We start from the raw sequence: 72,089 nt of genomic DNA, 5'->3' as shown, positions 1-72,089 counted from the left end.
TAATTAGACACATATATTCTTATATTAGATGAATTAACAACAATTCATTTTGATTAGAATATTAAGGTATTCATTTGTTAAATGAATTTTAAATTGAATTAATTATTTTGCATAATTAATTTATATTTTCAATTTAGGCCAGATTTTAATAATTTCTTATTAAAATAATAACTTGCCCAATTATAATTATTTACAGATTTTAACAATTATTTGTATGAAATAATCATTAAAATGCATTTTTACATGCTTAAATAATTAGGAAAATGGTTTTAAATAGTAAATAGTATTGAAAAATTATGAAACTATTAGGAAATCATTATTTCATACAATAATAATTACTGTAAAATTTTTATATTTTTCTGAACTGTTTTAGTATTTATTTAATACTTTAATGATTAAACAACAACAAAATCCGGGAAAAATAATAAATGATTCCCAAAAATTCTGTAAAATTAACCATAGTTTTATAACATAATATAGAGCCCATTGTATAAGTTTCGGATATTTGTGACTATGGGAAGTATTTTTTATATATTTCATTATTAATTAATCAATAAAATCATAAATAATAGTAAACAGTAATATAAATGCATGAAACTTCATAAATTATGTTTAATCAATGTATAAGTCATCCCAGAATTTTCTCAGAATTTATTGAATGCAAAAAGTATTTTATGTGAATTATTGCCCTACTTTATTGCAATAATTATAGTAATTCAATAGAAATAAGTTATTTTCTGAAAATTTCCAGAACTTCTTATTTTATTGATGGGATTCTGAGAAAAATCAGGTTTATGCATAAAATGAGTTTTAGATAGTTTGGTGGATTTAATTTGTTTCTTGTATGAATTTGAAACTTTTAACAACATACCTTGTTGAATGCTTCAAGAGGGATGAAGATTGGAGTATAATAGATTGTTCTTGGCTGGAATATGAGTATTTCTTGGATGAATTTCGAGATTGAGAGTGAGAGAAAGAATAGAGAAGGTTTAAGTGGTGAAGAGAATAATATGTTGGGAGAAAAAGGAAAGGAAAGTGGATGGGAGGTGTGAGTGGGAGACCATGGGAATAATCTTTTTGCTTTTGGTGGTCTTCATAATTTCCCACTAACACAAGCATCTTTTACATAATTAATATAAGAGTTTTATAAAATTTAATGTAAAGTTTATAAAAATAGAGTTTTATAAAAGATAGGTTATTATTTGATTATAACAATCTACTTTGATTTGAAGTTTAATTATAGCATTCAAGTTTGATTCTTTTAATTTAATTAGAGCATTATACTTTGATTTGATTTTAATATGGTATCATAATTTAATTGGATTATAGTTATAACGTTGTACTATACTATGTTGCTATTAACGTCAATTTATATCGTAGTGTATGGGTTTTGATCCTATTAGCGTCAAGTAATCTTGAGTAGGGTTTATTAAATTTCCAATGTTGTTTAGCACTGTAAAGGCTAAGGAAAATCAAACACATGAATTTTCCAAATGATGTTTTCTCCTTAAAGTAGCGAATTGTACAATTATTACATAACGTAAACCCTAACATACAAGGGTTAAGGGAGTTGACCGGTTTGACTTGTTGACTTAGTTTGACTTTTCCTTGACCGAAATTTGACGGTTGTCACATCATCCCCCCGTTAGAAGGAATTTCGTCCCAAAATTTTCATTTTGACTGGGATTTCGAGAGTTTGGGAAGAGATGTGGATACTTTTGTTTCATCTGATCCTCGCGTTCCCAGATGAATTCGGGTCCTCGTTTAGCGTTCCAGCGGACCTTCACAATGGGAATACGGCTTTGCTTTGTTCTTTTGATCTCTCGATCCATGATTTCTACCGGTTCTTCCACGAAGTGGAGACTCTCGTTGATTTCAATTTCGTCACGAGGTATCACGAGGGTCTCGTCGGATAGATTTTGTCAATCATATCTTCGGGGTTAAAATATAGTTTTATTAGTTACCTATAGCGACGACTCGTTGTCACCACAGGTTTAATCTATTACGATGACTTGTTGTCGCTATAGGTTTTTAACAAGGGCCAACGACATACCTATAGCGACACACAAGTCATAATTTGCATGTGTGAAGACTTGGAGTACTTTCTAATGAAAAGAGTGCTACTGGGGAAATTGGAAACTGGTACGTAGCTTCAAAGTCAAGAATATGTAGTAGGCATGTGATGCATTAAATGCATGAGGCACACAAGTCATAATTTTCAGCAACATATACGTATATGTGTGTGAATTGAAGAAGAAGGTTACGGCTCAAAGAATATATATATTCATTTTCTTCTTCATTTGTTAGATACACAATAACCATAACATCATAGACTATATATATTCAATTTCGTTTGTAATTTTCACTAGTTTATATTCCGCGAGTGTTACCGAAATCATTTATCAATTTTTTTTTCAGAAGTGCTTAACTTGTTTTGTTGCATTCCCACAACTTTCTATTAATTACTTCTCCCACTTCACTTATATAAATCATCACATTCTTATCGCGACTTTTAACTTCTCCCTCACAAATGGATCCACCTGCAGATCACCAAAACCCCATAGATGACCTCGATTGGTTTCAATACTTTGATCATCAAGATCTTTTCAGGTATATATAAACGTCACTCATTACACCATCTTTCGCACAGAAAAGTGATTTTGTCGACATTGATCAAAACATGGTTTGGATTTGTAGTGATCAAAAAGAGTCTTTCATCGTGTTGGATTTGATTATCTTGAGTTTTTTTTTTTTTTTTGGATTTTTGCAGTGGTGACATGCTCGACCATCGTGATTACGAGTTGTCGGAAAAATTGCATGAAGTGCTCGATCAGAACATTTCCACAGTACTTAACAAAGATCAAAACATCATTTCTAGAAATGAGTTTCACGATTTTGATCCCCTTAAAGACATAAGCTTATGGGATTGTTGGGAGGATGGTAATTTACCATTGGTTAGTTTCAGTGAAGACTGTAAATCCGGTGGTGAGGCTACATGTAGTTCTAGTGCTGCCACCACTGATCACGGTGGCCGGAAGGTGGCAAAGAGATTGAGACCATTGGAGTTTGAAGAGATAGCGAAGTACTTTGAGATGCCGATAATCATGGCAGCAAAGGAACTAGGGATAGGGTTAACATTGTTGAAGAAAAGATGCAGAGAGCTAAACATAAACAGATGGCCTCATAGAAAACTTACGAGCCTACAATCCTTCATTCAAAATGCCAAGGTAAATTACGATAATAACCTTCTATACATTACTCATGCATGCATGCCTGCAGTTGGTAACCAAAGTAGTTTTGGTATTTTCTAAAATTTTAATTATTAGTTTCTTTATAACATAAACAATGGCCCTAGGCATATTCCACATCAAATCAATTGATTTACTACGATTTCCTGATTTATATTTATATAAACTTAACTCATTGTAAATTTTGTGAACTCACACGAAAAATATATTGCATCTACCTTTTTTTTTAAAAAAAAAACTAGGAGTTGGGATTAAAGGAGGAGATAGAGACGTTAGAAGGGCACAAGAAGATGATGGAGAAATTGCCAGGTATGGAATTGACAGAAAGAACAAAGAAGCTTAGGCAAGCTTGCTTCAAAGCTATTTATAAGAAGAGAGGACTTAACAATCCTTAGTCCTTATCTTTTCTTTTAGCAATTTTGTTATAATTAGTGGATTTTAATCTACATTGTATGTGTTTTTCTCTTGATAGTTTGATACCCTTTTTAGTTTCATTGTGTTTGTCTATTGATTTTTAATGCAGAAAATTTTGTATAATTTGGGTATTATAGTTTGTATTATGTATTTAGCTATGTTCTAGATTGCCGACACGACTACGCTGACGACTCTATACCAGAGGTCTATATAAATAGACTTATGAATTTAGTAGGAATAACTTGATTATAATCTTGTGATTTGTTCCATGTCTGATCCACTCCTAAGATTCACTCGACATGCCCCCAATTATGTGTAATTAAAATTTTATTAGACTGTTGATCCTAATGAGTCTACCCTGAATATCTTCGATCTTCTTTTCTTTGACCTTTGTTTCCACCACATGGGCTAAGAAAGCCATATATTCTTTTCGTAGATATGATCGAGCTTGAGTACATGACATAAGACTAAGCTTTTTCGAATGAGTCTCGCCATAAATACGAAGACTTTGACCGTCGGCGAGAGAAATACGAATGAACTTATCGTAACATACTATTTCAGCATGGTTTTGGGATAGCCAATACATTCCTACGATGATGTCGAAGCTACCAAGTTCCATAGGAACTAAATCGACAGAAAATTTATGACCGCAAAAATCGAAAGTGCAATCTTGGATGACTGCATTGAGTGAAACGTATTTTCCATCGGCGACTTCTACGGTAAAGTACTCATCAAGAATCGTGCGAGATGTGTGAAGTGTGGGCTCAAATTCCAAAGACACAAAACTTTTATCGGCACCTGAATCAAAAAGTACTGACGCGTAGCAGTCATTTATGAGAAACGTACCATTTACGACCTTGTTATCGGTCTTTGCTTGGGTTGCGGTAATGACAAAGGCTCGGCCTTTGGGAGCTGGAACCTGCATTGTTGGATTTGTCTGGGCTTGGGTGTTGATGATATTGACTAGCCTAGGACACGCGTTTCTGAAATGGGTGGGGTCACCACAGTTGAAGCATGTTCCAGTTGGATACCGGGTTTGTGTTTGCTGATTTGAGGGTAGATAGAGTGGTCGCTGAGTTTTTTGTGCACGACATGTGTCCGCCAAGTGGCCATAGCGACCATAATTCGTACAGAGGCGACACGGGCTGGTGGTCATATGGTGATAGTTACAGTGGTTACAGAGGGGGTGAGGTCCGGTATACGACTTTTTATTCGGTTGGGCTTGTGGGGTGACTTGGGTGATAGGAGTAGCAGGGGTAATAACAGCATGGTTGTGGTGATGACTTTTCCGCTTCTTTTTGTCATGTCGGTGGGAGGACTCGGACTTGACAATTAGGGGGGTCTCAGGGGTCGGCTTTTCAGTTGACATCTTTGAACCCTTGCGTGGGAGGACACCATCGTTCATATTGTCCTCGTTGAGTTGACCTGCTATTTCAATGGCGGATTCTAGGGTAGATGGCCTGCTGCTGGTCACCGAATCACGGATCTGGCGTGGTAACCCTTTGATGTAGCGGCGTATTGCAGTTTTCATAGGTTGAACCATGTGAGGTAGGAGTCTCGAGAGATCATGGAATCTATTGGTGTAGGTCGCGTTGTCGCCTCCCACCTGTTTCAGATTCCAGAATTCATCCTCGAGAGTTTGCAATTCGTTGTCAGGGCAGAACTTCTCCATCATGCGTTCCTTTAGTTTTGACCAGGTCATTCCCAAGGCAACAACCTCTCCCTTTGCCCGTTTTTCTAGGTTCCACCATGTGAGAGCATGACCTTGGAGGCACCCTGTAGCATGACGGACCATCAGGTCCTCCGGACACTCGCTATGGATGAAAGTACTCTCCATTTCTTCAATCCATGTGAGGAGTGCGGTGGCACCATCGATGCCTTTGAAGTAAGGCGGATTGCAGTTACGAAAGTGCTTGAAAGAGCAACGAGGAGTGGTTGCTGGAGCTTGTGGCTGAAGAGAATGAAGTTGGGTTGCAATTGTTGGGATGACGTTTGCTACCTCCTTGGCGATAAGGGCAACTAGCCTTCGGTTGTTGCGAGCAGCGTATGGGGGTCGTAATGCCATCTACGAGAAACACGCATATGGACTTGTGAGTTATTTGTAAATTGATTATGAAAATAAAGTTTTTAGACATTGTTGGGTAAAATAATTGTAAAACACTTGTTGGGCCATGGTTAGGAGTGTTGGGCACCTTTTGGGCTTTCCATGGTTACTAAATGTGAAACATGTAGCACTTGCGTGGGCCCCCACAAAACTAAGTTTTCACATGTCTTTCCCACTACTAGGCCCATTAGGGAACTTAATAGTCCAATGAGTTGGCCATTTTGGAGTGTATCCTTTCGGATACGTTTGATAAGGTCGAGTATTTTGATGGCTCAAAAGTAATGTGAATGACGCGCTTTGGCATATAGGTTTGGGAACTCTCGCCTTTGGTCCCCAGATAAGCAAACTGGTCCCTCGGTTGATTGGGATGTATACGAATGCTTGCCTAGTCAGGACTTTCGGGCTACCGGCACCTCCCCCTTCCAGTTACTACGCGTCCATTACTATGATCCTACCCAACTAGAGTGGATGACTTTGAATTTCCTATGAGCTCTAAGGAATATATATGTATATACATTTTTTTTAAAACCACTTGAATATGTGTGTGATTTTCAGAGAAAGAGGAGAATATTCACCAGTGTATGCACATATATAAGTGTCAGGAGTAATACGTATGCACTTAAGGGAGCAATTAACACACAAAGGTATTCCTAGGCTTTTCTAAGTGTGAATTGCATGCAGTTGTGTGTGCATTTTATAAACTAGCATACGAGAGGACCCTAGAGGCTATAGACTAGGTCAAGGCAATTAACCTAATTCCCTATAGTCAAGGGCTCTGATACCAATCTGTCACACCCCGATCCTTGTCGGAATCGATCAAGGCGTGATATATTGTTCAAAGTCTCATGACAACTATGTTATAATATGATTAGATTCAATTAAGTACTAAGTATGCAAACAAGATCCACAACATACAAATACAAATCCAAATACGAACAACATTTATTACATCAAATTTAAATAGTCTTGTGGATTTCTAAGGCACAACCTATTTTTCATCAACTTCATTCTTCAAATCTGCATCATGGGTAAAAACAGGTCAACTACGAGAGTTGGTGAGTAATCTAATTTTAGTAGAGAAAATTGTGAAGTTGAAACATTTATAATTTGAAATTTGTTTTCTTTTAAAGTCGGCAAACAATTGTATTTGAGATAACGGTTTATAAATCAAAAATTGATTAACAAATGATAACAACAACAATAAGTCCTCACCCTATATATATATATATATATATATATATATATATATATATATATATATATATATATATATATATAGGATGGAGCATCTAATCATCAAACACACTCAACCACGTGCGATCAATCACCTTAGCGTCCCAAGGCGGGGTGGTCAACCCAATAGCGCTATTATTGTCCATAACGTACCTCAAGAATACGGGCATAGTCATGGAGATTAGACTAAAAATGGTAATGCACTACAAGTACATGTAGCGTAAACAAACAATAGTTATACAATTAATGACTCACGTATAAATGTCCCAACAATGTCTCAATTGTGATAAAACAATAAAATGAAGTTGGAACATATTAGAACCACATGATACACCCCAAAAGTATTGAAAATTATAAAGTATGGGGTAGATTACTCACATTAGTCCCAAAACGAAATGCGTGTGTCGTACGATAGACGGTTCGGGTCAAAATGACGTAGAACCTAATATAATTAATAGTTTTGGTTTAGGAACTGCTAAACGAGAATAGAGTATTAATACAAATAATTAGACACATATATTCTTATATTAGATGAATTAACAACAATTCATTTTGATTAGAATATTAAGGTATTCATTTGTTAAATGAATTTTAAATTGAATTAATTATTTTGCATAATTAATTTATATTTTCAATTTAGGCCAGATTTTAATAATTTCTTATTAAAATAATAACTTGCCCAATTATAATTATTTACAGATTTTAACAATTATTTGTATGAAATAATCATTAAAATGCATTTTTACATGCTTAAATAATTAGGAAAATGGTTTTAAATAGTAAACAGTATTGAAAAATTATGAAACTATTAGGAAATCATTATTTCATACAATAATAATTACTGTAAAATTTTTATATTTTTCTGAACTGTTTTAGTATTTATTTAATACTTTAATGATTAAACAACAACAAAATCCGGGAAAAATAATAAATGATTCCCAAAAATTCTGTAAAATTAACCATAGTTTTATAACATAATATAGAGCCCATTGTATAAGTTTCGGATATTTGTGACTATGGGAAGTATTTTTTATATATTTCATTATTAATTAATCAATAAAATCATAAATAATAGTAAACAGTAATATAAATGCATGAAACTTCATAAATTATGTTTAATCAATGTATAAGTCATCCCAGAATTTTCTCAGAATTTATTGAATGCAAAAAGTATTTTATGTGAATTATTGCCCTACTTTATTGCAATAATTATAGTAATTCAATAGAAATAAGTTATTTTCTGAAAATTTCCAGAACTTCTTATTTTATTGATGGGATTCTGAGAAAAATCAGGTTTATGCATAAAATGAGTTTTAGATAGTTTGGTGGATTTAATTTGTTTCTTGTATGAATTTGAAACTTTTAACAACATACCTTGTTGAATGCTTCAAGAGGGATGAAGATTGGAGTATAATAGATTGTTCTTGGCTGGAATATGAGTATTTCTTGGATGAATTTCGAGATTGAGAGTGAGAGAAAGAATAGAGAAGGTTTAAGTGGTGAAGAGAATAATGTGTTGGGAGAAAAAGGAAAGGAAAGTGGATGGGAGGTGTGAGTGGGAGACCATGGGAATAATCTTTTTGCTTTTGGTGGTCTTCATAATTTCCCACTAACACAAGCATCTTTTACATAATTAATATAAGAGTTTTATAAAATTTAATGTAAAGTTTATAAAAATAGAGTTTTATAAAAGATAGGTTATTATTTGATTATAACAATCTACTTTGATTTGAAGTTTAATTATAGCATTCAAGTTTGATTCTTTTAATTTAATTAGAGCATTATACTTTGATTTGATTTTAATATGGTATCATAATTTAATTGGATTATAGTTATAACGTTGTACTATACTATGTTGCTATTAACGTCAATTTATATCGTAGTGTATGGGTTTTGATCCTATTAGCGTCAAGTAATCTTGAGTAGGGTTTATTAAATTTCCAATGTTGTTTAGCACTGTAAAGGCTAAGGAAAATCAAACACACGAATTTTCCAAATGATGTTTTCTCATTAAAGTAGCGAATTGTACAGTTATTACATAACGTAAACCCTAACATACAAGGGTTAAGGGAGTTGACCGGTTTGACTTGTTGACTTAGTTTGACTTTGCCTTGACCGAAATTTGACGGTTGTCACACCCGATCCGGGAATATGGATTAGGTAAGGAGGTAAATTTTAGATCCGGGAGTACGGATTATGTATTTTTGAACTATGTGTTCATCCGATAAGGTATCATGTGCATAGTCCCTTTCATGAACATGATTTTAATACAAGTATTGATTAAAGTATTAAATATATATGTGTGTGAAATATTTGTTATTGCCCGAAATATGTGTTAGATATATATTTGATGATATACAAGCGAACCAGTTATGGTTCAATATGTGTTAAGATGTGTATATATGATATTATTACTTAAAACTCTATGTTATGTATACACTAGTTAGCGTTGCCTAAACGGAGATAGTATCGAAAATTGATTATAAGCATTGTAGGTTTGCCTAGTGATGGGTTAAGACTTAAAAAGGGATGTTTAGTTCAATTAAGTTTGGACATTGGGTAGCCTCTTATTAAGAGTATGTGTGTGGTGAGATCGATGATCGGTGGAGTACGTCCTACTTAAAGAAGTACATTTTATGTACGAAGTCCTTTTCAAAGCCCTGTTTCTTAGGTGCTCCTTGTGTCGGGGTATTATTATGTTCTTGGGTACGAGTCCTACGCATACTAGAGTACTATAATGTGCCAAAAGTACTATCATGTACAAGGTCTTTTTGACACTATTGTGTGTCGGTTACGGGAGCGTACGAGAGTACTCTATTAATATTTCCCCATACTTTTTATTTTGAAAGAGCATTGGAGTCGGCGTTTCTTTTATGAAGTGATCGCACGAGCTTCATATGTCAGCGTTTCCTTTCACGAAGTAATTAAGGGAACTTCGTAGACTGCCTAATAAAGTGTATCGGTAATAGACCACTACTAGGTATGTCTGGTGTTATATTGTTGGATAGGGTGAGTGTGGGGGTAAAATACCTCACGATATTCATACCACTGCTAGGCAAAGTTCGATGCTGGATAGGGTGAGTCTGGGGGTAAAATACCTCACGATATTCGGACCACGGCTAGGCATTGTTATCTAGATAACTACCCCTGACTTAATTGTCTTGTGGTTCTTTCTTTTACGAACGAAGGTTCGTGGTGAAACTTATTCCATTCCCCTCATTTGATGTCTTTATTGATCCTCATTTGCTGCCATGGAATTTCCGAAGCAACTTCGTCAGTTTGTTGTTCATATCGACTCCTTAGGCTAGATCTCGTAAGATCATTGTATAGGGTCAGTATGTAGGGATCGACGGGATGGGATATATTGTTTTAGAAATATGATATATATGTGTTAATAATAATAGTGGTCTTGCAGGATTTAGATATACATTATTATCACATTGTTTGAACTAGGTGTTGATTAAGTATTTTCAAACAGAGTGTTTACCAAGTATTTTGATTTAAGTGTTCACTAGTTGTAATCTAAATATCCTGGCAGCTGCGCCTAAAGGATTATATTGGCAGCTATAGATTTAGTGCCTTATAGATGTAGGTTGGAAGCTATGGATTTAGTGCCTTATAGGTGTACGTTGTAAGTATGGATTTATTATTGTACAGATGAATATTGGTAGCTATGGAATTAGTGCATGTTGTATAAACCCTGGCGACGATGTACTTCGTGCCTATTTGACATAAATTGCAGAGGAAAGCAATGTTGTCACCCCTTTGGTTGTCTATTTAACATAAATTGCTAAGGAAACCTCGAAGAAGTGTTGTCGCCCCATTGAAAAATCCTGAGACTAGGTTCCTTATAAATAGATACTTTAGGGACGTAAAGTGAGGAATACGGGAACGGGTAATCACCTTAGGAGAATCCTTAGGAATGAATGAATGGAAGACAGGTGATTATTAAGATCTTTAAGAATAAAGAAGATAATGGGGATGGGAAAATTTGGTTAGTTGTTTGATGTTTAAACATAATAAATTTACTTATTGTGGGTTGAAAACCCTATATGCTCACCAGGCTCCCAAGCCTGACCGACTCAGTTTCTTTGTATTACAGGTAGTGGCGCGAGAGCATAAGTTGGACAACTTATGAAGATATTTTGTTTATAGGCCAGTAGTTGTATATAACTGTTGTAAGGCTTATAATGTGCCGTTTATGCTTTTGGTATGTATTGGAACATGACATCCTGAGTTTTGTTATATATGAAAATCCATTTCTTGAAGAAATGCTTTGATAAATTTTATCATATTTTGTTTTGGGAACAAATTCCGCAACTCTTTTAGTCAAAGGATTACTCTGAAATTATTTTAAAAGCATAAATTAAATCGGTCTTTTCTGGCCGTGAAAATGGGGATGTCACATTTACAAACATTCTAATATTTATATTATTTTTTTGACATAAACTAATTATATAATGCACTAATAATCACGATCTGCTTCTTTAGTATTCTATTTTTGAATTTGTGTTTTGGAATTCAGGAAATCTCATATCGTTATAGAAAGAAATCACATGTAATTCACATATGGATCACATGTGATTCAAATGTAAATCATAAGTGAATCACATATGAATTCCATGTGATTCACATGTAAATAACATGTAATTCACATGTAAATCACAAGTGATTCACATGTGAATCACAAGTGAATCACATATAAATCACAAGTGATTCACATATGAATCACATGTAACTCACATATAAAATCACATGTAATTCACATGTAAATCACAAGTGAATCTCATATGAGTTACATATGAATCACAAGTGATTCACATATGAATTACATGTGATTCACATGTAGATCACAAGTGAATCACATAAGACTTACATGTGATTCACATGTAAATAACATGTAACTCACATATGAATTACATGTGATTCACACGTAAATCATATCTAATTCACATATGAATCACATGTAAATCTTATATGATATATGCATGTGCATTTTTGTGAGTGTTCTTGCATTAATCAAATTTTTTTAATTTTCTTGTAGATTTTGAAGAATTCGTGGAAAATATTGAAGAGGTGAAAAGTGATAAATTGAAGAAAATATGAAAATCTTGATATGACGAAATGACAACATTGTGAATCTTCGTAGCATTTTTTATTTTTTATATTTTATTTTGTATCGAATAAAATACTCGTACTATTATGTTTATAGATTGATTAATAAAAATGAAATTTTTTATGATTTACTTACGAATATTATAGTATAAGAAATATGCATATATTCATTTGAAAAAAAAATTGAATATATGCACCTAAAATGTTGATTTTTTTTTTGTTAAAAAAATTAGAGTTTTTTTTTAATATTCTAGTTTTTTTATATAAATTTACCAATTTTTAAAAATTTATATTTTTCTTTTTAAAATGCAGCTTTATTAAAAAAAATTGCAGTTGCACTTTTTTGAAAAAAATTGCAGTATTTTAGAAAAAAATTGCAGTTTTTTTGAAAAATATACAGTTTTTTTTTAATTACTGTTTTATTAAAAAATTTGCAGTTTTTATAAATACAGTTTTTTTTGTCAAAAAAATTGCAGTTTTTTTAAAAAAAAAATTGCAGTTTAAAAAAAATTCAAATCTTTTAAAATTTATCTTTCCAAAAAAGTTAAAAAAATCTGCAGTTTAAAAAAAACGAAAAATTATTTTTTTTTTTATAAAAAAATCCAAAATTTTGTTTTATAATGTTAATTTGAGAGCTTTTTATTAATATTTCCAATAATACAAAAAATTAAGTGGGATTGGTATGATGACGATCATGCCCTTAATGATTTCATTTTGATTCAACGCTCCACCTTTAGTTCTTAGGTTCTCAGGAAACTATGAGTTCTCAACCGATCTCAACCCTGTGTATATATATATATATATATATATATATATATATATATATATATATATATATAAAGGTGAGATCGGTTGAGAACTCATAGTTTCCCGAGATTCCGAGAACTAAAAGTGGAGTGTTAGATCAAAACTAATTTATTAAGGGCATAATTGTAATCTTATCAATCTAATTTAATGTTTAATTTTTTGTGTTATTGTAAATATTAATTGAAATGTCTAAAAAATTACATAATAAATCAAATTTTCAGGTTTATTTAAAAATAGTATTTTTCAGTTTTTTTTTAAAGTGCAGATTTTTTAATTTTTTATAGAAAACATGATTTTTTGAAAAAAAAATTGAAAAAAAAATATATTTTTTTTAAATTGGAATTTTTTTTAAAACCATTTAAAAATCAATTAAAATGGAATATTTAAAAAATACTATAACTTTTTAACAAAAAATCAACATTTTTGGTACATAAAAAAATCTACAAAATTTCAAAAAGTTTTCATGTCTTCGTGTCAATATTTCCATATTTTCTTCAATTTATCATTTTTCACATCTTCAATATTCACCACAATTTTTTCCAAATCTACAAGAAAATTAAAAAAATAATGATTGATGGAAAAACATTCGCAAAAATACATATGTGATTTACATGTAAATCACATGCAATTCATATGTGAATTAGGTGTGAATTATATGTGAATCACATGTAATTCATATGTGATTTACATGTGAATCACATGTAATTTATATGTGAATTACATGTGATTCACATGTAAATTACATGTGGATCACATGTAATTTACATATGAATTACATGTGATTTATATGTGAATCACATGTAATTCATATGTGATTTACATGTGTATCACATGTGATTCATATGTAATTTACATGTGAATCACATGTAATTCATATGTGAATTACATGTGATTTACATGTGAATCACATGTAATCCATATGTGATTTACATGTGAATCACATGTAATTCATATGTGAATCACAAGTGAATTACAATATGAAATATATGAAGCTATTCTATGTTGCACGGTTGCAGATATGGGTGATCGTATTTGAAATGTTTCATCCAATAGATTTTATATTTTTCAAAGCCAATACTAACCATGGTTTCATTACTCCATCATAGTGTACAATTGTTGCATCCTCGATACTTCCTGCTTGGTTCTAAAATGATACTCCAATCCATGAACATGACATTTTCGCTCCAATCCATTGCCTGGTTGTAAAATGTCAGCCAACCTAATAATTTAATAGATGTTGAGTTGTTCATTGATTTCAACGACTTTGCCAGAAACAAGAGAGTTACTATCACTAGTATATAGTTTAATTACCTTACCTCTCCGTCATCATTGTCATCATGACACATGTAGATAATATTGATCCACCTTTAAACATGTTCATTTGGTAATTGGTACCTGTCATGATAGGAAAGTAACAAAACAGGAAAAAAAAATCACAACAATCCTAGTTTATTTATGTTCAATGTACAATTAACATTTCAAGAGAGAGTTATAGCTTAATAACATTTCAAGAGAGAGTTATAGCTTAATAACATTTCAAGAGAGTTATAATTCATATGTGAATTACAAACCAAAAAAAAAAAACTTGCTTCTATTATTTCTACAATCACTTTGTTATAAACAGAAAAAAAATAAATTTTCTGCAGGTCACACACAAACCAAAAAAAAAAACTTTTGTCGTTTTACTTTGCTATTAGATGACAAAAAAACCAAAAAAACTTAGCTTCTCTATAAAGAATAAACACAAGAAATATCAAAGCACTTTGTTATAAACAAAGCCACATACTTTGTTCCTAGAATGAACTTATGTTAATCAGACTTTAATAAAAAAAACTAAATATTAAGATGAAAATTGTGATTTGAAATTACTAAACAAACCTCCATGAAAGAGAAGGCTTCAATTTCGTAGTTCACGCTGGAGTTGGGAGTGAAAATTGCTAATTATTGGATATTGTTTGAACCAAAAGCATATTCAGGTGCCATTGTCAAGAATCTTGATTCATATAAGGTGCCAAGATTTAACCATCTGAACTCGTGGAAAACGCTAAAAGGTCATCCACCACTAAATGCATATACAATCATTGGAGAAAAGAAATTTATTATCGATTAGCCCAAAGAATTGATCTTCACAACTAAGAGAATTCATAATATCAGGTATAAAATCAAATTGAAATATGTGACTATCCAGAATATCATGAATAAATCAATCAGCAGCATCTATTCATAAAATAATTGATAATGAACAGAGCATCCATTCATTAAAAAAAATTGATAACTTCTTATACTGACATCTGTAATAAAACTTTATGATTAACAAATAACAATCAAAATCTTTTTTTAATCTTTATACAACTTGATTTCATTATCAAAATGCACGTTCGGTCCCTATTTTCAAAAATTAACTTGGACCGTCCCTCGTTTGTTTAAAACTTGCACAATCCATCCCTTCGGACATAAAAAGATTATTTTGCCCTTAATAATTTCTTTTTTAATTTATTTTATTTGTTTATCACTTTTAGATTAAAAAGAAAAAGAAAAAAAAAACTATTTCTACCCACCCCTCCCCCTTCCCTTTTCCCAGTTTTCTTTCCCTCTTTCTCACCCACTTCCGACAACCAACAACTCCTCCCAGCTCAGCTCCTCCTCCTCCTCCGTTTTCCGGTGAGGCCAAGCATAACTCCTCTTTCTCTTACTCTATTTTTCAATCGCCAAAGAAGAGAACTAGTGGGATCATCAGAATCTGCCACCTACCCGCTATTCTCTCTAAACCTCTCTTCTTTGCTTCTTGTTCCTGAACTAATACCGACTGTGACAACACCGCCTCCCCTACTCCTGCTTCAAGGATTGCCGCCAATTGCTGGTGAACCTAAGGATCCATCAACACCGAACCCAACATCAACATATATGGTAGAAGGAGATATCACACCTGCAACACCAGATCTTAAAATGCGAGATGATGAAATTGATTCCAAGAAATTTACAAGAGGGGTGGGGATTGTACATCAATGGGAAATCGAATGGTTTAGGTATTGCTGGTGTTTACTCCATCTCCATCTTCTCTATGTCCATCATCAAACTATATTGCACGTTTTGAAAAAGGTCTGATTTGGAAATTGAAATTGTGCTAGTGCAATACCAAGAGAACGACAAGAGAGATGGAGAGATATGAGTGATTTTAGATTTTGCAGGGGCGTTTTTGGAACCATTTTCAAAAACCTCCGATTTTGCAGGTTTTCAAGAAGACTCGCCACCATTTTTGATTTCTTGAACTATTTCGATTTCAAATTGATTTTCATTTTGAGTTTCATTTTTGAAACGATTTTGAGATTTCTGAAATGGTTTTCAGTTTCAACAATGATTTGGTTACACGTTTCAGATTTTTTTTTTATATTTGATTTTCGATATCTGGAACTGGAGGTGGAAGGGTGCAAATCGGGGGTAGTCGGAGAAGATGACCGGAGTAGAGAAGAGAAGAGCATATCGGGAGTAGAAGAGAATGGGTGGGTGGGGTGGGTTTGGAAATTATTTTTTTCTTTTTCAGTAAATACAAAATAGTTTAAAAATAAACTAAAAATAAAATAATAAGGGCATTATAGTCATTTTATATATGACAAAGGATGAAATGTGCAAACTTAAATTAATGAAGGATGAAACGTGCAACTTTTAATCAAACAAGGGACGGTCCGAGTTAATTTTTGAAAATAGGAACCGAACGTGCTTTTTGGCACCTGCATGAGGAACGGTTCGTGTAATTTACTCAATAATTATATACTAAAGCAAATTCTAAACTTAAAAACACAATGAATGAAATAAGCGGTCAATCAACATCGCATAATGTAAATTCAATAAAATATTGATACTAAATTTGAAAAAATATATATATTGTGCTTTTGGTCGACCTCACATTTTTTAATAATGATAAGATAAATAAATAAATAAATAATCAGAAAACTTACAAGTTATAGTTAAGCAACAATTTGGCAAGACTCTGATCGTAGGATTGAAGTTGGATATGTTAATTGATCAAGCCGATTGAATATACTAAACTAGAGATGATGATTATATGAAGTCTATGAATATAGGGAGCTGTTGCGATGTTCGTTGGTCCGAAAAAAAGAAGATCTGAAATAACGATTGCGATAAACATCAACGATTTCAAAATCGCTTCATGAAACACGATTGAAAGACGATCGACATGAGGCATTGGATTCCAGATCTGGATTAAACGATGAACCTCGGATGATTTATGGTTGCATCTGATCGCTCTAATCGATAGCGATTTCACCAATCTAAATTGATGTGTTTGTGATTTCACCAACCTTGATTGATTTGAAGGAAGGAGATCAACAAGAGAATTAAAATCAGAACAAAAGGTGAGAACTAGATTCCAATTGGAGGATTGGAGGTGATTCAACGGAAGTGAGTTGTCAAAGGATGCATTATAGCTTTGAGCGATAGAGGAAAGAGGGGAGGAGAAAGAGAGATGAAAATTTCTTTGATCAGATTTTAGAATTAAGAATTTATTTAATTATACTTTTATTTCATATAATATCCCTGGTTAAACTAATTAAGATATCCTTCCTTCTTTTTTCTACTTATTTACAAAAACACCACCTTACATCTCGACCCTTTTTTTTATCTAACGTTCCACTTTTAGTTCTCAGGTTCTCGGGAAACTATAAGTTCTCAAATGATCCTCTCTCTCTCTCTCTCTCTCTCTCTCTCTATATATATATATATATATATATATATATATATATATATATATATATATATATATATATATATATATATATATATATATATATATATATATATAAGCTACGAAGGAAAACTTTAATTTAAGCATTAAAAACCGATTGAGGATGCACTTTAGAAGTAACCCAAATGAATCGAGTCCCTAAATTATCTTATACATAAACCACACTTTTACACCCAAACTCAACCATCGGAAATACCCATTTTGATCACAATAATCTTATCGTTGTGCTTCTGGACTAAATGGAATAGTCCTTTTAGGCTAATCCCACCCTTCTCTCTCTCGAGCATTCATATGGTGTTACCATTGCTCCATACATAATAGTATGATACACCTACATGTAAAAGAAATGTACTTGATTTCTATTATAAGTTTATAATCAAATTACATATAATCATGGGTTCTAATCATCATCATCACCACCACAAACATAAATGATCAAATTTCCTTTACGTTTTCCGATTTGTCCATTGTAACTGTCACAAAGAACTTATGGTATTCTATTTAATTTGTGTGTATTAAAGGGTATTTTAGACATTTAACAAACTAACCTTCTCTTGGCTACGCCTCATGAGAAAATGGCGTTAACAAAAGCTTGTGCATCAAATGGCTGGAGATCTTCCACCCCTTCCCCAACACCCACAAACTTCACAGGAATCCCGAGCTCATCAACTACACTAACCTACAAGTGGAATTCAAATTTAAGGATTTAAAAGTACGTTGCTATTATATATATATATATATATATATATATATATATATATATATATATATATATATATTAAATAAAACGAGAAGAAAGCATTTGCATACCACGCAGCCTCCTCTTGCAGAGCCATCAAGTTTTGTCAAAATGAAACCGGTTATTCCCACAACCTTGGTATTATGTATATAAAAAAAAGGGTTAAATAAATGAAATGACAATTTACTTACATTGATTTGTTAATGATAGCATCCGATTTTTAATTTCTTTTTATTACAGCATTGTACATTGAAAAATCTACCCAAATATAGCAAATATGTGAGTAGAAAGCATTATATATTTATAGGTTGTTGAAATCTTGGTATTATGTATTTGCATCCAAAATTTTGAGATATCTGATTTTGATATGTGATTAAATTTTGAAAACCATGGTAATTCTCAATTCATACCCCTTTACCTCATTGAATTCCCTAGCTTGTGGAAGCATATTCAAACCCGTTGTTCCATCCAAAACGAGTAGAATTTCCTGTAAATTGCAAAACATTACCATTTTAACATTTTTGTCTTATTTATATACCAGAGAAGTAAAGATGTAAAAAAGGGAAAGAACACACAAAATAAAGGTTATCATATTCTTCAAAGTGTAATAAGCACTTTGGAAATGCACATCCAAACAATCCTAATACCATATTACCATTCCTTCCGTCCCATGAAAATTTACCAAACTAAATAAAAAATGTAATATTTAAATTGGTAATGTAAGAAACAATAAATTAAAAATAAGCATATTCAACCCTTATATTTAAATATTAAAAAAATACATGTATGTACGAAAAAAAGTTCAGTGATATCGGTATGAAATGAAAAAGTCCATTGCTATTCTATGACATTTTAACCCTCAGATATTTCTTGATAAATAATTTCTATAATTAAATGTTAATGTAATAATACATCTAATGGAGAAATAAAATGGCTAACCATACATTAGGGGCGCCTTGAACAACTTTTGCAACAGCTTTTTTGCATGCTATCAATTCTTCCATCAAGCTATAATTAGTGTGAAGTCCTATTCACATATAAAAAAAAAAAAAAAAAAAAAAAAAAAAACAAAACAAAGTGGTAAGTTGAATCGTTTGGTTGCCAAATGGACGGAATTCAAATTCCATGTTTAATGGATTTCACTACACCTATGTATCGAAAGAAGGAATTCAATTCCATTCTTCTTTTTTCTATTAAATTACCAAAATACCCTCATGATATATCGACCAAAAATAATGTCTTACGTCCGGAGGTGTCGCATAAAACAATATCATAACCTTCTTCTTTCCCTTTCTTAACGGCTTGTGACAGAACTACACAAAAAGAACTTCAAGATCACGTGTTAGTAGCGGCTAAAATACCGAAAATACCCTTGAGATTTATTTACTTGTCTACCTGATGATGCTTTGGCTTTCTCTTTTTCAGCTGAAACAATCTCGCAGCCCGTCCTTTCTGCCCAAATTTCCAGTTGGTCACTCGCAGCTGCCCGAAATGTATCACCAGCAGCCATTAATATCTACACATATTTCAACAAAAGAATGAGGGAGACGATAAAATACAATAAACAAATAAATAAAAGTAAATTGATATTTCTTGCATTTAGCCCTAAAATAAAATTATAAACAAAGATAAGGATGACGATTTTCTATCTTATCCATTTTTTTGCATAGTTGGTTAAAAAAATTCAAGATGACGTTTTCCGATCTTACCCTTGAATGGAAAAATAATACTAGTAGTTGGTAGCCTCTAAATAACGTAAAAACGTGGAAATATTAGCATCATATCAACTCACCTTAGCACCTCCACTCTTTAACCGATAAGCTAGTTTCCCTGCATTAAACAATAAATTATTGTAATTTAATTTTCTAATTAATTCTAATCCCATCTTTTGACATACTTATGGTAAAATAATTTTCACCAAACAAAAAAGAAGAGTGCATTTATCCAATTATCATCAAACATACCAAGAGATGTAGTTTTTCCACCTCCATTAACACCAACAATCATGATCACTGCCGGTTTCCTAATAACACAAACATTATGTGTAGTAATCATTAAAAATTCCAAACATATGAACATAAAGAAACACATAAGATCCTAGGATGATCATGATTCATGAATACAACAAACAAACCTGAATCCAAGTTTAAGCTCTGTTTTAGCACCTTTCTTTGTCAAAATATCCAATACACTGTTCTTCAAAGCATCCTACAGAAAAGACATGGGTGAAAACTTACTCTAAATCCTAAATTCTATCAAAATATTTTCAAAATTAAACTTTCATGTTCATGACACTTGCCTTTATTTCAGTTCCTGATTTGAGTTTTCCAGCAAATATATCATCTCGCAAGCTCTCGACAATCTTTACTGTGATCTTTGGGCCGAAATCCGACACCAATAATGCCTAAAATCATAGAATATAGACATAATTTCAATCCAATTTGCATCTCCTTTCGAAATCATTCCCTATCGAATTCAATCCTATTTGCAAGAAATTCTCAAAGTTATGGAATTTACCTCTTCTAATTCATCTAGGACGCGGTCGGTGTCGGAGAGATTCCAATAAAGGAGTAGTTCATCAATTACCGCTAAATTATCTCTTGTTTTCGAAAACCCACCAGAGAATATCTTCTCTACGTCCTTTTTCGCCTTCTCTTTGATTAAACGTCCCAATTTCGTGAAGAACCCGGTTTGAGAATCCGCTGCGGAGCATTTGAACTTAGAGAACTGAGCTCCACCGCTACCACAACTGGTTGGATATTGGACCCGGAGGAACAGCGGCGGAGAGTGGTGGTTGAAGACGGTGGTTGACCCATGGGTAGAAATGGAATCTCGTGACGCAGTTGAGAAATGGCGAGAAAGTGAAGACGCCATATGTTGTGCACAGTGGAAATGGATTCTTGAAAAGAGGATAGATAGATGACGAAGTTTCCAAACGACGCCGTTTGTCACATTATCTTGGTAGAAACTAGAAAGGCAAACACTTCAAAACTTTTAACAAAGCCTATTTTTAACTAATATTTGCATCAAAAATAAAGATTAACTAGTTTTTCTTAGTGCTTATTAGTGGTTGGAAGTTAAATTTATCAACTTAGTTAATTTAGTCATATGTGGTGGTATATGGAGGCCTCTTCTTTGGAGACATTCAATGGCGTCTGGCTTCCTTACCTATTCGTTTCGGTGGTTTGGGTTTGTACTCGGCATATGAGGTTTCCTCCTACACATTTGTAGCCTCGAGGGCCCAATCTTGGGCATTACAAGACCACATCTTATGTGACAGTGGCATATGTGGTATGGACTCTGATTACCTATGTGCTATGAATCGTCTTCACGATACGATTCCGGGATTCGACTGTAGCGGTTTCATTAATAAGGACACCCCCCCCCCTAAATCCCAAAAAGCATTGGTGTGTGCCCTTTTTAGCAAAATCGTCAAAGATATGGAAGTCGACTTCGATATGACTGTTAGACAGAAAGCAGTTTTTGAGTGTCTTCGAGCACCTCATGCTTAGGATTTTCTGCTAATTATCCCTATTGATGGCCTTGGCCAGCATATGTCTCCTGTGGAGTACCGAACTATCTTTCGTTACCGCCTCATGATTCCTCTATTCCCAATTGATGGGATATGCCCAGTTTGTCGCAAGGCATGTTTGGATACCTTTGGGGAACATGCGATTCATTGTAGAGAGCTCCCTGGCTTCAAGTACAAACATGATGTGGTTAGGGATGTTCTCTTTGATGCTTGTCGGCGTGCTGGTATTTCTGCTAAGAAAGAAGCGCCAGTGAACTTTTTGACGGACCCGTAGGATGGAAGATCCACACTTAGACCGGCTGACATTTTGGTCTTTGGATGGGTAGGAGGGAAGCACGCGTGTGTGGATCATACTGGAGTCTCTCCTCTCGTCGGTTTGAGGAGCGAGGGTTTCACAGCAGGGCATGCCGCTTTGAAAGCCGCTGCGTGCAAAGTGGCAAAGCACGAGAATGCATGTATAGAAAATCAACATGTGTTTGTACCTTTTGCATTTGATACATTTGGTTTTCTCGCCCCAGAGGCGGTGGAGCTCCTCAACAGAGTCCAACGGGTCATGCACTCTAATGTCATATCTCCTAGATCCACAGATGTTGTTTTCAAAATGATTAGTTTTGCGATCTAGAAAGGGCTAGCGGCGCAGCTTGTTGCCCGTTTGCCTTCCATCGATATGTATTGAACTATATTATGCTATTTGAAAAGTGTCATCTAAACAATTATATACGGACGAGGCGAATAAAAATAAGGTTTGAATATGTATATTGTTTGTTACAATAGTACAAATGACAATTAATAAAAAGTAATATTAATAAAAACAAAAACTATAAAAATAATTTAAATGACCAAAAATATAACTTTAAAATATATTAAGGGACCAAAATTATAAATTATAAAATGTTAATATTTTGATTTTAAAATTATAAATGATGAAAACGGTTAAATATTAAAATCTTTTATAAAGAGAGTTATATTCACTATTTCCAAAAATCTTTATTTTGAATGCTGTATTAAATGTTTTAAAAATTATAATGTGATTTGGATTTAAAAATTTTGAATTTGGAGAAAGAAATTGAAATAAACAATGTTGTGCACTCACACACACCGACCTTACAAACTAAAGTTATATATAATTTTCATGTTTTTTCTCCAAAATTTGAGTTCTCGTATGATCAACTTATACCAATATAGAATAAAACTCTTGATATAGAGTGAGGTTTGTAATTTTCTTATGTTTAGATCCAAATAAATCCTCTTTTTGGGTTTTCTTGGGTAAATTACCTTTAAAAAACCATTTTTTATTAGAAGAATTTATCCTTTGCCAATCCAAAGCATTCGAAGGTAGAGGTTGGGAGATATCAAGCTTTGGGTCTATATTTCAATGTTGTATTATAGTGGTTTTTGTAAAGATTAATTTTCTTGGTTTTTCTCCAAAATTTGAGTTCCCATATCAATATAAAATAAAACTCTCGAATACCATGTTATAAAGAGTAAGGTTTGTAAATTTTTTATGTTTAGCTCCAAATAAATACTCTTTTTTAGGTTTTCTTGGCTAAATTGCATTCAAAAACCATTTTCTACTAAAAGCATTTGTCATTTGCCAATCCAAGCATTCAAAGGTAGATGTCTAGAGATCTCAAGCTTTTTGTCTATATTTCAAGGTTGTATTATTGTGGTTCTTGTAAAGATTATTTTTCTTGGTTTTTCTCCAAAATTTGAGTTCTTATATTATCACCTCATATCAATATAAAATAAAACTCTCGAATACCATGTTATAAAGAGTAAGGTTTGTAATTTGCTTATGTTTATATCCAAATAAATCCTCTTTTCGTGTTTTCTTGGCAAAATTGTCTTCAAAAACCATTTTTTACTAGAAGCATTTGTCCTTTGCCAATCCAAGCATTTGAAGGTACATGCCGTGAGATATCAAGCGTTTGGTCTATATTTCAAGGTTGTATTATGGTGGTTATTGTAAAGATTAATTTTCTTGGTTTTTATCCAAAATTTGAGTTATTATATGATCACATCATACCAATATAAAATAAAACTCTTGAATACCATATTATAAAGAGTAAGATTTGTAATTTTCTTATGCTTAGATCCAAACAAATCCTCTTTTTTGGGTTTTCTTAGCTAAATTGCCTTCAAAAACCATTTTCTACTAGAAACATTTGTCCTTTGTCAATCCAATCATGCGAATGTGAAAGGTCGAGAGATATCAAACTTTTGGTCGATATTTTAAGGTTGTATTATGGTGGTTCTGGTAAAAATTAATTTTCTTGGTTTTTTTTTCCAAAATTTGAGTTCTTATATGATCACCTCATACCAGTATAAAATAAAACTCTTGAATACCATATTATAAAGAGTAAGGTTTGTAATTTTCTTATGTGTAGATCTAAATAAATCCTTTTTTTTTGTTTTCTTATAAGCATTTGTCATTTGTCAATCCAAGCATTCGAAGGTATTTGGTATATATGTCAAGGTTGTACTATGGTGGTTCTTGTCTTGACTTTGATGCAATTCGATTTTGTAACATCCCAATTTTCAAGACCAAAAATTTTCGTTTTTAATTATAATACTTATAAAACCATTTACTGAAAAACAACATCATCATCATTTCAAGTCATCACATGTCCCTAAAATCATAACATAGAGTAGTAATAATGTCAGAGTACAAATCCCATGGATCTCTAAATGCAGAAATCATGTGTGTGCGATGCGCTGTTACCGTACCGGCTCCTTCCCCTTCGACGAAGAGGTATCTGAAACCAAAACTGAAAACCGTAAGCACAAAGCTTAGTGAGTTCCCCCATCATACCGCATACCATACAACTTACATACTGCCAGGCAATTCTGGGGTGCCCGACCTACCCATGTCAAGCTGTTCTGGGGTGCTTGACTTACCCTGGTCAAGCCATTCTAGGGTGCTTGACTTACCCTGCTCAAGCCATTCTGGGGTGCTTGACTTACCCGTCGGTTTATCACAACCGACTACTGGGGAATATTTCACCCCTACTACTACTAACACATATAACAGAGCATCATGGCACATAAAGCATATCAGATAGTAGTAAACCTAGATAATTATCACAAAGACAATCATCTAGCAAACAATTCCTACTAGTGGGCCGGCATTGTGGCCGTAGACCCATTTCTACTGGAGGGTAACTCACCTCGTAAAGCTAAGTGTCGAATCTCACGGGATGTAACCTCTAACAGTTGCTCCGATAACTCCCGGCTATCATAATCATAATAATACTCAATCAGAATCTATAATGCTACTTAGGGTAAAATGACCATTTTACCCCTTGGTCCAATTGGAACATTCATAAGTCCTAATTCTAGCCTATTAAGCCCAACCCTCCTACGACCCATCAAGGACTCCCTAAGGGCCCACTACTAGCCTAATTTATGAATTGGGCCTTATCCCCCAAATGGGCCCAAAAAGTTCCAAGTCCTAATATAATAATTCCAAAGGGGCCAATTTTGGCCCAATAGGCCCAATACTCTAATTCCAGATTCCCAAGTCCAAAATTATACTTCACAGTGGGCTACGGGGCCCAAAAGTCCAGGCCCAATCTCCTAAGGCCCAAAAGCCCAAAACATCCACTTTGCATGCGTACACGCGACGTACTTGGCACGTACGTGTGACATCCCCATTTTCACGGCCAGAAAAGACCGATTTTGTTTATGCTTTATAGAAATCAGAGTACTTCTTTTAATAAAAATGTTGCGGAATTTGTTCCCAGAAAAACATGATAAATACGTTATCAAAGCATTTCCTAAAAAATGTATTTTATTCATTTTAAAACATTTGGGATGTCATCGTCAATACAGAAACATAAGCAAAAACAGAACTTACATTTATTTACACTAGTGATCTACATCCCTTTAATCTCTCAGTGTAAAGTAGCTTCATATCGACACTTGTGATACAAATAAGCTTGAGTGGGTCAGGTTGGGAAACCTGGTGAATACATAGGGTTTTCAACCCACAATAATATAGTTAATTTGTTTCTTCACATAATACATGTCAAACAATTAACCCGATTGCCCATCCCCATTTTCTTCATTTAATATTCCCTAAAGAATTATCTTAAGGGTCATCTCCTATATCATATTTACCTCTCATCTCTTTACATCACATTTCCTTATATGTTTGTTCCTAAGGAATTTTCCTGAGGATTATTGCCTACATCACATAATCAGTAATGATTCGGGGATTACCCCCTCAATACGCGCCTAGTAAGGGTTGGAGTATCATCGCATGAATACGTAGTTACAACATCGCCTGAACTCGTAATTCGTAGTAAGGGTTAGAGTATCATCACATGAATACGTAGTTACAACATCGTCTAAACTCGTAATTCATCACCTACAGGTTATGAGCCTGCTGGTGTTTCCACGGGGTTGTCTAGAATAGTCTGTGGTCACCATCTATACTCTGGTAGATGACTACATCTCCACATTACCGGACAAGGTTATGATATCTTTCATCCTACATCCCCAATTCATCATCATCTATCTATCCTCACCTAATTATCATCACCTTCCTATCATCACCTATCTCTCATCATTTTATTTCATTACACACCAACTATTTCATCTACCCATGTCATACCCAACATATTTGTAGATATAAAATACATATACAAATTAAATCATTTTAAAACATGTATAAAGTCATTCATCCAGCATAGACACCAAGTAGTCAGATAGTATGCACACATAGCATGTAATTTATATAAAATACTTCATATCTATGTGTAAGATGAAAGTAACTATGCACTCACTTGATAAGGTGGTGACTCGGTACTCGGACAGTGCTTCGTTTACTTTAAAATAATTTCCTTCGACGAAACCTAGTATTATTACCACTAGATTTTAGTCTAATATTTACCGTGACTAGTTATTAGTCTTATTATTATTATTATATAAGCGTTTAAACAATACTTTCCAACCACTATGTACAGACAGGGGCCAGACATAAAACACCGGAGGGCATGACCATTTTGGCATATAGCACTTCTGAAACCCAACAACCCTACGCGGCCCTTTAAACCAGATTCCCCGTACCGCGAGTAATTAAAAAGATATTATAACGTCACTTATATAAGTCATAATAATAGCTCAAATATTTATTATAAGTTCATAATAACAATACTAATTTTAAATATGAGCTATATTAAAAATAGGTAAGCATAACTTACTTACAATGGGGTTTTAGCTAGGAGTCGGACTCTGCAGGGGCAGAACTTCGTCGCTGAATCTTTCTAAGAAAGATTTGTGCAGCGCTTCAGCGCTCACCTTACTATACTAAAACTACAGAAAGAGAAGTCGAATCACGAGGGACCGAAATGCTCGGGGGATAAGAAGAGAAAGACTCTTGAATCAAGAGAATGGTGCAAGAAATATGAGAGCCCAAGCCTCTTATTTATAGTAATTGAATTTACAAAAACTACCCTCCATAATTACTTAATGACCTTATAGTTATATAAACGACTAAACACCCCTTCATAATACTATTTTAAATAGATTTAACGATATTTGTACTAAACTAATGTCGAAATTACTCAAGACTAGTCTTATAATAACCGCATCGTCGATACCTTTCTAATGATATATACATTTGTGTATATATGTGTACGTATATATGATTTATACTTTATTTTAATACGTAAATATGTTATTATAATTTGTAACTCGTTCATACGAACTCCATTTTTGACGTTCTTTATATCCACGCGTTGGTATTTACGAGTACTACAACTTTCATTTAGACGCCGTCAGCTAATTCTCATTCTATCTCAGATTTACAAAACTGTATCGAATTTATCGCGCTCGAAGAGTAAGGACCAAGTTTCGTCCATACCTTTAACATACGAGCTCTACTCTCGACATTCTTTATATTCACGCGTAGGTAAAAACAAGATCTAAAACTTTCATTTAGACTCCGTCGGCTAATTCTCGACCGATCTTAAATTTAACAGTAGGAGGAGATTATACTGTTAAATGTCCGCGTAAACTTCATAACTTCTACATACGGACTCCGTTTTCGTCTGTCTTTTTACCGTTGAGTTCCTATTAATGAGATCTTCAACTCTCATTTAGGTCGCATAGGCCAAAAACCGCTCGAACTAAAATTCGAGTTTCGGGTCGTGCACTGATATGCGAAATCTTAGAAAATTCATAACTTCCTCATACGAAGTCAGATTTCGACGTTCTTTTTTTTTTGTATGTTCTCGGTTTAACGTATACTACTAATTTTGTGTAGATCACTAAGGCTAAAAAGTCTTCTACCATAAATTCACTATTTACGTCTCCCGGTGTCGTGCCGGTTTTGCCGTAAAACTTCGACGGGCCATAACTTCTTCGTTATAACTCGGATTTTGGCGTTCTTTATATGTACGGAACCCTTGTAACATATGTTACAGCTTGGTTAAGATTAATCCTTCTAAATAATCTTCCATCAAAAACTCATTTTTGATGTTCATCGTCTCTAAATTGACTAGCCCGGATATGCGGGCGTTACAGTACGCCCAGCGTACGCTTGCCTTGACCAAAATGGGGAGTTGACGCAGTACGCGCGGTGTAACGACCCGAAAATCTTACCATAAACGACATTAGTTTTTCCATTACTCGAAGGACTATTTAAGCAAAATATTTTAGCTTTATGAGGTTAAAGTGGAATAAATTAAATAAAAATAGTATTATTTAATATCTAAAAGAATTAATCAAAATTAAAAGGGTCTCAATTAATACCTAAAATAGTTAAGCGATATATTCAACAAGTATAAAATTTAATTAATTTATATTTGTGGAATATCAGTTAAAAATAATACATTAAAACATATAACTGACGTAGAATGGTTAAAATGTCAACAAAAGAAACTTGATTTATTTAAGTAATTGGTAAAGGGTTAAAAGAATTAATTGGAAATGAGTTGAGGGGTAAAAAAAATATGAATTAAAACTCATATGTAACGTGCATTTGGTTATGATCGAAAGGGGATTCATTCGATTAAAAAAAAACAAAGTTGAAGGACCAAAATTGAAAATATGGCTATAACTCCTAATTAATGAATCAAAGGGACGTAATTGATTTTCCCTTTAAACCCTACGTCCGTTTTCTTCCATCAGCCTTTACGTGAGAATCAAAAGTCGATCGTGACTTCTTCTTGGTCCTAGTGTGCGTCGATCTAGAGGAAGAGAAAAAAAGAAACCGATCACATTGTGTTCTTCGATCGCAAGACAGAGCAAGAAAAAAAAACTGATGTGGCAGCGGGATTGAAGTAGAACGGAGACCAAGATGTGGAAGGGCTGCGATTGCAATTCAATGCGGGGCTAAGAGGTGATATTGGTAAGCCCTTGATTCTCTTCTTGTGAAGTTCGTACACCAATTGATGAGAATTGGTTGAAATTGTTGCAAATTGCTTTCTACTCTGGATTCTTGAAGTTATGTATTGTTGATTTTTCAGCCTTGTTGAGTGCATTTTAGTGGTTTATTTGCTGTCAAAATTGCTTATGAACACCTTCAATAACTTCATTGTTCAATTTTATATTTTGATCAAAGTTTTGGAGTCACAATTCTTCTTGTTGATTTCTAAAACTTATGTTAAATTCCACCATGAATCAAATGGATATGTTTCTGTGATTAAATCATGCTATTTCTGTTAAGAAGTTAATTTTTACCCTTATAGGTGTTTTAGTGGTGGCTTAATGTGTTAAGTGGTCAAAAAGCCTTTGAAACCCAAAGCTGGAAAATTCAGCAAAAATTACCAATCTCTCCCTGTATTGGAAAAATTATAGAAACATCACCAGGAATCGAATTAATGATCAGTAAACTCTCAAAGTTTCCATTTTGAGTCTAGTTTGTCCATGAATTTTTCCAGAACCTGTTGTTGCTTCTAACTTAGGCGAAAATCGCCTTTTTCACCAGCTGGTCAGAATTTAGCTGCATTGATAGGCAGATTTGTAAAAATCATATAAAATTGTAGAAAAATCGTTTGGACCTTCAAAAATACATTCTGAAAAGCTAAAAGTCTGAACTTCTGTAATATAAAATAAAAAACGAAAGTTATACAGGTTCTAAGTTTGCTAAACCAGCTCTAAACAGGTGGCTGTTTTGGGTTCAAAACTGGGAATTTTACTTGCTAATTGATTTATGTGTTTGGCTTATAAACTTGTCATCTTTGGCATTGTAGAACTCCAATAACCTTGTTATTTGAAATGTAATAGGGGCAAGGGTGATACTTCAACCAATACAATATTTGAAGTGTGAGTTGGTCATATTTTTTGGCAAAGGTGAGTCAACTTGTGGTTTTAAAAGTACATTGTTAGGAGTATCCCATATCTTAGATGGATCGGGATGAACCTAGTTATCTAGGATGCATGTGCCCTTTTGATGATTGGTTGTTATGCAAATATTGTTGAAATGTTTTATGTGTAATGATATCTAGGGTGTTGCATGCTAGACTCTTCCTTGTTTGGTGTGAGATTTGAGTTAGGGTCATGCTAGATTGAGTGAAGTGAATGAACATTATGTGATGTGAGCATGTTAATTGTTGTTTGAGAATATTTGTTTAAAATGTTTTAGGACAAGCATGCTAGTGTTGTATCAACTTCATTGGTGTATTGTGTATGGAAATAGTGTGTGATGTAAAATGTAATAACTTCATGAAATTACATGTTTGCATGAAAATAACCCTTAAAGAGATAATATGTTAATAAAAGAATATTCATAATAATTACATGGTTACTTGAAAGGGTAAAGTGTAACTCCTTAATTAATTAATCATTGTTAAATTAAAAAGGGGAACACACTAGCGGGGCGAAGGGTAGAAACCTAGACATAGGTAAATACCCAATCCGGATATTATGATGGCCTAGTGGGTTGAAAGATACCTATAGGAAAAAGCGCTTAAGCCAACTTTGACGCCGACTGGTTTTTCTAGACAACCACTCGGGACATGGTCTTGGTACACCTTGGTATACCGGGACTGGAGTGATGTTGGTCAAGCGGTGGGACCAGCCCAAACATCACGTAGGATTTGGGAGGTGCATCTGTTGGTATTGGCACCGCTCGTACCAATCCTGAACGACAACACATGTATACGTATGTGCACAGTCGGAGTAGCGAACGCAGCGCACCGGGGGCAATGATTACGGGTGAGAGTCGCGCCTCACTTAGTGCATTGGGTCGTGCCGGTCACGTTAGTAGCGAACGGGGTCTAGTTTTGGGGAGGTTTTTGCGGTGAATAGAAAGACCCTAACTAGGAGGTAATACTTTAATAATTATAGCGGTGAGTAATTATTAAAGTAAAGCGGAGAAACAAAATATTATATAATAATATTCAAGCGGTGAATCGATAAGATTAAATTAGTTACAACGGTGGTGAGGAGAGTAACTAATAAAACAAGCTCTAACTGAAGAACTAAAATAAATTGAGTTGTTGTTGTTATGTGGTGTGATGTTGTATGTCTTGCTAGTGAGTCTTTGACTGTGTGTGGATGTTTTGTGTGGATCTATCTATGATATGTGTGTTCTCTTACCACTGTACTATATTGACTCACTTAGCTTATGCTAACACCTGTTCTTTGCTTGTTGGTTTTTGTGGAATGGAACAGGTAGCTTGACATGATGCCTTGGTGAGGATGGGAATCTTTGGGTAGTATAATTTAGTATCTTTAGTTATGATACCATTTGGACATGTTGGGTTTTCATCATCATGTTTTTGTGAACTTTATATTATGATGAGTTTATTTTGACATGAAAGTAACATTGGTGATGTTTCTGAAACAATCATAATAAGTCTTTCGCAACGTATTCTGTTAAATAAGTGTTTTAAAAATAGAAAAATTTTGGATGAAAAATCACGATGTTACAAGTTGGTATCAGAGCCATGCTGTGAGTGAACTGAATACAGAGGCTAGTGTTCAGACTCACAGTGTAGACTGGCTCAGTTAGGTGGTAGGACTCTTAAGGGGGGAAGGGTGTGTGCTGAGAGATATTTGTTATTTGTTATATTCCTGTAGGACTCTTATTTCTTTTCGTTATGAGAGTATACTCTCTTCTCTCTTGTGGATCATGTAATCATGGATAGACCTACCAGCTTAGTGATCCTAGATCGTTCATAGTTCGGATGGTGTTGCACGTATCGAGGAAATGGAAGATCCTGTTGGAGTGATGATTTGACTACACATATTCGACAAGCCTTGCAAGTTGTTTGTTTAATTATCGTTGGTTGATGGCATACCGGGAAGAGAAGTTTTATCGAAGTCTATGGATTCTCGTAGGTTATGGAATATCGGGAGCGGAATAGGTGTACCAATATTTAACCTAAACCATCGATATAGGTTATTTTGTGGTAATGCCAGAAGTAAATATATATTGGACCCGTACTATCATAAGCACAGGATATATATTTGGAACTGGAGGAACCACGAGGAAACCTGAAGACCTAGTGGTTGATACTCAGATTTGGAATAATTGTATGTATGATAGAACTATTTGTGTCATTGTTTATTTTGTGCTAATTTTAATGTACCTCAGAGTTTGTTGATTTCGATGTTCGATAGTAATGCAACTGTAGGAGATCAAGACTCGATGTAGGAAGATGTTTGACGCGTGTGGAATCTTTGTAAATGACCACATTTTCCTTAACATCAATTTCCTTTTGGAATCTATTTGATCAATATTGTCATCGGTATGGTTCGCCTTCCCACCAACTAGACCGAAATTCTTACGTTGAAAAGCATGTGCGTATTCCGCTTGTCGAGGGAGGGTATGTCTGAGGGTGAAAATTCTATTGTAGAGTCTATTCCTATAATTTCTATGATGAAGGCACGTAAGTGCCTAACGAGGTGATATGAGGTCTTCTTGACTCGTGCGATTAAGAGTTCAAGGAAGACGATGAGTCTCTTCAATATGGAGCTTTCTAGGGAATATAACAATGTTTTTCCCTGATGAGTTGTCGAGTGTATGAACACCACGTTAGGCTGAGTTTTAGATTGATCTTATTCTTGGTGTGGCTCCAAAACCGAAGAATCTTTTAAATTGGTTCATTCAATAATGAAGGAAATGGTGACGTAGCTTCATGATTTGTTTGAGTGTGAATTATTCGACCAAGTTCCACGTTTCATGGAGTGCTAGTTCAACTAGTTAAACAAAAGACGATATATGCGGTTGGGTATCAATTGTCTAAGATTAGACACGACCAAGATGAAGGCAAATAGGAATCTACATCCTACTTTGGTTAGGGGGTGAGAAGATGCAGCAAAGGGAAGTGATTGTGTATGCTCCCCGATGAACAAACAGTGATACTGAAAGACTCTCCTTGGTTGGGATTTATTCATTTTGGCAATCGCAGCAAGTTAAGAGGTGAGTGACTTGATGATGGACAAGTGGTGAGATGATGAATTAACGCAAGAGATGGAAGAGATGGTAGATAACATGGTTAGAGAGAGGCCAAGCAGCAGAGGATAGAATGAGTCAACCTCATTAAGCTCCGATGGGGGGCGTGTACAGGTCAGAAGTGACCTAGGTGGTTGAAGACATGAAGGTTTGTTACCCTAAGTTGTTCGTATCGGTATCTGATTCCGAGGACGGAATCATTTTAAGGAGGGAAGAATTGTAACGACCCGAAAATCTTACCGTAAACGAAATTAGTTTTTCCATTACTCGAAGGACTATTTAAGCAAAATATTTTAGCTTTATGAGGTTAAAGTGGAATAAATTAAATAAAAATAGTATTATTTAATATCTAAAAGAATTAATCAAAATTAAAAGGGTCTCAATTAATACCTAAAATAGTTAAGCGATATATTCAACAAGTATAAAATTTAATTAATTTATATTTGTGGAATATCAGTTAAAAATAATACATTAAAACATATAACTGACGTAGAATGGTTAAAATGTCAACAAAAGAAACTTGATTTATTTAAGTAATTGGTAAAGGGTTAAAAGAATTAATTGGAAATGAGTTGAGTGGTAAAAAAAAATATGAATTAAAACTCATATGTAACGTGCATTTGGTTATGATCGAAAGGGGATTCATTCGATTAAAAAAAAACAAAGTTGAAGGACCAAAATTGAAAATATGGCTATAACTCCTAATTAATGAATCAAAGGGACGTAATTGATTTTCCCTTTAAACCCTACGTCCGTTTTCTTCCATCAGCCTTTACGTGAGAATCAAAAGTCGATCGTGACTTCTTCTTGGTCCTAGTGTGCGTCGATCTAGAGGAAGAGAAAAAAAGAAACCGATCACATTGTGTTCTTCGATCGCAAGACAGAGCAAGAAAAAAAAAACTGATGTGGCAGCGGGATTGAAGTAGAACGGAGACCAAGATGTGGAAGGGCTGCGATTGCAATTCAATGCGGGGCTAAGAGGTGATATTGGTAAGCCCTTGATTCTCTTCTTGTGAAGTTCGTACACCAATTGATGAGAATTGGTTGAAATTGTTGCAAATTGCTTTCTACTCTGGATTCTTGAAGTTATGTATTGTTGATTTTTCAGCCTTGTTGAGTGCATTTTAGTGGTTTATTTGCTGTCAAAATTGCTTATGAACACCTTCAATAACTTCATTGTTCAAGTTTATATTTTGATCAAAGTTTTGGAGTCACAATTCTTCTTGTTGATTTCTAAAACTTATGTTAAATTCCACCATGAATCAAATGGATATGTTTCTGTGATTAAATCATGCTATTTCTGTTAAGAAGTTAATTTTTACCCTTATAGGTGTTTTAGTGGTGGCTTAATGTGTTAAGTGGTCAAAAAGCCTTTGAAACCCAAAGCTGGAAAATTCAGCAAAAATTACCAATCTCTCCCTGTATTGGAAAAATTATAGAAAAATCACCAGGAATCGAATTAATGATCTGTAAACTCTCAAAGTTTCCATTTTGAGTCTAGTTTGTCCATGAATTTTTCCAAAACCTGTTGTTGCTTCTAACTTAGGCGAAAATCGCCTTTTTCACCAGCTGGTCAGAATTTAGCTGCATTGATAGGCAGATTTGTAAAAATCATATAAAATTGTAGAAAAATCGTTTGGACCTTCAAAAATACATTCTTAAAAGCTAAAAGTCTGAACTTCTGTAATATGAAATAAAAAACGAAAGTTATACAGGTTCTAAGTTTGCTAAACCAGCTCTAAACAGGTGGCTGTTTTGGGTTCAAAACTGAGAATTTTACTTGCTAATTGATTTATGTGTTTGGCTTATAAACTTGTCATCTTTGGCATTGTAGAACTCCAATAACCTTGTTATTTGAAATGTAATAGGGGCAAGGGTGATACTTCAACCAATACAATATTTGAAGTGTGAGTTGGTCATATTTTTTGGCAAAGGTGAGTCAACTTGTGGTTTTAAAAGTACATTGTTAGGAGTATCCCATATCTTAGATGGATCGGGATGAACCTAGTTATCTAGGATGCATGTGCCCTTTTGATGATTGGTTGTTATGCAAATATTGTTGAAATGTTTTATGTGTAATGATATCTAGGGTGTTGCATGCTAGACTCTTCCTTGTTTGGTGTGAGATTTGAGTTAGGGTCATGCTAGATTGAGTGAAGTGAATGAACATTATGTGATGTGAGCATGTTAATTGTTGTTTGAGAATATTTGTTTAAAATGTTTTAGGACAAGCATGCTAGTGTTGTATCAACTTCATTGGTGTATTGTGTATGGAAATAGTGTGTGATGTAAAATGTAATAACTTCATGAAATTACATGTTTGCATGAAAATAACCCTTAAAGAGATAATATGTTAATAAAAGAATATTCATAATAATTACATGGTTACTTGAAAGGGTAAAGTGTAACTCCTTAATTAATTAATCATTGTTAAATTAAAAAGGGGAACACACTAGCGGGGCGAAGGGTAGAAACCTAGACATAGGTAAATACCCAATCCGGATATTATGATGGCCTAGTGGGTTGAAAGATACCTATAGGAAAAAGCGCTTAAGCCAACTTTGACGCCGACTGGTTTTTCTAGACAACCACTCGGGACATGGTCTTGGTACACCTTGGTATACCGGGACTGGAGTGATGTTGGTCAAGCGGTGGGACCAGCCCAAACATCACGTAGGATTTGGGAGGTGCATCTGTTGGTATTGGCACCGCTCGTACCAATCCTGAACGACAACACATGTATACGTATGTGCACAGTCGGAGTAGCGAACGCAGCGCACCGGGGGCAATGATTACGGGTGAGAGTCGCGCCTCACTTAGTGCATTGGGTCGTGCCGGTCACGTTAGTAGCGAACGGGGTCTAGTTTTGTGGAGGTTTTTGCGGTGAATAGAAAGACCCTAACTAGGAGGTAATACTTTAATAATTATAGCGGTGAGTAATTATTAAAGTAAAGCGGAGAAACAAAATATTATATAATAATATTCAAGCGGTGAATCGATAAGATTAAATTAGTTACAACGGTGGTGAGGAGAGTAACTAATAAAACAAGCTCTAACTGAAGAACTAAAATAAATTGAGTTGTTGTTGTTATGTGGTGTGATGTTGTATGTCTTGCTAGTGAGTCTTTGACTGTGTGTGGATGTTTTGTGTGGATCTATCTATGATATGTGTGTTCTCTTAACACTGTACTATATTGACTCACTTAGCTTATGCTAACACCTGTTCTTTGCTTGTTGGTTTTTGTGGAATGGAACAGGTAGCTTGACATGATGCCTTGGTGAGGATGGGAATCTTTGGGTAGTATAATTTAGTATCTTTAGTTATGATACCATTTGGACATGTTGGGTTTTCATCATCATGTTTTTGTGAACTTTATATTATGATGAGTTTATTTTGACATGAAAGTAACATTGGTGATGTTTCTGAAACAATCATAATAAGTCTTTCGCAACGTATTCTGTTAAATAAGTGTTTTAAAAATAGAAAAATTTTGGATGAAAAATCACGATGTTACAAGTTGGTATCAGAGCCATGTTGTGAGTGAACTGAATACATAGGCTGGTGTTCAGACTCACAGTGTAGACTGGCTCAGTTAGGTGGTAGGACTCTTAAGGGGGGAAGGGTGTGTGCTGAGAGATATTTGTTATTTGTTATATTCTTGTAGGACTCTTATTTCTTTTCGTTATGAAATCGCAAAGATGCAAATATTGAAGAAGCATCACCAATAAGGTCCAAAAGTGACCTTAAACACCCCCAAAAACAAATCTAAGCATACAATGGCCAAGTATGGAACTTGATACCTCAAAAGAGTCAGAAATGATGTCAAACCACTGGATCTACAAGCTCTTGGTGGATCCTTGCTTCTTCTTCAAGCTTCTTTCTTCCCTTCTCACTAACACAACACACAAATGCTCTCAAATGGCTTCTAGAACACAAAGGCACACAAAAGAGAGCTAGGGTTTTCGTGGTGGCTGGATATGGGTGAAGGGAGGCTGAATCAACCGGGTTTATGTTCTTTATATAGGGAGTAAACCCTAAATTTTAGGGTTTAAGGAACTGCACACGTACGCTGGGCGTACATGTCAATGTACACCCCGCGTACGAAGCTTCCTCAACCCACTAATAAAGCCCAAAGGTCAAATCTCAAACCAAAACATTCCACACTTCAATTAAGATGATCAATAATAATACCTAGAAAATCCCGAATGCTACAGATTTAGTAATCTAATATATAACTATTTTTCCATACATTTGTGACATTTAACAATTTTCTACAAATTTGGTGTATAGCAAAATTTTCTACATTTGTGATTAACGGCTTCAAACAAATCTAATTATTTTTTTAATTTAGTGAGAAAAAGAGTTCACAACCCTCGTTATGAAATTCGTTTTATCTGCAAAATCTTAGATTTTTGTCATATATTTAGCATTTTTGTAAACAAATTAAGATTTTCAAAAGTTCTGAGTACCCAACACATTTTTTCTTCAATATGAATTCATTCAATGAAGAATTTAGAGTACTTCTTTCTATTTGATGGTTGTAGGAGAGGATTAAGGTTGTTATGCAGTATATAACGCTAAAACTGATGCATTTGTGATATGGATTTACCTTCGGATATAAACTTTTTTGTGTTATTAATTTGGCGGCGAGTAAGATACATTTAGTTGATAATCATATGTTTATATTTTCAATATCCTAGAATGAATAATATTATTGAGTTGGTTGATGATAGTGATTTTGATGATGTTGTAGAGGGCCTATGTAGATCGATTAGACTATGGGAAATTGATCGGCTAGAAACCGAAAAGGTGTTGGACAATTATTAGGTTCAAACCCAATGATTTAATGATGTTTATATCTTTTATACTTTAAAATACAATTAGAATCATGTGTTGGATATTTTGGGATCACTAATAAATGTATATAAATAATGTTATCATTAATTTTATATTATTATGGCAATTATATAAAATTGTTGATGGACCGATTTTATTAATAAATAAAGATATACACTTACCATGTTTATCTTGTGGGTTGAGTTTTCGGTTTGACTCAATATCTCCTTCTATGTGATATATGAGAGTTTTGAGTTTTGTGTGAGCTTTATAGAGAGAGTTTGTTTATGCATGAGGTGTATCTCAACATATTATCTTTGTGTTTAAGAAGTTGTTCTTAGTCAATAAAGTTTAATTTTAAAGTATATTGTATGCTATTATATCGTGTGATTGAATAATTTGGGACCAACAACAATTAAATATGTAACTTCCTTTTCTAATATGATTAGTCGGGATATTTCGTTCAAAACACCATAACTAGGTGGTTTTGAATATGTTTCTCTATATATATTTTAAAAAAAAAGTTAGTAATGATGAGGTTACATATAAGGTTGATGATCAAGATCTGATTAGCCAGATATATTTATGCTTCTTGATTGTTCAGATCCAGATCCATAGTGGAAACCGAGGAAAATTATGAGTTTATATCTAACATTAAAAAATTTTGAGGGTGAAGAAGGTGGAGGAAGAATAAGTTCATTTAGGGTATGTCTCCCTAATACCAACCCAACTTCACATGTCGAAAACCTACAAATGTTAAAAAGAAAAGATCTTAAACTAGCATTGGGATTGAAATGTTTTTGAAGAGTGTTTTGAGAATAAAATCACAAAATTTGTAAAATACAGATTTGATGTATTTCGCTCCAAAAACTATCAATAGAGAGTCAAAGCTACCCAAACTCCAAATATTAGTACGGACAAAGGTTGTAAAAGTTGATATATGATATTTAATCGGTCGATTGTCGTGATTGTGGACTATGGACTAGTCAACCTAGGTGAGGACCCTAACTTCTAAAGAAATTTATTAATATATGTTTTACCCAAATCAAAACGTAATTTGATAATTTCAATTCTTTAAGAAAAACGAAATGCTACATAGACAGTACATATTCAATCTTGTTAGTGTAAGGACTTCATTTGCCTCTTGAAAGTTTCCTGTAAAGAAAAGGTTAGTAGCAAAACGTGGTGGCTGAGGCTCGAGTTGGACTCGATTCCCTGTCTGTTCCCAGGGTCTTGCCTGAAAGGTCGCCGGAAGCAGGAGGAGAAAGAAGAGTATATTTATTCGTGTGTAGAATGAGATGGTAAAGGTATCCTTTTATAGTTGAATCGGGTAGCGCGTGCCCGAGTTTTTCGGAGCTGTACTCGTGTCCGCAGGTCGCGCCCATGCACAAGTTTGGTGTTTTTGGTCTACGAAATCCAAGATTTGCACCCACCCTGCGCGCGGGTAGGAATTGTAGTAAAACCATAGACATAAGCTTGTAAGTCTTTCATGCATTCAAGCTTATAAACCTTGTTGAGTTTGGTCTTTCTACCGATGTGGGACTCATTCCCACATTCATCCCTTTTTGCTAAACTTATTCTCACATACCCTTCTTTGAGTATCGATATCTCATTCACATATACTCCATTTTGGACATATAATATATTGTTTCGAAGTCCTCGTGGAGGAGAACACAAACTCACTTAGTGTTAGTTATATATACAACATATGTATATATTTATATATTTCCAAAGTTAGTAAAAATATAAATATTTATACTAAATTTTCCAACAAATATATCACTATATTTGACTATATGTGTATGATGATTTGGATTTCTACGCGGTATTTCCTCATTTTTAGGCCAAATGCCATAGTAATAGATGTATCAATAATTTTGATTTTTTTTACTTTTGGCCTATTTTACCGCCTTGACCAATTTTGACCATGTCCGATCAATATGACCAATTACCACTAATCATACTCAGTGACTAGTCGGCCACCGATACCCATTTTTACAACAATGGTACGAACAAACTTGTTTAAAAAAAGCAAATTACATCATCATCCTCAAGCAAACAACAAAAATGGTGGGTGAAGATAATAGTCGATCGCAAGTAAATTGTGTCAAGGAAATCGTTGGAGACTTAAATATTTCATTCAAAATTGTCAAGTCATACCCTAAGCTTGGTGGATAAAATGTGATGAGCTAAAACTTTTGAGGGGCACTAGAAGTTATTTTTTAGACTTCATTAATATTGTCACAATCTAAAAAGGAGAATCTAATCCACGTGACTCACATTAAGATGGACGACGGCTATAGTTCTTCTTCGCCTCTATTGGTAAGATTTATTTTTCTTTAGAACACTGGAGTGGTTATTTTCATATTAAGTCTTGTAAATTTAAAACCAAACTTTTGCATATTCATAGTTATATTAGATACATGCAACCATTGATTGTAATAAATGGCGCCCACTTAAAGGAGTACTTGCGCACCATGTTTCTAGTTGTTGTCATATATTGAAACAACATGGTTATTGCCTACGCAGTAGGCAAGATAATGAGCAAACATGGTACATTGGTGATATGGAAAACTTAACCATTATATTCGATGTAGCTAATTCTATTGAAATTTATCATCTTGTTCAAGTTGTGTATATCATAATCTTTTAACTTAACAATCTTATTATTAGTTTTTTTCTCTTTTGTTTTTGGCCGTTTTGTGTAAATGTTATATACAGTTATTAAACATGGAAATAGATTATACCAAATGATTAGAAAAACTTATTGTTTGGATTGATAAAATTATTGTAACCCTTTTGATAAGGTTAGTCACTAAAACAACCTAAAAGGTAGGGTCATATCACAAAAGAGATAAACATTTTAATATTTATCATAATATAACCAATAATTTCGTCAAAAGAATTTCTCGAAAATATATATGGAGTTGTTTTATGAATGGGTAAAAAAAATTGCAGTCTTTTTTTTTTTCTTTTCTTTAATTGCTGCGAAAAAAAAAAGATATTGCGAAACGACCGATTAATTTGTGATCAACCCTTCTTTCTTGACAAAAACAAAATTAGTTGACGAAGCTCTTTTTCCACGAGTGTGACTGGAAAGATCCTCTCTCTTTCTTTCCATTTGCCACCAAACTTCCTCCACTTATCATATATATACACTTCCCACCCCTCGTATCTTTCAAAACACACAATGGAAAAGCCAAAGAACAATTCATTGGTTCTCGAACTCACAATCATATCCGCCGAATCCCTTTCACTTACCAAAACACGTCCGGTGAAGAAAAATGTGTTTGTCATCATCAAAACAGACTCGAACAACAGTCAGACCACCACCATGGATACCGAAAACGGGTCTTATCCTTCATGGAATCAGAAGTTCTTGACAGAAATGTCCATGCATGCGAAATTTTTCACGTTAGAAGTTCATTGCAACAACTTTTCAGGTGATCGTGTTGTTGGGTCGGCTAGGGTTCCGGTGTCAGATTTTAGTAATGGATATTTACCGAGTGATTATTTGCATTTTTTGAGTTATAGGTTGAGAGACAGATATGGCGAAAGAAATGGGATAATTAATTTATCTGTTAAGGTTAAGTCGTCGGGTAATACTGCTAATAACAGTATTAGCAGTATTCCAACGACTTACTCCTTAAAGACAAATGGGTGGAATTACGGGGCCACCATGGGTCAAAATCTAACTCATGGGGTGGCGATTGGTGTTCCTATTCAAAATAGATATTAAATGTGGTGATACTTATCAGTGGATTTATAGCAACCATCAATATATTTTTTATTCGTTACATTTTTTTGTCATATGCAGAAGTAAAAGAAACTGTTAAATACAATATACAACAACCTACTTTCATTTATTTGTTTATTATCGTATCTTACTTTCATTTATTTCAATTACGATACTATACTTTCAAAAAAATCTTATTAGAGCATTGTGTCTTGAAAAACATACCAAAATATAGCATTGTACTTTCAGATTTTTTTTTCTTATTAAGACTCCCCTTCAAAAAAAATGTTCAAATGTAGCCTGAATGCAATAAACTAGCAGGCTGAAGGCTGAATGCAATAAACTAGCAACATACTTTTGTTTGTTTGTTTGTTTGTTTGTTTTATCTTACTTTCATATCTTTCTAACATTGTTCTTTTTCTTAATTAAAAATTGTTAACCGAATAAAAAAGAAATTAGAAAGGATATAATAGTCATTTCACATGGACCAAAGACTAAAACCACAACAAAATCAAAACTAGGAAAAAGTTAACTGCCAATGCAACCATACAACCACAGGGACCGACCACTTATGTAATTTACTCTACTTTTAATTTACTATTTCTTTTTAAGGCACTGTATTTTGTAAATTTTATCCATTTATTTGTATTTTGTAAATTTTTTCCATTTACTTCAATAACAATTGATTTGTATTCATATGACATATGCTATAATCCGCTTAGATTTTCAAACTACAATATTGTAACTTGTAACACAAAGAAAATGAAAGTATATTGCTACTTCTTGCATTTAACCTTCCTATAAACAAATAGTTTTTCCAAAGTACAATTGCACAACATGAAGAAAGAAAAGTAATATGATATATGAAACAAACAAACAAAAATACATTTCTATTTCTTACATAACCATAAGAACATACAACCAACTATGCACAAAGTAGACTTGGATACAAACACAACTTCACAAGCAATTTACATAGGCTACAAAATACAAATCATAGAAACTCTACAACTTTACATCTGGCGCCTTTTTTTTACACATAAAATCAAAAACTAATCTCTCAACCTCAACAACAATACACAATAATCTCATAATTATTATACGTTAGGATAAATTTATCATACATCATTTCCTTGAGTAGCATTTTTTAATATGTTGAATTTGCATAGCGGACATGTTGCATTAATGTAAAGCCATTTGTCGATGCAAAGTGCATGAAAATGGTGACAACATGGGAGCTCACGAATATCGGTTCCATCATCATAAGCAGAGAGACAAATGCAACATTCCTGTTATTAGAATAGATAGATTTTGGAGTAAAGCTTAGTCGTTAAATAGCAATGTACTTTTTACAGTAAATTGCATTTTTGGTCCTTGAGTTTAGCTGGGTTTTTTCAATTTTGGTCCTTATTTTGGAATCTTTTTGGTCATGTTTTAAGTAAAGTGACCAAAATTACAACCAAAAAAAAAACTAGACTCAGGGACCAAAAATAACTGTTTTACTTGGGACATAGACCAAATTGCTACAAAAATCTCAAAAAAGAATCAAGGCAAAATTCCATAAAAATCAACTAGACAAATATTCGTTTTACTTTAAACAGGGCTATAAATGCCACAAAAAACTCAGGAAAAAAAAAAGTTCAAAATTGCAAGTGAACTTTTTGGGACAAAAATTGCAAAAATCAACTAGACTCAAGGACCAAAAATATTCATTTTTAGTTGAAACAGGGACCAAAAATACTACAAAAACCTCAAATAAGTACGAACTAGAATTTGGGATCAAAAATCTCGTATAAGAATCAAATTTTCAAAAATGAACTAGACTACGTGACCAAAAATATTCATTTTACTTGAAACAGGGACCAGAAATGTTAAAAAAAAAAAAAAAAAAAAAAAAAAAAAAAAAAAAAAAAAAAACTCAAACAAGGACCAAAACTGCAAAAATAAACTAAATTCAGGGACCAAAAATATTCATTTTACTTGGACCAGTAACCAAAAACGTCATAGAAACCTCAAAATAAGGACCAAATTTGCAAATAAGAACAAAATCGGCTTTATTCAGGGACCAAAATTCTAATATATAATATTTTTTAATTTGTCTAACTTAGTGAAAGAAATCAAAAGGTATATTCCCAATTCTAGCATTGTACTTCCAATTTTTTCTTATGACGAGATTATACATTTAAAAAATCTACCGAATTCTATTTGCATGACAATGCTACAATTTGATAGATTTTTCATTTTTTAAATTAAAAAAAAAATGAAAAGTAGGATGCTATAACAAACAAATCAATGAAAGTGTGTTGCTATTTCTTACAATTTGAGAAGATTAAAAAACTTACAGCATCTTCACGAGGTAGAACATGTTCAATGGGTGAATCGGTATCACATTCAATCATCAATCCACCAAAAGCTTCTTCAATTTCCTCATTTTGTTTTTCAAAATTACCAATTCTTTTGAACTTGTATTTAGGCAAACGATCAATATCATCCTTAGTTGCACCCTCCTAGTATAATTATTAACAATTCAACATAACTAACTTTAGGGAAAATTACAAATATGCCACTGTATTTAAGGTTTCTTCAATGAAAGCCACTAAAGTTTGACAAAGTTTTCTATATAAATTTTCAATTTGCCCTTCCTTTTACTATTTCCTTTCATTTTCTCATATATTTTTTTTTAAAGAACTTTTTATAAAAAAACTTACCTGATCAGCAACGGCATACAAAATTGCAATAATACAAGGTAAACAGCAGCAAACAGCAATGCCAACAAGACATGCCACAGCAACACAAATAACCACAAAAAACACATCAAATGCCAAAAACGTTATACAAAGCCTGAAAAAACATATATATATAGAGAGAGAGAGAGATTAGATAAACAGAAGAAAGGTAAAAATTGGGAATTTTTTAAAGGGCAAAAAGGTAAAAACGAACCAGTATAACTGAGGTGACTCAGAACTCAGACTTTGACCACCTGCTGACACCCAATAGAATCCAATAATCCACCAAATAAATGAAAACATTGTATTAGCAGACTCCAGATGCTTCGCAACACTGCCACAGATAAATCATAAATGTTTCTTATTAATTATATGTTTTCTGTTACTAATTATGTCTTCAGATTCAAGGATTTAGTTTAAATTATCATTGGTATTGTGATTCAATATAGTGTTTAATTTTTGTTACAAGGCATGTTCTTGTTAAAAACAAATCAAATAATAGAATCAAGATGATTAACAATTTTACCTAGTCTCATCATCATTCTGCAACCTACTCGAAGCAAAATCAACATTCTCCTGACCTTCATTTCCAGAAGTTGCAGAACTGGAATTGCCATTACTAGCTTCAAACGAACGTTGTTGGTACCGATGTTTATACTCAACATACACACAGACCATATGGAGCAGACACTGCAACGCATACCCAACAATCCAAACCCTCAATGGCATCACCGGAGACTCCTTCAAACTCATAACCAAAACCGCAACTGAAACAGTAACAAACGCAAGGTTCCAAATTAGGTCTAAGATAACAATTGGGCGAGAATACGCCCAATCACTCTGCCGTTCCTCAATTTGCTCTGCGGCTGATTCCCTCACTCGCATTGACGGTTCACGGAGCATTCTCCGACTGCTGGCACGACGGAGAAACCTCGCGGCGCCACGGAGGGAAGGTGGGCCTCTGACGAATTGTCGAGTAAGGAAGATTTGGTCGGAAATGGCGGAGGTTGTGGAGAGTAATGGAGTTGCATCGATGTTGGTGGTGTTGGATTCGGATGAAGAAGAGGGGGAATTAGATGGTATTGTTGTCGACATCGTGGATCGATCGGATTGGGGGAAAGTGGCGGATTTGGGGAAAACCCTAATCGACTGTGTAGAGGTTTTGTAGTTGACTGTTAATGATGGCAATGGATGGCCATGAATACAAAGGGCGTGGAGTACAGTTGGATTGTTCTTGTGAATTGTGATGAGATGATGAAGTGCTCGAGGTTGAAGATGTTGGGAATATTAATTTTTCCAGAGAAAGAATTGCTAAAGTCAGAATAGTGATTTTATTACATGTACATTATGCTTAAAACGTTGTACATCTTTTGACTACTGAATCATAGCGATGAAATCGATACCAATTTTTCACATTAAAAAATTAACTAAAATTAAAATTTAGTATGGTAAAATAATCTACAAATTATTTATTTATTTTTTTAAATATTATTTTATGGTTATTTTGTTTTCAAATGTCGAATTTTCTATTTTAATAATTTTCTTATAATATTTTAATGTAATAATTATAATAATAAATTAATATCAATTTCATTAATACATTTATCTTTTTATTTTAAAATTTTCAGCTCATTATTTTATTTTATTTATTTATTTAAATTTAATAGATAAAAAAAATCAATTTTAATAATTCATTATTTTTTTAACTTTTTTATAAATTCAAAGTTCTTAAATATTTAAACATTTATATTTAATTTTTTTTTAATTAACTTATCTAATACATGGGTCTTACACCTAGTTATTTATAAAATATGTGGGATGTCAACCGGACCAAACGGGAGCGAAAACAGTTGTCCATGCCCCCGCCTCCAAAATCAGTTATTGTCCTCGCTCCCGAATCCTCCGTTTACATAGCCCCTGATCCCGTTCCCCCGTTTTATAGGTTTAAAATTTACTTTTTTGCTAAAAAAATTGTTATATTTTTTGCTAAAATCTATTTTTCATAACTTTAAAAGCTTAAAAACTAGTTTTTTTAACAACTAAAAATATTAAAAATCCAACATTATAAAACGACAAATCCAACAAACTTACAAATATAAAATGCGACAAATTCAACATTACAAAAAAAAAAGTATGACATGTCCAAAAATATATCACCAATTTACTATTGTATCGTCGTACGATGTGAAGTGGAAGAAAATCACACACACACATAAAACGAGGCCCCGTGGGAGTACGAGATGGAAATACTCACTCATTTATAATGGTTACATTACTTAATTTCCCATTGATTTTTAAGTTTAAATGTTGTATTTATATAACAGAAAATGACTATAAGGGGACACAAAGTTTCAGATATTTTTCAATAAATATCATTATATTTTTTTTCTTGACTGTTATATTGTCTAATTTTTAAAATTATTCAAAAAACACAATTGTCACATATCATAATAGGTTAAGCCTGTTCTTTTATAAAAAATAAAAATAAAAATATTGACCCAGATATTACATTGCATGAGGGTTGTCTTAAGAAGGTAAAAAAGTTTCATTTTTATTCAAAAAAAAATACCACTAAATTTGACTTGAAGAGTTTTTAATAACTTTGACATCTCTCTTTATGTCTTTCTCTATCTGTCACACCATCACTATATAACATTGTATTTTTAAAGCAGTTCTCTTATTAACATATTGAAACTCATGCACTTTGATTTTTTGGATAAAATGACAAATATTAAATATACTTGGCTTAATTTTGTAAACTTTGTTTTGTTGAAGATTCATGGGTCGTTTGATAGTTGCTGACTGAGAAAGTGCTGATTGGAAAAGGTCTGTCTGAGTAATAAATTCTGACTGAGTAAGAAACCATGTTGTTTGATTGTACATCTGACTGAATGTGTTGACTGATGCAAAATGACCATTTTATCCTCGTGCTCTTTATAGTAGTAGTAGTAGTAATAATAATAATAATAATAATAATAATAATAATAATAATAATAATATTAATATTAATATTAATATTAATATTAATAATAATAATAATAATAATAATAATAATAATAATAATATAAATAATATTAATAATAATGAATACAAAAACTTCCAGCATAATAGATATTAAATATACTATTTTAAAGGTTAAAACACAAAAAACCCTCTAGTTTGGTGGTAAACGCTATTGTTTGTATAGGGGAGACCCGAGTTCAAATCCTGTAACCTCCCATTTCACTTGTTGAGATTCGAATTTTTATCCAATGGCAAGGGTATTATTGGAAAGTCTTGCTTTCTTTCTTTTCTCGGTCAGACATTTCTTACCGAGTCAGATGGCCAAAGTTGGATTATCAAACAGATTTTGTTGACCGAGTCAGCCAAAAACGTCTGACTTGACTCGGTCAGACGTGTATCAAACGGGGCCTCAATCTTTCCCACATAACATGCATGAAACACGAACATATATGAACGGAAAATAATACATATACTTAAAAAGTATGGAAAAGAAAATGTATTCTTAAAACATATTTTTAGACTTCAAAATGTATATACATAACATAAAGTTAAACTACAAACATATACTCACGGAAAACATATTCTTAAACTTTAAAAACAAAAACTTGAAATACTAACATTTGCTCATATATAATTTAGCTTCTCAAGGAGTACTATTTTGTTATCCATCCTTACATCAATAACCTGTACACTTCTCTACCCATTGAGTCACTAGGGTAGAGTTGTGCACACACCTTTTGGTGAAGTAAGGAAAAATGAAGGTGTTCGGTCATTCTTCTTTTCTATTTAATCAATGAAGTTATATCTTCCCATTTGTTCAAAACATATTTCCATCTTTGTTTATCCCTTCCAAAATCTTACTTTATTTCGAGAACAAACTGGTATTTCTAGAGAATGATGAAGACGACATTCTCTTGTATGCGGAGTGTTTGTTTTCAATCTAATTTTTATACGGTGGTTTGTGTTTGTGAATACTCTTACTAATCTTGGTTGTTTATAAAGCAATTGAAAGATCAATGTCTTATTATTGCCTAAGATATAGAAAAGATGTTTGTATGAATACTCAAATAAACTTTTAGGCGGGGCTTTTCAAATTACTAAGGTTTAAGGTTTAAATGCACCGAAGAAAAGAGGATTAGGAGGCTTATCTTGCTTTAAGACCATCCGATATGGGTGTAACGAAGCCCATCGTGGTTGAGTTGGACCACGACCACGGCCGTGCACACCATCCTGGTCGGTCGTGGTCGATCGTGGTCGTGCTCTTCTGTGTTCCAGACGACGTATTCAAACAACCAATCAAAATATTTTCCTTTCTTCTGACCGTTCAACGGTCATATTGTTAAGTTTTTTTTAAAACTCAATACCTATATAAAATCTAATCACATTTCATCACATTTTACTCTCATTCTATAAACCAAAAAACACATGGAGGATTTGGAATTGTTAAAAAAATTTGACTCGGATGATGACGGGGAATTCATCTCGACCTTCTTGTTGGTGGCTTTAGTGTCACCATGTCATTTAATGTAACTGGAAATAACATGTGAGCCAAGGAGCTCCATAATTTGTACTCTAATATATGTATGGGGTTGTGCAGAGTGCACACATGTATAAGATCGAATTAGAAACTGGTTCCACGACAAGTCGGGGTCCAGGGGCAGCGCCCCTGGGTCCGGGGTTTCCAAAGGGGTGGCGCCCCTTTGCCGGGGTCTAGGGGCAGTGCCCTTAGTGGGGTCTAAGGGGCAGAGCCCCTGGCTAGGGTCACGCTGGTATCCATAGTGGAAAATTCAGATTCTTGAGGGTGATTATGGTAAAACTAACGAAACTCGTTAGTTTTGGTAACCCTAAATCCTCATTAAAATCCGGATTACCCCTGACTTGCTTCCAAAGCAACTCATGACGGCCCAACCCTAATGAAACCCTAATCTCGTTTATTATATAAACGGCTCTTCCTTTTCGGAAGAGACACACGAAAATTAGCTCTCGTTTTCTTCAAACTCTCACAGAATCTTTATAGCAATTTGGCTTACGATTTCTGTGCCTAGAAATGTAAGTGTCCACTTTGGATTATCCTAGGCTGAATTTCTTGCAATCCAGGCATATGGTAGAAATATCAGTTCGAAAAGTGTTCTCACGATCCAAGTTGGTATCCAGATCTCCACTACAAATCCTACTTTATCTTACACTTCTTCAATGTTGTGCAACACATTCACGATGAAGAAATTTCGAATGTTGCTCGTACAAGGGTGGTCGGCAATCATGATCATCAAGCCGCACACAACTTATTGGTCCGTGATTACTTCGCCGATAATTGTCTTTATAATGATGATGCATTCGAACGCTGTTTTCGTCTAAATAAGGCGATATTTTTACGTATTAGTAATGGTTTAAAATCCCGTTATCATTTTTTTCAAACAAAAACCCGACGCTAGAGGAAGAATGGGTATTAGTAGTATACAAAAGTGTGCGGCTGCGCTTAGGTATTTGGGATACGGTATAGCATTTGATGCATCTGACGAATACTTCAAAATATCCGAGAGGGCCGCAATTGATTATATTGGTTTTGCACATGTGTGTATGAGGTTTTTCATCAAGAATATTTGCGTAAACCAACTCCACGTGATATTGAGAGATTATATTCGGCTCATGAAGAGAGGCATGGATTTCCGGGTATGCTTGGCAGTCTAGATTGTACGCATGTGGCTTGGGAAAATGTTCAAATGCATGGCGTGGTCAATTCACTCGAGGAGATATAGGTGAACCAAGTATAATCCTAGAAGCTGTCGCATCTCAAGATTTATGGATATGACATTCTTTTTTTGGAGTCGCGAGGTCTAACAACAACATTGACGTCCTTGGCCAGTCTCCACCTTTTAACGATCTTTGGACCAGCAAAACACCTAATATGATGTTCACGGTGAACGAACATTCGTACAAATACGATTACTACCTTTGTGATGGGATATACCCGGATTATTCTACACTTATGAAGACATATACGGTTCCTCGAAGTGAAAAGGCGAAGTTGTTCACAAAGAGACAGGAATCAGCGAAGAAGGATATCGAGATGGCATTTGGAGTCCTCAAGTAGACGTGACATGTAGTGAAATAAGCTACACGACTTTGTGATAAGGATAGAACTAAACGAATGGTCCTAGCATGTATTATAATGCATAATATGATCATTGAAGATCAAGATCGAGCGATTTGCATGTATGATCCGGACGACGTCGTCATCCTGCTTGAAGAGTTCGTACCCGGAACGAATGAATTTTTATCACGAGTTGTTGAAATTCATTACAGCGAAACGTGTTCGAATCTTCGAGAAGATGTCGCGGATCATTTGTACCAACTCAACATGAATGAAGATTAGTTTTTTTTACTTATGTTTGTTTTTTTTTTTTTAATTTAGGTTATTTAAGTTAATGTAATGTTTTTTTATTCTAGGTTAATGAAGTAATGTAGTTTGAAGTTGTATTTTTATTTTTAATGTTTTTTCTATTTTTTTATTTTAATTAATGTAATTTGGTATTTTAAATTAATGAAAATTAGTATTTTTTTAAAAAACAATTATATGATTTTTATGTATTTTTTATTTAAATTTAATTAAAAAATGAGGTGGAATGATGTGTTTAGTGGTAGGTATCTCATGATTAGTGGTAGGAAGTGTGGTGATGATGTGACGTCCACTACTATAGTGGTTAGTGATGGGTATAACAGATAGCGTAAATGCATGTAAGAGAAATCGGTGTCATTTCATTTAAGGCTTCTACTTTAAATACATGCAAGAAAACGTGTTTTTGGAGGCTTTTAAGTTTACAAGGGTTAGGTGAGCTCTCCTAGTTTAAATGTATGGAAGAACTTTAAATTTTATGTTACTTTAGTGGTTTATTATTTATAAGACAGGGAAAAAGACTTTGTAGACAGGGAAAATGACCTACTTTAAAATGACTTACACATATCAAGTTTTATGTTATTTTAGTGGTTTACCGTACAAACTCATTTTCAATGACTATAAAGTTAGAACATTGTGTGTGGTTAAAAGTCGAAACGGTATATTGGTTTTCAAAGTTGAAACATTTTGTTGATTTAAAGTTAAAAAAGCTACATTGATTTTCAAAGTTGAAGTGTTGCGTCGATTTAAAGGTGAAATGTTGTGTTTGTTTAAAAAGTTAAAATTTGTTGTGTAGAAGTTGAAGCGTTGTGTTGAATTAAGTTGAAATGTTATTTTATAGTTGAAATATTGTGTTAAAGTTGAAACGAAGTGTTGATTTCTAAAATTGTAATGTTGCATGAAGTTCTAAAGTTGAAGAAGTATATGAGCTTTAAGGTTGAAAAGTTGAATCACACAATGCAGTTTATGTTGCAAAATAAAGTTGCAACGATGTTTTGGACACATTGTCATTGTTGTATATTAAGTTAAAACATTGAGACGCATAAGATTGTAGACGTTGGGTCATTAATACAGGGTATGTGTGAATAGAGGTCATATGTTGAAAAATATCGACATTTTAGAAGATTTTTGTTTCCTAAAGCTGAAGCTTGGGGGCTAGCTACCTTTAGAAATTAGATATAATGCATGTGTCGCACAAGTGAGATGCACTCTATTATCCATTTATGTATCGTTTGATGAAATGATGATGTCATGTACATGAGATGAAACAAGATCCTAAGAATGCATTAATTATATATTGCGATCTTCCCATCCATATTTGACTACACGTACTAAGCTTAAGCTATCTTGTTGCAAGTTGAGAGGACCAAGTTCGTGCAAAATTCATGGTTATCCATGGAACAACTCAGAATGCTACTTGTTTTTTTTTTTTTTTTGCCATTAACAACAAAGTAAACATATATTAAAAAAATGAAATGTGACAAAAAGACTCATTTCATAGGCAAAAAAGATTGAAAAAAAAACCCGAGCAAAAGAGTATACATTAAAAGTGTATAAGCCCAAACGGAAAACTTAGCTACATTGTATTAAAAAACCATACCTATACGTATAATAACTACCAAATACATTAACATATTTCAGTAACCAACCAAGCAACCCTCCATTTTTGTAATGAGTCCTTGCATTTTGAAAACTTTCTTCATTTTTCCACGTGTTTGGTTTTGGGTACAAGGCGTTGAAGCAATTCCGGAGATGCATGAGCAAGCTCTGTAAAAGCTTGAGAGTGTTAGTAACTTTCTTCAAGGAAAACAAAAGACTACTAAATACAAGAAATAGCAACATACTTTTGTTTATTATATAACATTATAGTTTTTAGAGTTTAGGTCACTTAACTTTTGGCTTTGTGCTCATTTGGTCACTTCACTCTATTAGCCATTTATGTATCGTTTGATGGCTTTGTGCTCACTAAACTTTTAAAATAAAGTTATAAAAATGAGCACAATTTTAAAAGTTAGGTGACTAAATGAGCACAAAGCCAAACGTTTGGTTACCTTTTAAATTTTAAAACGAGTGAAGTGACCAAATGAGCACAAAGCCAAAAGTTAAGTGACCAAAAATGACTTAAACCCTGGTTTTCAAGGCATATTGCATGAAATAGCAATGTACTTTACATTTTTTCTTTTTACCGATATAGTCAATGTACTTTTATTTTTACCCATAATAGCAATATAATTACATTTTTACCCGTAATAGCAACATACTAGCATTGTATGTTGCTATTATAGGGAAAAAATAAAGTACTATTATCAGTAAAGAAATGTAAGTAGATTGCTATTATGGAAATGAAATAAAGTACATTGCCTACAAAGAAAAGAAAAAGGGATGCTATAGCATATAGTAGACAAATAAATGAAAGTAGGTTGCTATTTCTTGCATTTGGCCTTTAATATAACAATATAGAGATAGAGATGACGATGACGATGACAATGACGATGACGATGTATGTATCTTTTGTACCTTGTGGTGTAAAATTGAATAGTGGAGGAAGGGGTTTGCCATTTGGTAAGGTTGTGCTTTGCTCTCTCAAATCATCAAAAAACGGGTGGGCACATGCCTCCAACTGAAAAAAAAAAAAAAAAAATCATCAATATCCCTATAATTTAATCCGTTTTATAAAACATCTAAAATGAAGAAAAATAAAGCTCAAAGGATTTGTTGCTTGTTATTTAAAGAAATAGGAAAATAATAATATTTACTTACAGCGCTACATCGAAGTTTTGGTGAGTATTGGAGTAGGCGTGAGACAAGGTCAACTGCTTCGGGTGGCATTCGCTTGTGAAATATCTGGAGAGAATAAAATGTTGTAATAGAAAGAAATATAAGAAATACACAAATAATTGAAAATCAAATGAACATATATATAATGCTGTAATGGAAAGAAATTATAGTAGGATATGCTATGACCCACAAATAAATGTTATTTAATCCTTTAGCTCTATACTATAAAAATCAAACGAAAATATAATGCTGTAATAATAGAAGGAAATGAAAGTAGGATGCTATATAATACACAATTTAGCCCTATACTATAATATCATATGAGAATACAATGTTGTAACAGAAAGAAATGAAATAGGATGCTATACTATTAAATCAAATAAAAATATAAAGTTGTAAAATGATAGTAGGATGCTATAACGTGAAAGTACATTGCTATTTCTTCTATTTATCACTATACTATTAGATAAAATGTCAAAGTAATCTCCCCAATTATAGCATTCTGTTAAGGATCTATAGCAATAATAATTTCATACCCTTTTCTAAATTCTAATTGGTATATTTTTAAGAAACAAAAAATATTGGTTAAAGTAATGGTGTTGTAATTTATAGCCATTTTTATTGCTTAAAATCAATCTATGCATATTATTATTTTTATATTAGAAAGAATACCTTATGCCATGGATGAGCTTTAATCTGTGGAAACTTGAATTCTGTGTAATGAGGATTCATACACTTGATCTCCTCTCTCGTTGGTGTTCCCAAAATCTAAATTAAAATATAAATGTTAAAAAAGAACATCATAATATAATTTTTATTTTTTACCACTTACAAAAATGAAAATACATAAAAGAGCAGAGCATACCTTGATAATCTCTACCAGCTGATCTACACCACTTTCACCAGGAAAAAGAGGCTGTAAATGTCCATAACTCATAAAGATCAGCAAAAGCTTTTTAAAAGATTGCAACTTTAAAAAATTCTAAGCCACAAGAGCACACACAGAAAAAAGGAACACAAAGTTAAAATGATTCTAAAAGTAATTACAAAAATGGTCGATATGATTTCTCATTTTTACTGTGTTTAGTTCCAGAATCAAAACTTTCTCAACTTTAGTCCTTATTTCAAGGTTTCACATGATCACATCAATTATGGTTACTGATTCCTAAAAATATGAACCAAAACATATATTGGAACCATAAAATAAGGAGCTAAAGAAAAAGGTTTTGATTATGGACTAAACACCGTAAAAGTTAGAAAACGCAAGGACCAGTTTTGTAATTTACTCTACAACTAATTTACATACGAAACCAAAATAAAACTAAAGAGCGATATACAAAATGGTCCCTCTGCTTTCTGATTTTTTACCATATTTTGTCCAAAATCAAAACTTTTTTCAATTTTGGTCCTTAATTCAAAGCTTCACGCCGATTTTGGACCATAGAACCTCAAAATCGATATGAAACCTTGAAACAGGAACCAAATTTTAAAAAGATTTCAATTGTGGACTAAACACCAAACATAGTAAATGTTAGAAAGCAAAGTGTCCATTTTGTAATTTAATTTAAAACTAAGTTACATATAAAAACAGAATAAAACAAAGAACAAACACAAAATGGTCCCCATGCTTTCTAGTTTTTACCGTGTTTAGTTCAAAACCAAAATGGTTTTCAAATTTGATCCTTATTTCATGGCTTCACATCGCTTTTGGTCCCTGTAACCTTGAAATAAGGACCAAAAAATCAACATAAAACCTTGAAATGAGAGCCAAAAGCCCAAACCCAGAATGACCCAGGGACCAAAATCGACAAGACCTTGAAATAAGGACCAAAACCGAAAAAGGTTCCAATTCTGGACTAAACATTGTAAAAATTAGATAGCACAGGGACCATTTGTGTAATTTAATCTAAAACAACTAAATTACATACATGCCCTAGTAGTAACTCGGCCAAAACACAACCAACAGACCACATGTCAATTGCATTTGTGTATTCTGTTGCTCCAAAGATTAATTCAGGAGCCCGATAGTATCTTGAACAGATATAAGAAATATTTGGTTCACCAGGCACCTGCAATTAAAGTAAAATAAATAAAAACTCAAAATTTGACTTTGTGTTAGTTAATTGAACCTTCTAATTAGGAAAAAGATAGGGATTTAAGTGTCATTACCAACATCTTTGCACTCCCGAAATCACATAACTTAAGTTGATGAGTATGTGGATTCACCTGCAAATCAAGATTTCAAATTATTGTATCGATTTCAGAAATAGCTATAAAATCAATGCCTCCGATTTTTAGAGCATCCACAATAGGAAAGCTTTTGTGCCACGTCAGCACCAACTAAACAAGCCAAAAACCTCAAGATATCTTCACTATAGTAAAGCATTTTCACTTAGCTTATTTATGGGTCCTGATTTTTTTTTAATAAAAGTCAACAATCATTATAATTGAAATTAAATTTGTCCGCTAAATAGTATATTTAAATTTAGATCTACTTATTTTTTATATAAATAAAGATATTAGAAATTAAATTAGAATAAATAAATAGTATGTGTACAATTTTTTACGACAAAACAACAAATAAAATTAACAAAATAGGTCTTATAAGTTTTATATGTAACAAAGAATTCTAACTTTTTTTATGCAAAAGACGTAAATGTCCTTATCCTCATAACTAAAAATAGCTCATGTAATAAATGAATATGCCAAATATGTTAGAAGATCTTACCAATAGATTTTGCGGCTTAATATCACGATGACATACACCAATCACACAGTGTATATAATTAAGTGCCCGACAAATCTGAATCAAGAAAAATGTCAAATCAGATAATTAATTAAAGCCCAAATGCCAAATCAAGAATATGTAAGAATCTTACTTGATACGTGTACAATTGTACGTATATAAGAGGTATCTGATGTGTCATCCTGCTGTAATGTCTTGACACACGATACACTGTTTCAGGGACATATTCCAAAACTACATTGAGGTACACTTCGTTCTTTTCGGTTGTTGAATAAAAACAATTTTTCAAAGGAACAACATTTGGATGATCAAGTAATCGCATAATTTGAAGTTCTCTGTTTTTGTATCTTTTATCCTGCAGCACCTTCTTTATAGCAACAGACTCTCCGGTTTCAAGGCATTTGGCCTGAAATAGAAAGAAAGGTTTACTAAATTGTTAGCATTTATCTTTGGATTTAAAGATTCATGCTTTCTGTTTTGATAAAAAATTGAGTTCATATCAAAATACCTCAAAAACAACTCCAAAGGAACCAGTGCCAACCACACGCTCAGCCATGTAAGACAAAGTCTACACCAAAAAAGATTCAATAATAAGTGTTGCTGTTACACATAAGGTCTCAAATAGGAAGATTCTTATATTGTTTACCCATAATAGTAACATATTTACTATATATAACCAGAAGCTTGGAAAATGCATAGAAGTTGTATGTTACATATTGCTATTATTGGTAATATAAACGCAGGTACGTGTTGTACGTATGTTGCTATTATGTGTAAAAAATATAAGTATTTTGCAATTATGGGTAAATTTTTAAGTACATTTAACAAGTTTCAAGTTACATATTGTTATATTCAGTATAAAATACGTTGGTATTATAGTTAACAAATACGGTATTTTGCCCATACTGGTAAGAAATTGCTATTTCCTGCACTTTGGCCTTTCAAACTGACATGTTTTGGCATTGTATAAGAATTAAAAAAGTAAGGTAGTTAACTAAAGAATTATCACCTGTTTTGGTTGTCCATTTCGACCACCAACAGTAGTCACTATTACTTGACCCTTTTCAGTTCCATTTCCATTGACAACAGTAGCTTCAATTTCCTGCTTTACAAGTAACCATCATAAGCATTAGCATATTACTAGTTTGATTAACTACAAGTAACATATGAATTCAATTTTGGATTTTACCTTGTCTTCGGATTTATCTTCCTTGATTTTCATTTCGTGCATTTCTTTTGGAAGCTCGTCATAGTCAGATTTTTCAGGTTTTGGAACAGAAGATGTGTTGGATGTACTTGCAGCCATATCTGTAGATGTAGCATCCATTGGTTGCTCTACACCCTCTGTACTCTTTTCTACTGATTGTGGTTCATCAATAACATCTGATTCTACTTCTTGCTCAACTTTTACCCTTTTAATGCTAGAATCACCTCCCTGCAAAAGCATCAAGTTCAAAATCAGATGCATAGTTGCAAACTCGGATACTATAAGCAATAAAAATATTTTATGTCGATTTTCTAAAAGCAATGACAAGTTTTCCGTTGAACAGTAGACTTTACAGGGAAAAAAAAAACAACTGCATTTCGATGATTCCTAAGCGCATGAATTTTTGATCTCTCGTCATGAATAAAAGCAACACAGCAAATAGTAATAGAGATCACACAGCATTTCAAACAAATCGAAGTAAATCCATTCCAATACCATGAAAATTCAAGTATTATCATATAAATGTCAATAAACCTCATGAAGAAACAAGTACTCCTCGTTCATTAGCTGAAAAATAAATCAACACTTCTCGTATGTTTCCTAAATCATCAACTATCTATCAAATATAACCGATAGAAACTCACAGGATCTGAAACGGACGAGCGACCAGAAGCTATACTCTTCAGACGACGCATCACATTCATTATGTTTCGTAAATCATAACCCTAATTCCCTACTCCACGCTTTCTCTCTCTAGAAATCACTTCCTCTAAAATCTCCCAGACTTCAACCACTCTTTCACCGCCACCGCCGTGGAGGAGGAATTCGCGACACCACACGCAACCCTCCCCCACCTTCTTCTTCAAGTTTCTCTCTCTAAATCTCTCTGTTTCTCCCTCTCTCTCTCTCTCCCTCTAGACGCAATCTCTCTCCCTCTGGTCAAAGGTGTAAACCTGAAAAAGCCAATCATTCATTCCTTACCTCATTCTGTACACTAGTCAAACTTTCATTCTCCGCTGTCCGATTTCACGATGATCGTTTGATCCAACGGATGTGAGTTCAGGTAACATTGGATGCTAGTGAATGACTTTTGAATTTGTTGTGCCGAAAATGCCCTTCTTACAGGAATATTCTTTTGGGTACCCACAGCCTTTCTTTCTTTTGTTTCGTTTCTTACCCTCTACTTTCTTGTTTTTATAACTTTGCCACAAACATACTTAGGTGATAGAGCTGGCAATGAGTCGACATGGGTTGGATTCGAGTTCAACCTATTTATTAATTGGGTTGAAGATTTCAACCTAACCCAACATTTTTATTTAAATGGATAAATATTTTCAACCCAACCCAACATTTCAAATAAATGGGTTGTCACCGGGTTGACCCATTTATGTAATTCTCAACCCAATCTATTAAATAAATATGTTAAATTTGAGTTAATTCATTTAAAATAAAAAATTAAATAAATTAACTAAAGATTATATCACTTAAATTAGTTCAAAACTTAAATAAACTTTCAAAATATAATAAAAGGGCAGAATCCCAATTCACAAATACAAAAAAATTGTTCAAATAACATTAAAGATATGTAATTTCAAAAAGATTTTGAAGAGTGATTAGTGTTGTCGGCGTAAAGAAAAAAGATAGGAATTAGTATTGCATTTTTTAAAACATAAATAATAATACAACATTGTAATTTATAAATTAGTACTTAGATTAATACATTATAATATTTAAATAATTATTAAATCAAATATAAATTAAAGTTAAATGGGTTGGTGGGCTGAAAACGGGTTGACAACCTATTTAAGTAAATGGGTTAGGCGAGTTATCCCTTTTATCCTAAATCGGTTGAAAACGTCAACCCAACATACTAATTTTGGGTTGGTGAGTTAGGTCGATTTGTGTCAACTCTAATAGGTGTTTTTTATTTTTTCTGAGGCAAAATGTCTGCAGTCTGCGGACCATATCTGCAAACCCCTACAGTAAAAAAGGTGGATCAAACGTTTACATTCTGAAAATAATAAGATTGTTTGTTTTTTAATATTTGTAGTGTGTTAGAATAAACTAAAATCTAATTAAATTGATTTTTAAAAAACAAAAACTTAAAAAGAGTTTTTTAATAACTTTATGACTTTATTATAGATAATTAACAAATATAGATTAACTTTTATGCATTATTGTATAAAAAGTGAAAATAAAATGGTAAAAATTATTGTATATATTTGATAAAAACCAACAAACTTTGGTCGTAAAGTTATACCTAAACATTGCAATTAGGGATAAAAGAATTTAACACATAACATTAATGGAAATAAACTTTGATTTTAAATGAAAATTTTCAAAGTTTTCATTTTATTTTTTCAATTAAATCAATTAAAAACTAACCATAAATATTTTTTCCAAAAAATGAATGCATTAAATAATGTTTTATAAAATTTGACATAAAAAATATAAAACAATATTAGGATTTTTTTTTCATATCTATATAAACAGCTCTACTAACTATTATTGTAATTACATATTTATTTATAAATTTGTCACAAAGGACATGATTGTGTTGTCGAACCTTTTTTTCTTTAAGTATTGTAACTTTTTTTTCTAGATTATTTATCATAAATAAAGTTGGAATAAATATAAGTTTAAAAGAAAACAAAAAACAAAAATATATGTGTTTTTTAGACTAGAAGATGTATGAAAATGTTTGAAAACTGTGGTTCACATATGCGCCAAGAAAAGGACGCACAAACCTTTTTAGGTCTTCAGTCTTCAAAAAAACAAACAGCCCGCAAAACATAATGTTTGTGCGTGGTATACACGACGCAGACAGAAGAGGCAAAAAAGATATGCAGACAAAAAACAAACAACACTTTAACAACCATAACTTTTGACTTTATTACCAACTAGGGAAGGTCCCCGCCTTGCGGGGGTTAGAAAGTATTCGATTGTAGAACATGTCATTGATTAAGTATTTATAAAAAGGATTGTGGGGGCATTTTCAAGATTCAAGAATCATGGATATTAAAAGTAACATTTATAGAACATCAATGAATTTGGCTAAATATTAGAGCTCTAATGAAATCTTATACTAACAAATGGTGTATCGTTATTGTAAACATCAAAGGTACATATACAAAGTGACAAATGAAGTTTAAATTTATACACAAAAACAAATAAATTTGGTTCTCTTTTAGTTGGGCAATTAGCCCATCTTTGTTGACAATTACCTTATCCTCATCAGCATCATGTCCAGGGTTTTTATCCTCTTTGACTACCATTAAGAAAGGCTTTAGGTGTTGGTCCTCTATCTGCAATTATGAAAATGGCAAAATGACCTATATACCCTCTTAACCTAATGAACTATATATGGTTTAGTTCAAGTCACGGAAAAGCAACATACTTTCATTTCTTTGTGTATTACAGCATGCTAACTTCAACTGTTTTTATTACAACATTGTACTTTCGATTTTTATTTACCAGAGGGTTGTAGTTGACAATTAGGTTAAAAATAAAAGATTGCATAACAATCAAACAGATGTTAAGACTAAAGGATTTAAAAAAAAAAAAGATAAAGTGACCATCAGACAATGGTTCACCAGACATGTTAAATAGCATAATTTTTGGCAAGTTTTTAAGTTATGAAATTGTAATTAACAAAAAATAAGCATTGCCTTGTAAAAATATGCTATGGAGCGCTTACAACATAGTGTTAAGGGGTTGCGGCAGCTTCAACCACAACAACTCAAAACGTCTTCCAATTGACAATCTGAGAAATAAAAACCTTTAAACTTAAAACAATATAAAATTCCTTTGATTTTAACAAAGAGGATTATTTTACTTTCTTCTAGCGCTTTTATTGTTCTTGTATCCAAACCAAAATCATGTTATAGTGATACATGAGCTTATATAAAATTTAAAAATGTCAAGCAAAATCTAAATATAAATTAATGAACGTACTAAAAAGAACTTGCATCAAATGTAGCTTCAGGAAAAAATGGTCTTATTTGCTGATGAATCTATGAACAGTGTCTGCTCATCTTCCTTTTGTAACTCAGTCAACCGACTTAGTGAAGGTGTAGTTGTAAATAGCGGTGATGAAGAAGAAAATCAGATTTAACATTCAAGTTAAAATCAATCTGAGAAAGATTTCATCTTGTAGGTCATGAAAAAAATGAGAACAGAGCAACATGATAGGAAAAAGCAAGATATTCGAATATCAACACTTCAAATTTGGGATTTACATACACAAAACATCTCTTGATAATGGAGGTTCTTCTAATTATAGACGAATAGGGTTCTTAAGTTCTTCTTCAAGCCTGTAGTTGGGAAAATACACACAAACACACACAGTGTCAATAGTGAAAAGCATATGGTGTGTAAAACAAATCATCAATTCTGCAAATATACAATGAGTATGAAAAACGCAAACCTTTTTGTCAATTTGTTTAGATTCATCGTTAGTGGCCTTGGAATCTGATCTTTCAATAATCAATTAGCCTCTTAACACTCCACACTTCTCAAACCTTCATCTCCTTCCATCTTTTTTATCACCGAAAAAAAACCACATCACATTTTAATGATATCACAGATGAGAGAGAGTAGATTTGTAATCAAAATGAGAGTGTTGGTCAAGAAACAAACGACTACTAAAAAAATGAAAGCACTAATTTTGAGAAAACGGTAATCGAGGGAACGGGGACTTTTTCTGGGTGTATAGCTTACAGAATCGAACGGGAATCTTGATTCTTTTGAAGAATCAAACCAATGTTACAGAATCAGAGCAGAGAGGGAGAAAAAAAGAAGAATAAGAAGAAAATCACCTGAAGACCACAACGCCTCCAGCCAGCGCCACCGACAACCAACGTCGTCGAACGACCAAGAGTAGTCCCTCTCGAACTAAAGTGGAGAAATCGATGGTGGTCTGTTGAAGCTGACAATCGATAAGCATCAGTGAGCAATGGAGTTGGAGGGTGACGATTGTTTCTGATTGAAGGTGAAGCGGTGGAGATAAGTGAGGAAGAAACTGGATTTGTGTCTGGTGTTAGAGACGGAAGCGGGAAGCAAAATGAAGGCGGTGAAGGAAGTAGGTAAAGAATTGAGGCGGTGTAAATTTGTTGTCGATTTGTAATTGGATGCAGTGGGAGGTGGGAGGACAACATAACACGTAACAATCTTGTATATAACACGTATCAAAAGGAAAAGGGGAAATAATTAAAAAAAACCCACCAAACAAAAAAAAAGAAATTTCAGCCAATGACTGCAAAGTCCTGTTCACCAAGGAGTTCAAAATTAGTATATTATATAATTACATATTTGAGTAAATTACACGAATGGTCCTTTAACTTTACATTTTTTCCCTAAAATGGTCCTTACAAAACTTTTTTCCCTAAGATGGTCCTTATGGAGTAAACCTTGCACATAAATGGTCCTTACCGTGGATGTCCGTTAGATATATCTGTTAAGTTGAAAGAATTTTAGATAAGGACTATTTTTGTCATTTTGTGAAACTTGCTTAAAGACCATTTGTAAAATTTTACACATAGACCATTCGAAATATTACAATTTTAGTCTTTCACTGTTTTTGTTTTTACATTTCCGGCCCTCTTTTTTCACAACTTTGTTATTATATATTTTTTAAATATATAAATAATTTTTGTTGTCTAGATTTTATCTAAATATTTAAATTACAATACATAACTAAATATTTTCGTTTTCTATTTTTTATCTAAAAATATTTGAAGCGTAAAAACATCATTTTATTACTTTTTAATTTTTATGTGATGTAATTTTTAAGATTTATCTTTATTTATCTTATACAAATATATTTATTTTTATGAAAAAAACATGATGTGTTATTATAAAAGAATACGTTGTTATAGAAATAATAGTATGTTGCTATTTTATTTTAAAAATATAAGTATGTGGTTTTGAGTTAAAGATAAAAATATATTCTGGTTTTCATTTCATAATATAAGTACAAGTTTTGAATATACCCTCTTTGTGAGTGTTTTAGTGTGTGTTGGTGAGCTTTGAGGAAGAAGAGTTTTGAAGAAGGAGCTTTGATCAAGGGAAAGTTTGTAGATCTAGATTCTACTCACCATTTTCAGCTTCATTGAGGTATAAAGCTTGGAACTTGCTCATGGTATGCTTAGATCTAGTTTGTATGGAATATTGGTCACTTTTGGTCCCATGAATGAGATATAGTGGGAATTCTTCCACTCCAGAAGTTAGGATTTGCTTCTCTTTATGTTTTTGAGGTCCTTAGTCTATAAAGTTAGCATCTTGGTGGTTGTGGATCAACCATGCATGTGTTTATGTCCATTTGGTGAAAGTAGAATGCTAAATCTAGGGTTTGAGTTCATTTGAGTCGTGCAAAGGTTCCAAGTTAATGACTTTATGGATTAAGACGTTCCCCAAGTCTTGGATCTGAAGTTTGGACGTCTGGTTGTAAGCATTAAGTGTTTGTAAGGTTTGAAATATGTAGTGAGGTGTCGAAGTACGTTTAGGTCTGGGTTGTGTCGATGTCGAAGTCAAGTACTTCGAATGTATGTATTATGTAAGGCAGTTTTAGAGGTCGAAGCTTAAATGTCTAGTCCTTACGTATTTTTTGTATGCGTCTATATCACCCTATAAATAGGGTAAGTGTAGGAGTCAAGAGAAGCTTTTTAGCTTTTGAGCTTTTACTCTGTTGTGTTCTTGTGTACTTGTTCAGATGCAATCAACGAACCAAACATAATTTATTTACATCTGTGTTCTTAGCGTTTTTTGTTCTTGATTTCGTTCTTAATACTCGATTCAAACTCACTACATTTGGTATCAGAGCAGGATACATTCAGTCATTGATGGTTTTCTCGACTTTTTCAAAAGTTTTTGAATTACTCTTTCTGATTCAAAAGATTTCTGCACTTTTGATTAAGAAAACATGTTCTTATTGATTGATTTGTTTCGATTCTGCAATCGTTTGATAGATCGAGTGTTTTCTGAACAATTTATGATAGATTCATCCGCTAAATCTATTTTTCTGAATCTTATCGCCACTTTTGTCCAAATGGCGAATTTCAATATGAACACAATGTCTAGCTTTTATTATCTGCTTGGATCTTCTACTAAGATTCCAATTCTTATTCCAGAGTACTACGAGCAATGGGCAGATCACATGGAGGATTACCTCAATGGGATCGATGAGGATCTATGTAGATGTGTTACTCGTGGGAACTACCGTCCAAATATGTTTGATCAAGTCAAGAATGCAGATTCAACTTCTGGTATGGCATCTCAAAAGGACAAGTATGAAGCAAATGATAAGAAGTGTCTTCGTGAACTTCGTGGTGCTCTTCCACCAGTTGTTTACAATTTTGTTAGAGGTTGCAAGACTGCTAAAGATATTTGGGATACTTTGAAGGAAAAGTATCAAGGAAGTGAAAAGACGAAGAATGGCTCAGTGAAGCAGTGTTTACTGGAACTTGGAGAATTCAAGCAAAAGGAAAGTGAAACCATCAAACTCTACTACGATCACTTGAATGAGTTGATATTCAAGTGCAACCGTTATGGAGTTACACGCTCAACTCTTAAATACAATCTCACATTTCTGATGGGATTGCGAAAAGAGTGGAGGAATATCATCTTGATGATAAAAACTCAGCAAAGCTTCGATAGCTATTCATTGGGAGACATGTATAATGTGCTCAATGCTCATGAGAGCGAAATCAATGAGATTGCTGAAGAATGGAAGATGAGTCTGGGAGGTCTACTGGCCTTGATGTCGAAGGTGTCAGCAAAGGACTCTGAGATCGAGGTTGTTGAGCAAGTTGGTTCTGAAAATGAAGGATTCTTGATGAATTCGGAGGATGAGGCTGTGGCTTACTATTCCAACAATAAAGTGAAAAGGTTCTTTAAGAAGCCTTTCAATCCGAAATACAAAGGCGAAAATGAATTTAAGCGTAACACTTCATCTGGGAAAGGAACGCGAGTGGAGTCGAAGGAAGAGAATAAAGAAAACAAGAGTGTTGTTGAGAAGGCTGAGGAGAAGCTGAAGGGAGATTTAGGGTTCGACTGTAATTACTGTAATGGTACAAATCATCTTGCAGTAGATTGCATGCTATGAAAGAAAGATGAGTAGAAGGAGAGAGTTAAAGACGAGGCGTACTATGTCGAAAGGTTGGAAGAGGTGAGAGTGAAGACTAAAGGATTGTCACTGGTCGCGAAAGGAGGAGTTGAAGGGGATGGAACCTACCATATATGGTCATCTGGTTTCGACTATGATGAGATGAGAAACCCCACCCATGGTGCGCTGTATGCACGTTTCGAAGAGGGCAGTTCAGAAGAGGAAAACATAACTGGGAAATGTATCGTGTCAACAGGAGCAGACAAGTCTCCTATGACATCTAAGGTACGTTCTTTTCTTGAATCTTTTAACAGTCCTTCAAGTTCTTATCTTAATGTTTTATCTTATTTTGATGATACTCTCTCTTATGTTAATGACATGCTAATTTATGTTAGTAGCGAAGCTGAGCGATCAAAAACTTTGTTGATAGATACTTAAAAACACTTGGAGTCTAAGAAGAGTCGAATAGATAGTCTAGACCTACAACTACATAATATTACTCTAGATAGGGATTCGGTTAAGTCAGATAATATTTTGTTAATGAAATGTAACAACCCAATTTTTCAAAAGAAAATTTTCATTTTTAAATAGTCAAAACACTTTTCTATAAACCATGAAATCTCAATACAATTGTTTTCAAATTCATATCCACAAACTGTAAGCTAATGCTTAATGAGTCCCCCAGAGCATACCCCACACACAATCCTCATAACACATATCATATTAGCTAAAAAAGCTACATATATCACATAAGCCATGCATATTAACATATAAGGATGTCGTGGGCTCCTCCCAGGGTCTTATACGTTCATGCCATGGGCTCCTCCATGGTCTTTACCTAGGAATGCCATGGGCTCCCCCACATGGTCTTACATCCAACTGCCACAGGCTCTCCCCGGGGTCTTCCATGCAATAGCATAATAATCAACTAGCATATCATATATCATAGAAGTATCTATCATACTGCATAACTCATACATAAACATATAAGGATGTCGTGGACTCCCTCCAGGGTCTTACGCCAATGTGCCATGGGCTCCCCTACATGGTCTCATATCCAACTGCACGGGCTCCCCCCGGGGTCTTCCATGCAAATATCATATAAACACTAGCATACCACTTAGCATATAGGTAACTATCACACCACATATCTCTGCTACAGCTAGTGTACTACATATCATAAAATGGGTCGGCCTTGGTGTCGTAGACCCATTGGTATGGTGAGAAGACTCACCTCTCGGATGTTGAACTGACAAGCTAAGATCAAATATATCCCACCTGCTGCTCTGTAACACCTGGTTCCTGGTACGTATTTAAACTTATGTAATGTTCCAATTTACTCTGGGACTCGGCGAGTTGGAGGCCCAACTCGTCGAGTAGACTCGACTTTGATCAAGGGTTTAAGTGACCTACTCGACGAGTCGGGAGACCGACTCGACGAGTAGGAGCTGTCTGGACAAAACCCTAATATTTAGGGTTTGTACTCTATTTAAACAACTTAACTCGTCCCAAACCAGCCTCCATCGTCCCTCTCACTTCCAGAAAACCCTAACTCGAAACCCTAACCATTATTGAGTGTTCTTGAGCTTGTGGTGCCCTTTTTGTGTGTGTTTGAAGTTGGAGAAGAAGAAGGAAGCTTGGGAGTTCAAGTAGAAGCAAGGAGATCTAGAAGTTTTACTTCATTCTCAGCTCATTCAAGGTAAAAAGCTGGAACCTTGACCATTTATCTCTTAGATTTTGATTTGGGGCTATTTCTACCCTTTTTATGAGTATAGAGAAGAAAAAATCAGATTGTGTGGATATGCTTAGAGTTGCACTTCGGATCTGGGGCTATTGGGGGTCTTTATGGCATAAAGGTGCCAACTTTGTTGCCATAAACACCCCATGCATCTTGTAGACCTCCTTTTATGGCTTTTTGAGCCAAAGGCCTCATGCATGTACATCAAGCTTGAAGCTTTACATATAAAATGGACCCTAGGAGGCCAGATCTATGGTTTTGACGCGTTAAGACCCATTATAATCGACTGTATAGTCACTCGGGTGACTCGACGAGTCGGGACGCTTTTTCCCCCAAAACGTCTTCTGGAAAATGGTTTTGATTGAATGGAGGGAACACTCAACCTGCTAGGGGTTTTTCTTGGACCGGGAAATCATAGGACTCGGCGAGTGTATGAACAGACTCGGTGAGTCCAAGGCAATCTCCCAACTCATGAAGACGGACTCGACGAGTTGTTCATAGAACTCGGCGGGTCATAGACTGGACACATTCATATGATGAAGATGAACTCGATGAGTTCAAGGATGAACTCGGCGAGTCGGTTGAAGATGGTCCCGATGCTATGGTTGAAGGTGAACTCGTTGAGTTCTTACTAGACTCGACGAGTAGAGTCGGGGGTTGTATCATTTGAAAGAATAGGGACTCGACGAGTTGGTGGACCAACTCGGCGAGTCAAGTCAACTGAATGTTGACTTTGACCAGGGTTTAACCTTGACTTTGACTTGGATTTGGATTGAACCTTGAAAGGGTTATGAGTATCCAATAGTAATCGGAAAAGGTCGTTGTGTAGGGATTGGGGAGTAGAGACAAGTTGATTCCCGTGCCGAGGACCGTGCAGATACTACACGACATCGAGGTGAGTTACCTTCCAGTAGCGGTGGGTCTAAGGCCACAATGTTGGCCCACTAGTAGGAGTGTATGTCAGACAATTGTCTTTGTGATAATTGTCTGTGTTTACTACTACTTGATATGTTTATGTGTTATCATGATATGATGTTACGTGATCATAGCAGTAGGGGGAGATAGTTCCCAAGTTACCGGTCGATAGGGCCGAAGGGGTAGTTTAGTACCCAGCTATGCTAGACAGATTATGATTATGTGATAATATGTGGTAGACCGGTCGAGAGGACCGAAGGGGTAGGCCAACACCCATATATTCTAGGCAAGGTCACCGGTCGAGAGGACCAAAAGGGTAGGGCAACACCCAGATATGCTAGGCAAGGTCACCGGTCGAAAGAACCGAAGGGGTAGGTCGGGCACCCAGATATGCCTGGCAGTATGTATGTCATGTGTTTGTATGGTATGTGGTATGATGGGGGAACTCACTAAGCTTTGTGCTTACAGCTTTCAGTTTTGTTTCAGGTACCTCTTCAGCGAAGGGGAAGGAGCCGTCGCGGTAGCTGCACATCACATTCACATAGGATTCCGCATTTTGAGATCTATGGGATTGTACTCTGATTTTATGACTATTTTCATGATATGATTTTGAGACAAGAGATGATGGTTTTATAAAAAGAAACGACTCATTTATGTTTACTTATAAATGGTTCCTAAATTGTTATATCAAAAATGAAATTTTTGGTCTTGAAAATTTGGATGTTACAAGTTGGTATCAGAGCCTTAGTTTGAGGGATTCGGATACACTCTCGGGTGTGTCTGAACTCAAACTAAGGACTTGGTATGAACTTTTTCAAAAGGAAAATCATTTTTATGAAAAGAAGTTGAAAAGAGAAAAGAACTTTGAAAAATAACAAGATGTGTGATGTGCGCGACCGGCTGAGCTCAAGTAAGTTTTCCCCAAGATACCCATACATGTTATGTTATGATATGATATGATTATGAGAACTGCATGCTAGAATAGGGCTAAGGATCTAGGAAGGATGCATTATATGCCTGTTGTATATGTATGAGAACTGCATGCTAAGATAGGGCTAGAGGAGCTAGGAAGATGCTTGATATGCCTGCTATATGTGTTTATTGAGCTTCAAGATAATAATGATTAGTCAGTTATATGATAGCTTGGATAGAGTATGTCGGATTGTGTTACTCAAAGCCCGAATACTGTTGCTTCGTGCTTCGGGAGTCCTAGTTATCTTTAGCTAACTAGTAAACGAATACGTTAAGTTACATATTGCGAGGACGAAATAATTTCAGAAGGTTAGGTCTGGCCATACTGCGCAGCTCTTGTTTGAGTCCAACCGTTGTGGGGTAGGACCTTTCATTCGAAGAATTATCTGGTCTTAGTAATATGTAATGGTATTCGCAAGCTAGTTAGGTAAAGATAGCAGGGGTTCCTTATGCAGCTGATGGCAGAGAGTAGGTCGGAGAGCTACCCTAGGGTGAGCCTAGGATGAGTTTAGCAAAGAGTGCATCAGTAGTCGAAGGGACTTGGTGAAGTCGAAGCAATCCTTGGGGAAAGTACGGATAGATGTGGAAGGTAGTATGGGCCCGTACTACTGAAAGCAGAGGATCCGTACTCGAATCAAGGAATGCTAAGATGGAACCAGGGAACTGTAGAGTGTATGAGTCTTCCCGAGAGTTATGTATGATTATGACGATTATGTGTTATGTTTCGGAATGGTGATGATCACACGTCACGGAGGAGGAGGTTCAGGGTTAGGTTCGGGATCAGGTGCCGAGCCAGTTGATGAGGGACTACGTGAGTTAATTGCTTCTGAGATCACTAAAGGCATCCTTGAGTCGACCCCGGTGATTTTCGGGTCGATTAGGGAAGGGATCATAGAGCTGATGGAGGATCGCCTCAGGGCATTCAGGAGCGACATGGCACTCAGCCAGTCAGGATCACGCACACCGTCCTTCAAGGACTTCAGAGGCAGTAGTGCACCAGATTTCCATGGGGTGAAGGACCCCATCGCAGCCAGGAGATGGATTGCAGACATTGAGTCTGCACAGTTGACGAGCTTCTGCCCTGAGGGGTCGAAGGTGCGATATGATGCAGGTTCTTTGAGAGACCGGGCCAGGGATTGGTGGGAGTCAGTTGGTGACTCGTTGGGATCCTGGGCGATTGAGGCTATGACTTGGTCGGACTTTGTGACCAGGTTCAGGTCTGAGTTTGTGCCAGCGGTAGAGCTTCAGCAGCTGGCCAGGGAGTTTCTGGATATGAGGCAGACGATGGAGTTAGTGGCGGAGATTACCACCAAGTTCAGGGAGAGGGAATTGTTGGTGCCCCAGTATGCAGGAGACGAGGAGATGCGAAAAAGCCGCTATCACGATATGTTGAGGGCAGACATCCGAGAGCATGTCAGCTTCTCTACATGCCCGACCCTGGATTCCATGATTGCCAGGGCAGGGGAGAGGGAGATAGACTTGGAGCACCTTAGGAAGAGGAAGGCAGAGGAGGGACAGGTTACTGGGGCTTCGGGGAAGAAGCCCAAGGGATCAGACAATAGGCCGAAGGGCCAGTCGGGTCAGGGCCGTTGCAGGAAATGCGGTAGGCCGCATGAGGTGGCTTACAGGTTGGGATCGTCGGGCTGCTATAAGTGCGGCAAGACTGGGCACTTTGGTAGGGATTGTACTGCCCCTGCCCCCACCTTTCAGACATCAGACCTGATTTGCTTTCATTGCAATCAGAAGGGCCATAAAAAGGCCAATTGCCCTCAGTTGACAGCAAAATCGCCAGTGAAGGCGCCAGCTCCAGCGACCTTGCGGATCACTGATGGTCGGCAGGGCAAGACAGAGGCTCTAGTGGTGAGGAGCCGAGCCTTCCAGTTGACTACCGAGGAGGCACGCGCCGCACCCGATGTGGTGACGGGTATGATTTCTTCCCCCCAGCTTTTATTTTATGTGTTTACGATATTGAGGTGCCGTGTGATATGTCTTGTTTAGGATCGTTCCATGTGAACGGTATCCCAGTTCAGGTGCTGTTTGATTCGGGTGCTACCCGATCATTTGTTTCTCTTGCGCTTAGCAAGAGGTTCCCTGAGTCTTCGGGCATGTTGGAATGCCCTCTAGAGGTCGAGATTGCCGATGACTGATCAGTGCGAGCGTCAGCGGTTTTCAGAGATTGATGTCTGAGGCTATTTGAGGAGCGCTACCTGGTAGACTTGGTTCCCATTCCGTTGCGTGGGAACAAGGTGATTATAGACATGGATTGGTTGAGCCCCAACGGGGCAGTAATCGACTGCACGCAACAGTTGGTTCGGATCAGGACCCCGAGTGGAGGAGAGCTGGTGATTCAGGGTGAGAGGCCACAACACGAACCAGCCTTATGTTCAGCAGCGAGGGCTAGGCGCCATCTACAGCAGGATTGCACTGGGTATGTCGCCTATGTTATGGATACCCGGGAGGCGGGTAAGGCGACGGTGAGCGATGTTCCGGTGGTGCGAGACTATGCGGACGTATTTCCAGAGGAGCTGCCTAAGATACCTCCGGAGCGACAGGTGGAGTTCAGGATCGACCTAGT

The 72,089-nt window shown here is 34.4% G+C and overlaps 4 protein-coding genes and 1 long non-coding RNA gene across 7 annotated transcripts; 1 reads left to right on the top strand and 4 right to left on the bottom strand.

Annotated features, from left to right (window-relative positions):
- Positions 1-6,712: 6,712 nt before the first annotated feature.
- LOC145163213 (uncharacterized) lies at positions 6,713-14,941 on the bottom strand. Of its 2 annotated transcripts, none has more exons than XR_013739644.1 (5): positions 14,800-14,941; positions 14,233-14,316; positions 14,004-14,140; positions 7,378-7,441; positions 6,713-6,783 (listed from the first exon to the last, which is right to left on the bottom strand). It is a non-coding gene; the product is annotated as an uncharacterized LOC145163213 (long non-coding RNA). The 2 variants fall into 2 exon arrangements; XR_013739645.1 differs by having other exon boundaries at positions 14,238-14,316.
- Positions 14,942-17,756: 2,815 nt separating this feature from the next.
- CPFTSY (signal recognition particle receptor protein, chloroplast (FTSY)) lies at positions 17,757-21,331 on the bottom strand. Of its 2 annotated transcripts, XM_079087067.1 has the most exons (12): positions 20,940-21,330; positions 20,722-20,826; positions 20,557-20,630; positions 20,387-20,445; positions 20,215-20,252; positions 19,818-19,938; positions 19,667-19,735; positions 19,367-19,449; positions 18,841-18,909; positions 18,494-18,556; positions 18,232-18,362; positions 17,757-18,014 (listed from the first exon to the last, which is right to left on the bottom strand). In XM_079087067.1, exons 1-11 carry the CDS (start codon positions 21,294-21,296, stop codon positions 18,249-18,251), a joined length of 1,152 nt encoding a protein of 383 aa, XP_078943193.1. In that variant the 5' UTR covers positions 21,297-21,330; the 3' UTR covers positions 17,757-18,014; positions 18,232-18,248. The 2 variants fall into 2 exon arrangements, with proteins under 2 accessions (XP_078943193.1, XP_078943195.1); XM_079087069.1 differs by lacking the exons at positions 17,757-18,014; positions 18,232-18,362; positions 18,494-18,556 and adding an exon at positions 18,563-18,680 and having other exon boundaries at positions 20,940-21,331.
- A 20,055-nt stretch (positions 21,332-41,386) lies between these two features.
- Positions 41,387-41,995, top strand: LOC145167816 (BON1-associated protein 2-like). Its single transcript, XM_079087066.1, has one exon. The coding sequence runs from the start codon at positions 41,389-41,391 to the stop codon at positions 41,935-41,937; it is 549 nt and encodes a 182-aa protein (XP_078943192.1). The 5' UTR covers positions 41,387-41,388; the 3' UTR covers positions 41,938-41,995.
- Positions 41,996-42,772: 777 nt separating this feature from the next.
- LOC145167815 (E3 ubiquitin-protein ligase At1g12760-like) lies at positions 42,773-45,917 on the bottom strand. The gene is made up of 5 exons (XM_079087065.1): positions 45,187-45,917; positions 44,875-44,994; positions 44,643-44,775; positions 44,277-44,441; positions 42,773-43,223 (listed from the first exon to the last, which is right to left on the bottom strand). Exons 1-5 carry the CDS (start codon positions 45,753-45,755, stop codon positions 43,053-43,055), a joined length of 1,158 nt encoding a protein of 385 aa, XP_078943191.1. The 5' UTR covers positions 45,756-45,917; the 3' UTR covers positions 42,773-43,052.
- Positions 45,918-52,535: 6,618 nt separating this feature from the next.
- On the bottom strand, positions 52,536-58,749 carry LOC145167814 (shaggy-related protein kinase epsilon-like). The gene is made up of 13 exons (XM_079087064.1): positions 58,433-58,749; positions 57,771-58,016; positions 57,591-57,683; positions 57,090-57,149; positions 56,715-56,987; positions 56,564-56,638; positions 56,005-56,061; positions 55,764-55,904; positions 54,701-54,751; positions 54,508-54,603; positions 53,818-53,901; positions 53,575-53,677; positions 52,536-52,824 (listed from the first exon to the last, which is right to left on the bottom strand). The coding sequence occupies exons 1-13, from the start codon at positions 58,490-58,492 to the stop codon at positions 52,757-52,759; spliced, it is 1,407 nt and encodes a 468-aa protein (XP_078943190.1). The 5' UTR covers positions 58,493-58,749; the 3' UTR covers positions 52,536-52,756.
- Positions 58,750-72,089: the final 13,340 nt, after the last annotated feature.

This window comes from Lactuca virosa, chromosome 3, assembly GCF_052849685.1.
Source record: "Lactuca virosa cultivar CGN04683 chromosome 3, Lactuca_virosa_CGN04683_v6, whole genome shotgun sequence".
Taxonomy (NCBI): domain Eukaryota; kingdom Viridiplantae; phylum Streptophyta; class Magnoliopsida; order Asterales; family Asteraceae; genus Lactuca; species Lactuca virosa.
This window is presented reverse-complemented; position numbering and strand designations above follow the sequence as displayed.

What these genes read in the sequence shown, in the direction of transcription:
- CPFTSY (XM_079087067.1), bottom strand. Translation starts at nt 21,296, where the DNA reads ATGGCGTCTTCACTTTCTCGCCATTTCTCAACTGCGTCACGAGATTCC. An exon ending in TCCTAGATGAATTAGAAGAG is followed by an intron (nt 20,827 to 20,939) that starts GTAAATTCCATA and finishes CTATGATTTTAG; the next exon opens with GCATTATTGGTGTCGGATTT. An exon ending in AAGCTAGGGAATTCAATGAG is followed by an intron (nt 18,557 to 18,840) that starts GTAAAGGGGTAT and finishes CATAATACCAAG; the next exon opens with GTTGTGGGAATAACCGGTTT.
- LOC145167816 (XM_079087066.1), top strand. Translation starts at nt 41,389, where the DNA reads ATGGAAAAGCCAAAGAACAATTCATTGGTTCTCGAACTCACAATCATA.
- LOC145167815 (XM_079087065.1), bottom strand. Translation starts at nt 45,755, where the DNA reads ATGTCGACAACAATACCATCTAATTCCCCCTCTTCTTCATCCGAATCC. An exon ending in GAGTCACCTCAGTTATACTG is followed by an intron (nt 44,776 to 44,874) that starts GTTCGTTTTTAC and finishes ATGTTTTTTCAG; the next exon opens with GCTTTGTATAACGTTTTTGG. An exon ending in TTCTACCTCGTGAAGATGCT is followed by an intron (nt 43,224 to 44,276) that starts GTAAGTTTTTTA and finishes TTCTAATAACAG; the next exon opens with GAATGTTGCATTTGTCTCTC.
- LOC145167814 (XM_079087064.1), bottom strand. Translation starts at nt 58,492, where the DNA reads ATGAATGTGATGCGTCGTCTGAAGAGTATAGCTTCTGGTCGCTCGTCC. An exon ending in CCTTTGGAGTTGTTTTTGAG is followed by an intron (nt 56,988 to 57,089) that starts GTATTTTGATAT and finishes TTTCTATTTCAG; the next exon opens with GCCAAATGCCTTGAAACCGG. An exon ending in TCGGGAGTGCAAAGATGTTG is followed by an intron (nt 55,905 to 56,004) that starts GTAATGACACTT and finishes CTTTAATTGCAG; the next exon opens with GTGCCTGGTGAACCAAATAT.